The sequence below is a fragment of the Urtica dioica genome, chromosome 6 (assembly GCF_054948205.1).
Source record: "Urtica dioica subsp. dioica isolate 48M chromosome 6, U.dioica_male_clone48M_v1_H2, whole genome shotgun sequence".
Classification (NCBI taxonomy): Eukaryota; Viridiplantae; Streptophyta; class Magnoliopsida; order Rosales; family Urticaceae; genus Urtica; species Urtica dioica.
In genome coordinates this window covers 30759109-30830802 of record NC_142761.1, presented here as the reverse complement: position 1 = coordinate 30830802, position 71694 = coordinate 30759109, and the positions used below count along the sequence as shown (strand labels likewise).

Here is a 71694-nt window from a genome sequence, read left to right as displayed (position 1 = left end):
CCTACCTCAAAACAAAAGTAAAAGGTATTGTACTTATTACTGAAGCTTGTTTAGTAGCTGATAATGTATCATCGTGGATTATTGACTCCGCTGCTACTAACCACATTTTGTGCTCCTTAACTGGTTTTAGGAAAAGTAAAAGCTTAGAGGATGGCGACTTCTGCTTCAAGTGGGGTGATGGGAGCGTGGTTTCTGCGAAGGCTGTGGGATCCTTGACGCTATCTTTTGAAGATCGCACTTTAAATTTGAATAATGTTTATTATGTTCATTCCTTTGGGAAAAACCTAATATCTGTTGCTCAACTTTTAGAGCAAGATTATTATTTAAAGTTTATGAAGAATGGAATTCGTATTTCTTTTTCAAATTCTTTTGTCACTGATGCATGTATGAAGAATGCTCTTTTCTACATCTATCCCACTCAACCTTCTCTTTTAGACACCGAAATAGATAATGATCTAATGAGGGAGCCAAAGAGGATCAAACTTTCTGAATCCTCCGATCTAACAAAATCAACATACCTATGGCACTTAAGACTTGGTCATATCAGTCTAGATAGGATTAAGAGACTTGTGAGGGACGGTCCACTCCAAGCCTCTGCAATAGGTTCACTACCTACTTGTGAATCCTACATAGAAGGAAAAATGACTAAGCGACGTTTCTTTGATAAGGGTCGAAGAGCCACTGAGTTGCAGGAACTAGTACATTCTGATGTATGTGGTCCGCTCAGCCAACAGGCACGTGGAGGATACGAATACTTCGTTACCTTCATCGATGATTACTCGCGATATGGTTTTGTCTATTTGCTCAAACACAAATCCGAGACCTTTAACGTATTTAAGGTCTTTAGGGCTATAGTGGAAAAGCAAACTGGCAAAGTGATCAAAACCCTTCGATCCGATCGAGGTGGTTAGTATATGTCCGGAGAGTTTGATGACTTTCTTAAAGAAGAAGGTATCGCTTTTCATCTTACCGCACCTGGCACACCTCAACAAAACGGAGTGTCAGAGAGAAGGAACCAAACTCTTATGGAGATGGTTAGATCAATGATGAGTTACTCATCACTCCCCTTTTCCTTTTGAGGATATGCCCTGGAAATAGCCACCTATATTCTCAACCAAGTTCCGTCCAAAACGGTTCCTGGTACTCCTTATGAACGATGGACTGGCCCTAAAGTAAATCTTGGCCGCATCAAAATTTGGGGTTGCCCTGCACACGTGCTAAGGCAAAAGACTAGCAAGTTGGCTAGTATGTCAGAATTGTGTCTGTTCGTTGGATATCCAAAGGAAACCAAAGGTTTTACTTTCTATAGACCCAAGGACGATAAGACTTTCGTTAGCACGAATGCTCGTTTCCTTTAGGAGGACTTTATGAAGGATGCAAAACCTAGAAGCAAAATTGTGCTTGAAGAAAAGTTGGGTGAGGAAGCTTCTACCTCATCTGTAAGAACTGTTCTTACCCCAACTGAAACACAACCTAACTCATCAGAATCTCGTCAAGTAGTACTTCGACGTAGTGGGAGGGCTACTCAAAAGCCTGACAGGTACATGTCCTATGGAGACTCTCTCGTAGCCGTCTTTGACATGGATGATCCTGTTTCCTATAGCCAAGCAATGGCTTGTTCTGAATCAAACCTTTGGCTTGACGCCATGAAAGTTGAAATGCACTCGATGTATGTCAACAAAGTCTGGAAACTTGTAGACCTTCCTGATGGGATTAAACCCGTAGGGTGTAGGTGGATATACAAGAAGAAAAAGGTCCGGATGGGAACGTCGAGACGTTCAAAGCACGACTAGTGGCTAAGGGTTATACCCAACAAGAAGGGATTGACTATGAAGAAACCTTCTCGCCAGTCGCGATGCTTAAATCCAACCGCATACTCCTATCCATAGCTGCAGCTCTCGATTATGAGATCTGGCAAATGGATGTCAAGACAGCCTTCCTGAATGGCAATCTTGACGAGCGTATTTACATGGCTCAACTAGACGGTTTCGTGGAAAAAAGTCAAGAGACCGAGGTTTGTGAGTTACTTATGTCCATTTATGGACTAAAGCAAGCATCTAGGTCATGGAATATCAGATTCGATGAAACTGTAGAGAGCTTCGGCTTTGAACAGTCAATAGATGAGCCTTGTGTTTACAAGTTAATACACGAAGGCAAAGTTGTGTTTTTGGTACTATATGTCGATGATATATTATGTTGTCGCACGAAAATGAACAACGATTAAATACCTCGAGCGGTTCGATCCAAGGCCGGACCAAGTGATCGCGCCCGGCCCAAAAACGGGAGCTCATAGACCGAGCTGCACCCTCCAAACCCTGAGGTTTGTTTTTGGGGGTGTGACCGTGCCAAAGGTTGGCTGCCTACGTACCCTTTAGTCGGGATCAGGTCAGAACGTAGTTCAATTTGTGTATCGAGGGCTATCTTGGGCTCAGAGGCTATGGGAATCCAAGGCTTTAGAGTAGGACCCAGCTCGTCGCTTCTAGTGAAGACTTTAGAGGGGTCGCGTGCTCGTAGCTCGGAGTTCTAGCTCAAGGGCCGAGAAGCTGGAGGGCAGTGTGTACTGCAGAAGCTCGGGTCGCAGAAGGGGAGCGCGCTCCCTCTCATGAAGGGGGGTCCTTGTTTCTGAGCCGAGGGAAGAGGAGTGCGCGCCCTTGGAATGTCACAAGAGCACGAGAGAATTCTCTAGAGGAGAGAAGTATTATTTTCGAGAAAGTATGTATTCTTCGAAAATGTATCAATTCGTTCTTTTTTCCTCCCGTGGGGGCGGGGGGGGGGGGTATTTATAGTTTTTGAGGGGAGGTTTTGGGCCGGCCCCTTGAGGCCCACCGGGTGGCCGGGAGCGAGGCGTGCGACGCTTCACGCCCAAGAGGGCGAAGGGCGCGCGGGACATGTCGCCTGGATGGGCGCGGGGCGTGCCAGGCGCGGGACTTGGCCGGGTGCGGCGTGCCCGGTAGCGGGCGTGCCCGGCCGATCTGGCGAAGACGCTCGGCCGAGGTGGCCGAGCTGACGAAGACGCTCGGCCGAGGTGGCCGAACTGGCGGAGACGCTCGGCCGAGGTGGCCGAGCTGGCGAAGAGGTTCGGCCGAGATGGCCGATCTGGCGAAGACGCTCGGCCGAGGTGGCCGAGCTGACGAAGACGCTCGGCCGAGGTGGCCGAACTGGCGTAGACGCTCGGCCGAGGTGGCCGAGCTGGCGAAGATGTTCGGCCGAGATGGCCGATCTGGCGAAGACGCTCGGCCGAGGTGGCCGAGCTGACGAAGACGCTCGGCCGAGGTGGCCGAACTGGCGGAGACGCTCGGCCGAGGTGGAAAGGACGCTCGGCCGAGCTGGACGAGCTGACGAAGACGCTCGGCCGAGGCGGCCGAGCTGGCGAAGGCGCTCGACCGAGGTGGCCGAGGTGGCAGGGACACCCGGCCGAGGCAGCAGGGGCACTCAGCCGGGGCGCCGAGGCGCGCGCAGGCTGGGAGGCCGGGGCGCAGGGTGCGCGCGAGCCAGGCGCGATAGGGCGCGCTGAGGCCCACTGGGCCGGGGGCGCAGGTGCGTGTGCACCGGCCGTGCCGGGCCATGGGTGCGTCGAGGCGCTCGGGCCTGGTGGGCCGGGGCCCGTTGGGCTTCGGGCCGGCAAAGCCCGGCCGGCCTTGAATCGTTTTTGATTTTCCGGTGTCTCGAAAACGACCGGTAACATTAGCTCCCCAAGTTTATGGCTTACGGGACGTAAGTCGTGAACTTTAGAAAAGAAAAGGGCGTTGAGGTAATATCACCTTCGATCACGCGTGACCGCACGCACGCATATCTTTTGTGGCCGGACCCCTGGGGGCCGGACTGGGCCGGTCGGGCAGCAAGACCCGCGCGCGGCCTGGCGCTGGGGGACTGGCGCGCACGCGAGGCCGGCCCGCGGGCCGGGCCTTGCGTCGCTCGCGCAGGGGGAAGGAGCAGGGTTTGTGTTACCGGTTCGTCTCGGTCCGGTAGATCGACGACGGCCACGCTGGCGGCCGTCCTGAGCCCGGCACTCGTCCGGGGCCGGCACTCGCCGTGGCCGGCTCCCCACGGCCGGCTCTCCAAGGCCGGCCCTCCAGGACCGGCGCTCCAAGGCCGGCCCTCCACGGCCGGCGCTCCAAGGCCGGCCCTCCTCGGCCGGCGCTCCAAGGCCGGCCCTCCTCGGCCGGCGCCCCAAGACCGGCCCTCCTCGGCCGGCGCTCCAAGGCCGGCCCTCCTCGGCCGACGCTCCAAGGCCGGCCCTCCTCGGCCGGCGCTCCAAGGCCGGCCCTCCTCGGCCGGCGCTCCAAGGCCGGCCCTCCTCGGCCGGCGCTCCAAGGCCGGCCCTCCTCGGCCGGCGCTCCAAGACCGGCCCTCCTCGGCCGGCGCTCCAAGACCGGCCCTCCTCGGCCGGCGCTCCAAGGCCGGCCCTCCAAGGCCGGCCCTCGGCCAAGGGGTTCCTCAAACGCCTCTTGGCCGCCTATAAATATGAGGGTCTCTCCCTCGACCCAGGTAATCCGAATTTGAGTGCTGAAACGCTGTCGAACTCGTACCTCGCTCGTTTCTCTCAAGTCTCGACCTCTAAACACTAAACCCTCTACAAACCACCTCAATCCTACTAATGTTGAGCGTCGGAGAGGTAAACAGAGGCAACCCCTCTGTTTCCCCTTTGTAGTTCACACCTTTTCGTTCACGTTTCAGGTGCTTGGACGAGATAGAGATCATCTACGGCTAAGGGACGGCTTGGGATACCAAGCCCGACACGCTCGAGTCGAGACGAGACCACTTGGTCCGGCCTTGGGTCTAACCGTCTGCGACTCCTAAATCGTTGTCCGAAAAACTGCGACAACATTTTGGCGCTAGAAGGAGGGGATCTCTCGACCTTGACGACGCATTCCCTCTACCAGTTTTCTCCCTTTGTTCTCACGACTCTCGAGATATGAGTCACATTCCCACTACCTCCGCGGGTACCCGAGCGACGGGCTCGAGGTACGGTCTTCGACGCCTCGCACATCGTCTTGAAGGGCAACCTCGCGATAGCGAGAGCCAGCCCCAAGACCCGATGATTGACCCCGAGGCCGTTCTCCGAGAGGACACGGCCCGGCGGCTTGCGGAGCTCCTTGACCGCCCCGGCGTCGACGGTTCGCTCATAGCCGACCTCCTCGGCTATGACGTTGAAGATAGGTCCGCCAGAGACTACTCCGACTCCGAATATGTGGGGGAGTCGAGGACCAACGAGGCAACGCCTAGCCTCGCCCCTTCGCGGCCCGAGAGGCCCAACGACGCTTTGGCCGGGCCGTCGCACCTAGCGCGGCAGCAGGCGCGGTCACATTCCCGGGGACTCGCCCCCTCGGTTTCAAGAGGTGGCCGGACACGGCCCCTCGCCGAGGAGAGAGCGACTCTGGTAGATGATGGGGCCGACAGCCGAAGCGCCCGCCGGACGGCCCGACCAAGGGCGACCTCACCTCGCCCCGCACCGAGTGCGGACCTTAGAGAGCGCTTGACGGCGCAGAGAAACTCCCGAGGGGAGGATCTCCGCCAAAGGCTAAACTCTCGAAGGGACGCGCTCCCCGCCGCAACTCTCGGCCGGCCGCCGGCCAATGTCGTGGACCAAGCGTCCAACGAACGCCAACCGGTGACTCCCGTGGCCCCGACGGTCGGCCCCGCTAACGGGCTCGACATGGTCACGATGATTCAAAGCCTCCAGAATCAAATCATCGAAATGAGGGAGTCAGGGAGGCAAAGGCCGTACGGAGGGATCGAGGAATCATACTCTCCCTTCGCCGCGCAAATCCTCGCGCAACCATGCGTGGGGAACTTCAAGTTACCGTCCATTCCCCCCTACGATGGACGTACGGACCCCCACTTCCACGTCCAACACTATGAGACGTGGATGACTATGCAGGGGCAGGCGGACGCCACCCTCTGCCAAGCCTTCAGCCTGACCCTCACAGGCTCGGGGTTTGAGTGGTTCCGAAGCTTGAGGCCGGGAAGCATCCCGTCTTTCCGGGCCTTGCGAGAGGCTTTCCTCGCCCGATTCGCCACCCTCGTGGCACAAAAGAAGCCGAAGACCCACCTCCTCTCTATCCGACAAGGAAGAGACGAGACGTTGAGACAATACCTCGCTCGCTTCACCGAGGAGTCTCACAAGGTCGAAGGGTTCGACGACAGGGACGCCATCACGGCGATCACCGAGGGAGTGCGCACGAGCGACTTCCTCAAGTCTATTGTAGGCCAAGTCCCGCGTGACATGGCGGAGCTGATGACAAGAGCCCGCACATACATGGGAGTCGAGGACTATCTCGATGGCCGAGATGGCCGAAAGGCAGGAGCACAGGGGAGTCGCCGCCGCGACGATCGAGATGAAGATCGTCCCGACCCCCGAAAGAGGCGGAATAAGGGAAGCCAGGCCCCTAACGGCCGTTCCCTCCCCGGGCCGAAGCTGTCGCATGTCGACAGCTTCCGGAGGTTCTCGCCATTCACTCCTCTGAACACTCCGCCGGAGCAAATCCTAGCTCTGCACCGTGACAAGTTGGGGAGCCCGACCCCGCTCACGAAGGATCCCGCCAAGAGGGATCAAAGCAAGTACTGTGACTACCATCAAGATCACGGGCACCTGACATCCGAATGCTATCAACTCAAGCGTCAGATTGAGGCCCTGATTCAAGATGGGAAGCTGAAAGAGTACGTCCTGAGAACTATCGGGACGGCCGCGGCGCACGGAGGTCGCCCGCGGCAAGGGAAGAAAGGTCCGGCGACGGTGACTGTCACGGACCGCGCGACGAACGAAGAGCCGGAGAGCTCGCAACTTCACGTCGTGGGTGCAATCTTGGGTGGCCCGGAGTTCGGAGACTCGGCTACGCAAAGGAAGAAGTACGTGCGCGAAGTTTCCCAAGGGAAAATAGCGCACTACATCAACCACACGTACGAGGTCCCTCCTCCGGCCCCCTTCGAGTCCATGTTCTTCACCGGACAAGAAGCAACGCGAGTTCTCCATCCACACAACGACGCGATAGTCGTCTCTGCCCCGGTCGCCAACAACCTCGTCCGGAGAATCCTGATCGACAATGGGAGCTCCGCTGACATAATCTTCAAATCTGCGTTGGACAGGATGAAGCTATCCGGGGTAAGACCGACCCCGATCTCAACCCCGCTCTTCGGATTCTCTGGGGAGAGGGTTATGACGGAGGGAACTATCGACCTCCCGGTTACCTTCGGTACGCCGGGGGGCCTCGAGGTTACCCACATCGTGTCGTTCCTGGTGGTGGATCAGCCCTCGGCTTACAACATCATCGTCGGCCGCCCGACTCTCAATCGGTTGAAGGCCATAACGTCCACGTACCACCTGATGATGAAGTTCCCGACCGATAAAGGGATCGCCGTGATGTTGGGAGACCAATCCATGGCGAGGATGTGCTACATCCAGGGCGTGGACGGAAAAGGAAAAGGGAAGGTGGTGAGCACCGTCTTCCAACTCGGAGACAAATTCCCGTGCAAGTTAGAGGAAGGAGGCACCTTCGGAGAGCTAGACCAAAGGGACGAAGTCGAGCGTCGAAAGGTGGAGACACCGGACGACCTCGTTCCTGTCGTGTTGGACGACGCCAAACCTGACCAAGTGGTCAAGGTAGGCGCCCAACTCCCGTCTGAGACCCGAATCGAGCTCGCCGCTTTCCTCCGAGAGCAAAAAGATGTCTTTGCGTGGACACACGCCGACATGCCGGGGATCGACCCCGAGATCATGGTTCATCGTCTCAACGACGACAAGAGAGTGGCCGAGCGCGTTCAACCGCGACGGGCGTTCAGTGGGGAGAGGTACCAAGCCATTGGTGAAGAAGTTGACAAACTTCTCGCCGCCGACTTCATCAGGGAGGCGGAGCACCCCAAGTGGGTGTCCAACGTGGTGATGGTCAAGAAGCCAAACGGGAAGTGGCGGATCTGTATCGATTACAAAGATCTCAACAAAGCCTGCCCGAAAGACAGCTTCCCTCTCCCGAGGATCGAGCAGCTCGTGGACGCCACGGCGGGCCACGAGTTGCTGAGCTTCATGGACGCCTATTCAGGTTACAACCAGATCCGCATGCACGAGCCGGATCAGATCAAGACCACCTTTGTTACGAACCGCGGACTCTACTGTTACAAGGTCATGCCCTTTGGCCTCAAAAACGCGGGAGCAACGTATCAAAGGTTGGTGAACCGCATGTTCGCCAATCAAATTGGCAAGACTATGGAGGTCTACGTGGATGACATGCTTGTCAAAAGCCTCAAAGCCCGCGACCACGTTCGAGACCTTAGGGAAATGTTCATGATTCTGCGGCGCTACAAGATGAAGCTTAACCCCAACAAGTGCGCTTTCGGGGTCGAGTCTGGAAAGTTTCTGGGCTACATGGTGAGCCGCCGCGGGATCGAGGCCAACCCTGAGAAGATTAAGGCGATCTTAGAGATGAGGTCGCCACAAAAGGTCAAAGAAGTTCAAAGCTTGACGGGAAGGATCGCCGCCCTGACGCGATTCGTTTCCAAAGCCACTGATAGGTGCCAACCGTTCTTCAAGGCACTAAAAAAGACCGACGGGTTCGTATGGACGGAGGAATGCGAGGAAGCATTCCGAGATATGAAAGCCTATTTCACCTCCCCCCCGTTCCTCGCGAAGCCAAAGAATGGCGAAACCTTGTTCCTCTACCTCGCGGTTTCCGATAGGGCCGTGAGCGCGGTCCTCATACGCAAAGAAGACAAGGTGCAATGGCCGGTCTACTACGTCAGCAAGGCGCTCCTCGACGCCGAAACTCGATACCCCGAGATCGAGAGGCTATCCCTCGCCCTCGTCATGAGCGCGAGAAAGCTCCGGCCCTACTTCCAGGCGCACCCCATCGTGGTCCGCTCAGGGCATCCCATTGAGAAGGCCCTTCAAAAAGGGACCTCCTCTCGAATGGCGATATGGTCCCAAGAGCTGGGCGAGTACGGGGTCGAGTTCCAACCGAGAACCGCCATTAAGGGTCAGGCCCTCGCCGACTTCATCGCCGAGTTCACAAGCGCGCCCCCAACCAACGAGGGCGACGAAAGAAGTAAGACCGCGGAAGACAAGGAGGACGACCATAGCGAGTCGTCAAGAAAGAGAACCAACGACCCGATAGGGCCGGTCTGGGACTTGCACGTGGATGGCGCGTCAAACGCCCGAGGGGCTGGCGCCGGCGTTGTGCTCACAAATCCCGATAGGGAAAAGCTGAGGTACGCCCTGCGGTTCGAGTTCAAGGCTTCCAACAACGAGGCAGAGTACGAGGCTCTGATTGTTGGGGCGACTACGCCGCAAAGGAGCCACACATGATCGCCTACTTGTCCAAGGCCCAAAAGAACTCGGAGGCCCTGTCGTGGTTCGAGATCGTCCAGGTCCCTCGAGAGGCGAACGTTGACGCCGACGCCCTAGCTCGCCTCGCGTCTGGGATAGACGAGGAAGGCGAGGGCAGCGTCCCGATCGAAGTGTTGACCCGACCCTACGTCTCGAGAGGCGACGTAGGGGTCATTGACGAGACTCCGCCTCCCTCATGGATGACCCCGCTCGTGGAATTCCTTAAACGATGAGTCGTCCCCGAGGATAAAGAGGAAGCTAGAAAGCTGAGAAGCCTAGCCCCAAAGTACACGATGAGGGAGGATAGTTTGTTCAAGAGAGGCTACTCCATGCCCCTTCTCCGTTGCCTGACCGAGGTGGAGGCGAGGAAAGCACTCCACGAGGTGCACGAGGGGGTGTGCGGTAACCACGCCGCCGGGCAATCTTTGGCATTGAAGCTGCTAAGACTTGGATATTTCTGGCCAACCTTGAAAAAGAACTCCCACGAGTGGGCCAAGAAGTGTGACAAGTGCCAAAGGTTCGCCCACATTCCGCGCCAAGCACCGGCCCCTTTGTGTCCGATTATCGTGCCGCGACCTTTCGCGAAGTGGGGAATCGACCTCATCGGCGAGCTACCCACGGCCCCGAGACAATACAAGCACGCGATCGTGGCTATCGATTACTTCACGAAGTGGGTAGAGGCTGAACCGCTAGCAAAGATCACCGAGGCGAACACGACAAGCTTCATTTGGAAAAACATCATCTGCCGCTTCGGGATCCCTGCGTCAATTGTAACCGACAACGGAAAACAATTCGACAATGCGCGCCTCCGAGAAATGTGCGAACAGCTTGGCATTAGCAAGACTTTCTCCTCTCCCCGCCATCCCCAAGCCAACGGTCAGGTCGAGGCGGTGAATAAGACGATCAAGGAGAACCTGAAGAAGAAGCTGGAGGCAAGAAAGGGGGCTTGGGCTGACGAGCTCCCCATGGTCTTATGGGCATACCGCACCACCGCCCGAAACGCGACCGGCGAAACCCATTTCGCTCTCGCGTTCGGCGTCGAGGCTGTGGTACCCGTCGAGATCAAGCTGCCAACCTTGCGCATCGAGGAGTACGACGAAGCCGCCAACGACGACGCGATCAGGCTCGAGCTAGACCTCATAGACGAAAGGAGGGCGGACGCACTTACCCGGCTTGCTGCGCAGAAGAGGAAGGTCGAGAAGTACTACAACTCGAAGATCAAGCTGCGGAAGTTCGCCGACGGAAGCCTCGTCCTTCGAAGGGTGTTCCAAAACACCAAAGTGCAAGGTGCGGGAGTTCTAGGCCCCACCTGGGAAGGCCCGTACCGTGTGCGCCGAGCCATCCACAATGGCACATACGAGCTCGAAAACATGGAGGGACTCGTGTTCACACACCCGTGGAATGCGGAGCATCTCCGGCAATATTATCAATAAATGTTCATTCGTCCATTTTTACGCTTTGTTGTTCTCATGTAACTTTCGATTCTAGCAAAGTCAATCTTAAATTTCAAGTTTGGCCAAAGGCCTGGGGTGTAATTTTTTGAACCATTTCGATAATTTAATGAATTACATTTCACTTCAAAACATTGTATCTTAGTTTCTAGCCTCCTCTACGAGCACCCAAGAAACTCGGGGGGCTAAGGGGGATAATGCGAGAGTAACGAGCTCGCTTACTCCACTTTCCACGCGCCAAGCGGTAACAAAACACCCGTAAATCGGATCCGCGCACCGGATCTCCGACTTCGTACCCTCCTCGTGCGACGCTCTCGCACGGGTCGAGGCCGTATGCCGAGAGATAGCGAAACGTCGATGAGTTGGATCCGCGCACCGGACCTCCGGCCTCGCACGTCTTTTACTGCGACCCTCTCGTGCACCGATGCACCTTGCGCACCGATAGGCGGCAAGGCATCGATGGATCAGGTCCGCGCACCGGATTGTCGATCTCGGCAGCCAAAACCCAAAACGTGACACGCGTACCAACGAGTACCGCGCTCACTGGGAGCTGCAAACCCATCCCGATACGCACGCCGATAGGTAGCGTACTCGCCGGAGGATAAGCGCGACGGCCACCCAGCTCGCGCACGCCGATAGGCAGCGAGTCACAAATGGATGGCCGGAAATCACACCCGCCGGATAAAACTGGTCTAGCTAGCATCCGCGGGAAACTTCGCCGCCAAACGCGGCAGTAAGCCGTGCCAACCGGTTACGCTAAGCATAGTAAGCCGGGCTCGTAAGACACGCACCATTCAAATTGCGCAGGATCGATTACACTAAGTGTAGCAAGTCGAGAAAATAAGACGCACAATGAAAAGAAAGCTTCAATTAAAGCAAAACGATATTGCATAAACAACCCAATAAGAAAAATACGAAAGTACGACGCAAACATAGCAAGAATCCGAAAGAAAGCAAGCGCTAAACAAGTGCGCGAAAAAACCAGAGAGAACTCGGTCACTCCGAGCCATAATCGACCTGCTCTTCGTCGTCCTCAAGGTGAGGGGCGCCCGACCCGCCAACGACTCCTCCACCGGACCGACAGTTTGATGACTGGGCGGCCTCCGCAGGGACTTCGGGAGGCAGGTCGTCCTCCGGCAGCTCGTCCTCCAAGGGAGGAAACATGGCGTCGAAGAAGGAAAATGTGATCCCTCGAGACGTGTTCTCCTCCGCAGTCGCATCCTTGACCCGCATGGCCACCTCGTAACGAGCCACCTCTAGCGAGAGATCCCAGTCCTCCTCCAACTCTGTCTTCGATCGCACGGCGTCGTCCTTCTCCTCGATGAGGGTCTGCACCTCCGCCCGCAGGGTTTCCCTCTCTCTCTCGGCCCTGACCAGGGAGATCTCGCTTGCCAACAATCGGGCGTGGACGATGTTCAGTTCTTCATCTCGGCTCGAGAGGGCCGCCTGGAGTTTCTTGGTCTCCCCTAAGAAAGTCTCGGCCGCCTGCTCAGCCTTCTCCCGAGACACCTTCTCGGCCGCCGCCTTCTCACGAGCTCGCTTTAGTTCCTCCTCAAGCGCTTGGAACTCTTGGACGGGGCGGGCCCCCGCCAAGGCAGCGGCATGGGCGGCCGCTGTATCCTCCTTGTCTTTTTCCATGATCTGCATGCGACGCAACAAGTCCCGGAGAATGCGGTCGCTCCGTTCTTGGCGCGCGAGCATCTGTGGAAGTAAACAACGTACATGTAATCGAAATAAGCACAACAAATCGCAAATGAGGAAAACAAGCGAGTCATACCTTTCGGGCGTCGCCGATCCCGCTCTGGAAATGCTCAAGGTCGCTCACCGTCAGGAGACTCTTGAAATCCCGTAGTGAGGTTTCAAGGATCCCCTGAGAGCATCGGTCCCTCAGCTCCGCCGCCTCCGCCAGGAGCATCGACTCCATGCCATCTGGCGTCGCCGACGTATGAGCGCGCTTGTGGCCGGAGGACGAGCTGGGAAGGATCGTCGACAACGGTCGCTTATTCGAGGAGTTCGCCTCGGTCCTCGCCCGCGTTGGAAGCCCCCCCATGGCGGGCCTTAGCTTGTGGTTGAGCCGCGATCACGGCCTCGGCGTCGGGCGCCACCCTCGGTGCCTGCGTGTGTGGTCGGTGTCGTCGGGTCATCGTATCTGAAAAAGATGAAGAGGTGACAGGTTAGAGTGCAATACAATGGAATATACATTAACTAGAAGCTTGTGTGCGGTTGGTACCCCCCACGTCAGGGGGAGGAGCAGACGAGCCCCCCGCCTCTGATTCGGGGTCCTCCGTAGCCTCCGCGGCGAGGCCCGAGCTCGGAAGGGCGTCGTCTCCAGGCGGGAACCACCCAGTCCTTGCCATTAGGTATGGGGACTCGAAGTGCGGTCCTTGTCGCCTCGATTCCGGGAGCGCCCTGATCACCGCGTGAAGCTCAGAGCTTTCGATATCGCCCATAGGTGGAAAATCAGCCGCAAGACTAAAGAAGAGAGGCGCGACCCCGAAGGCTGATTCGGATACCCATATCCAAGGATATCGGTGCTTCGAATTAACGTTGCTGACGATGACGAAGCGCTTGTGATGTAGCGCTTGGTAGAAGCCCGGCTTTCCCGGCACCCCTCGTATCGTCATGAGGTCCTGGATGTCGTCGGCGGTGACAGCCCTCTTCTTCGCCCGGTAAAGCATCATGTGGCACGCTGCGACCACCCGATAGAAGGCCGGAGACATCTGTAAGGCGTGCACCCCCAGTCGAACTAGCAACTCCTGGATAACCGGCTGGAAAGGCAACCTTAGCCCACCGCGGAGGCTCGCCTCGTGGACCGCGGCGTACCCCCTTCGAGGGCGGGACGGAAGATCGTCAGGCAACGGTCTGAGGATTGACACAGAGTTCGGGATGCTGTAGCGCTTCCTGAGGCTCTTGAAGCTGACGATGGAGATCAGGCTCGGGACATCGACGCCCGAGCAGTCAAAGTTACCCCGCACGGCTGACTCTCCTACCGGGAAGGACGAGGTCCGCGTTTCCTCCTGCGCAGTAGAGGAAAGTCCCTTCGCCGCGGGTGCTGCACGACGGCTCGACGAGTCGCCGGAGTGCCCGGAGTCCGGGGCGGTCCCCGGGCGCTCGACCGGCTGCCGGCCGGCCGGGTCACTGTCATCGGGCCGGCTCGTCCTGTGGCCGGCGACGTCCTCTCCTGCGTGCGCGTCAAGCCCGAGGACCCAGCCCGCCTCCTGGCTAGGTGGCTCCTCCACGCGCGGCCCCGGCGACCTCCGGCCTTCGGCGCACGCGCCAGGCCCGTCGGCCCGGCCCGGCTCTCGGCCAGTCGAGTCTCCGGCGTTTGAGGCTTGCCCGGGCGTCCCGGCGTTCAGCCCAGGCGCGTCCTGCCCGCCGGCCCGGCCCAGCTCGCGGGTTGCTGGGTCCTCCTCGCGCGCCTGTCGCCCAGCGGCCCTGTCCGGCCTTCGGCCGGTTGGGCCCTCCTCGCGCACGTCGGCCCGGCCCGACTCCCGGCCGGCTGCAGTCTCATCACCTAGGCCCGGCCCATTGGGCCCTAGGGTTTGTAGGGCCACCACGATGGCCGCCTCTTCCTCTCCGGCGTTGGGCGGCCGGCACTCCTCCTGTCCGGCACCGCCGACCCCACCTGCAGCGTCGGCCGCCGCCGGCGGCGCTCCCCCGTCGTAGACGCGCTCCAGCCCGGCTGGGGCCGACCCGCCTGGGCTCCCATGGCCGCCGACCACCTGCAGCGCAGCCCCACCCGAGGGGGTGGGGTCCCCCCTGATGCCAACGCCGCCCCGGGCGGCGCTCCTCTGCTCCAGCGCGTCCTCGCCGGCGTCGGCCTCGCCGGACGCGTCGCCCGCGTCCTCCACGACCGGCTCGGCCCCCCCGGGACTAGGGACGTCTCCCCCAAGTCTGGGTTCGCCCCAGACGGCGCCGACTCGGCCGGGCTCGGCCTCCTCCACGCCGGCGTTGGCCCCCTCTGCCTGGTCGGCGTGCTCCCCGGTCGGGATCGTCGCGCGCGACTCTTCTGGCGCGACCCCGGGGCTGGGTCCAGCGCAGACGGCGCCGACCCAGCCAGGCGCGGCTCCCTCGGCGTTGGTGGCGGCCTGCACAGCGCCGCCGGTCTCCTGCGTGGTCGGCCCCGCGCGCGCGGCCTCCATGGCGCGTCCCTCGGCCAGGCCGACCTCGTGTTGGTCGGCCCGGCTGTCCCCGGCGGCTGGTGCCATCAGGCCGGCGCTCTCCTGCCGGCGCTGGCCGTCTCCGGCACGCGCGCCCTCACCCTCGTCGGCCAGCCACGCTTCAACCAGTGAAAGATCCTCCCCGGTCATCTCAATAGCGTTGAACGAATGCGATGAGTGTCGTGTGTCGGGTGGTGTTGATGGGGGAGAAAATTGAGCCCAAAAAGCATCCAAATCCACGTGGTTTTCCTCAAACAAGTCGTGTAAGCCATCGTCAACGGTCCCACATCCCGGGTCAATGGGGTCCATGGGCGCGAATAACGAAGCGAGCACGATCGACAAAAATATAATAATAAAAACAACATGAAAGGACGTCGGAGCATACCTCTTGACGGCGGGCTTCTCCGATGGGCCAACGTCGGACTCTGAGTTTACCACGCGATTTACAATCGATGATAAACTCGGGGGGCTAATGTTACCGGTCCGTCTCGGTCCGGTAGATCGACGACGGCCACGCTGGCGGCCGTCCTGAGCCCGGCACTCGTCCGGGGCCGGCACTCGTCGTGGCCGGCTCCCCACGGCCGGCTCTCCAAGGCCGGCCCTCCAGGACCGGCGCTCCAAGGCCGGCCCTCCACGGCCGGCGCTCCAAGGCCGGCCCTCCTCGGCCGGCGCTCCAAGGCCGGCCCTCCTCGGCCGGCGCCCCAAGACCGGCCCTCCTCGGCCGGCGCCCCAAGGCCGGCCCTCCTCGGCCGGTGCTCCAAGGCCGGCCCTCCTCGGCCGGCGCTCCAAGGCCGGCCCTCCTCGGCCGGCGCTCCAAGACCGGCCCTCCTCGGCCGGCGCTCCAAGACCGGCCCTCCTCGGCCGGCGCTCCAAGGCCGGCCCTCCTCGGCCGGCGCTCCAAGACCGGCCCTCCTCGGCCGGCGCTCCAAGACCGGCCCTCCTCGGCCGGCGCTCCAAGGCCGGCCCTCCTCGGCCGGCGCTCCAAGGCCGGCCCTCCTCGGCCGACGCTCCAAGGCCGGCCCTCCACGGCCGGCGCTCCAAGGCCGGCCCTCCAAGGCCGGCCCTCGGCCAAGGGGTTCCTCAAACGCCTCTTGGCCGCCTATAAATACGAGGGTCTCTCCCTCGACCCAGGTAATCCGAATTTGAGTGCTGAAATGCTGTCGAACTCGTACCTCGCTCGTTTCTCTCAAGTCTCGACCTCTAAACACTAAACCCTCTACAAACCACCTCAATCCTACTAATGTTGAGCGTCGGAGAGGTAAACAGAGGCAACCCCTCTGTTTCCCCTTTGTAGTTCACACCTTTCTGTTCACGTTTCAGGTGCTTGGACGAGATAGAGATCATCTACGGCTAAGGGACGGCTTGGGATACCAAGCCCGACACGCTCGAGTCGAGACGAGACCACTTGGTCCGGCCTTGGGTCTAACCGTCTGCGACTCCTAAATTGTTGTCCGAAAAACTGCGACAACAGTTTGCTCCTTCCTCTCTATAAATAGAAGAGTCCCCGCTCTCTCTGTTCACACTGGCGGCCTGCGGGTAATCGGAAAATTCCTTTGAATTTGAAATTTCCCCCGGGCAGTTGACTTTTTTCCTTTTTCTTAATGGGGAGTGAGCCTGTTTCCCATGTCGATGATCCCGAGGTTGACCCTACCTGCCCTCTCCCAAATTTTTGGGGGGCGGCCAAGGATCCCTTTGAGGAACTCGACGGGATTCCCATCTTTGTCGAGGAAGACTCTGGCGCGGCCGACCAATGGCTCGCGGAGTTGGAGACCGATGCCGCGGCGATCGCCGAGCTGGCGGGGACCGGGAGCGGCCCACCTACTATGTGCGGCCCCAAAGGGGAGGACGAGGGGTCCAAGGACCTGCGTTCGTCAAGGTTGGTGATCAACCTGGTCTCCCGCGATGCGGCCTTTGACGCCCCCCTGCTCGAGCAGCGGGGTGATGCGGTGGTGAGTGTCGAGCTCCCCCGTACGTCTAACTTGGACGCCTCGGGTGTTGAGCTTGCGATAGTGCCGTCCGAATATTTCTTGGACGAGATTTACTCCGACGATCCCCAAGGGTCGGGCTCGGAGGCTCCTGAAGAGGACTCGGAGGCTCCTCCCGCGAGGGGGAAGGAGAAACATGATGGCGAGGTGTTGGCGACGGCATGGCCGGCCCTCGAGTCCGCGGAGGCTTCGGGCTACACTTATGCCCGATCGCTGGAGAGGACTCGTATGTACGGAGCAGGCGACTCTGTCTCCCCCGTCGGCTTCGACTGCAGGGGAGTCGACGCTGCGAGCACGCTCACTTCCCGAGTCTTCAGCATGCTTCGGGAGACGTATAGTATTCCTCCCTTGGTGGGATTGCTTAGACCTGCCCCCGAGGACAGGCCCTCCCGCCCCAGGGACGGGTATGCGGCCGTGACGATCGAGAGTCTTGTCTGCGGGTTGCATCTCCCGTTCCCCACGATGTCCAGCAGATCCTGACCCGGCTAGGGGTCCATGCATGTCAGATGAGCCCAGCGTTCTATCGCCTGTTGGCTACACATTTCATGGAGTGGCACTGCCAGACGCAGCGTGCCATGACCGTGGACGACTTCCGTAACCTGGTCGCCGTCTTCCCGGCGCCGGGGCAGCCGGGATTTCATATGGCCCGTGCTCGGGGCAATGTGAGGCCAGTCGAAGATTGTGACCCGCCTAGCCGCCGGGCGTGGGTGTGGGTCACCTCGGACGCTTTTGGCGAGGCGCCACTCCGCTTCGGCCGTCTGGCCGATTTTCCAACGGACGAGGGGGCAGCGGAGCTCCCCTTTGTGAGAGAAATATCGGGGATGTCGGAAGCCCTCAAGGCTGGCGAGCGGTTCCGTTCCCCCCAGCTGATGACACTCACCTGGTGGTTCCCGCCCTTTGCTTTGGGCACCGAGGAGGCGCTCCGGGCAAGCAGGCCCCCGAGTCCCGTGGCTCAACCAGTCGCTCCTGCTTCTCGAGGTAGCTTTACGGTTTTGTAAAACTTTTTGTCTTGACAAGAACCTGACCTTCGCCACTTTGTTTTGCGTAGCTGCAAGGAGGCGAGCTAGGAGGCTGGCCCTCGCTTCTCGGGACCCTGAGTCAATGGCGGAGATTCGCTCTAGGGTCGCTGACCGCAAGGCGAAGGGAGAGCACGTCGAGACTGCCGGTCTAGTCAAACCGGAGTCTCGGGCTTCCTTGAAGAGGGCTTCGACATCGGCACCTCCCGACGAACGCTCCGAACCCAAGAGGGTGAACTCGGCGGTGGAGCTGGAGGCGGTAGAGGCTCGAGGGGATTGTTTCCGCCACCTCGAGGGATCCCCACTATCCTGGTGGAAGGGCGTGGTGTCGAAGGGCGACATCGCCTTCTTCCAGGCGGGGGTTACCGACGCTCAGAGGGTCGGTACTTCCGTCTGTTTCGTTATAAGCGTAGGTTTTAGTTTTAACCCTTGCTTCTTTGTCGTCGCATGCGTATGCGAGGGCCGTGCGAAGCAACAGGATTTTGCATTACTTCATCCGGCGCTTAGGGGCATCTCAGGAGGAGCTCGCCCGGACGAAGGCTAGGTTGGCTCAGGTCGAGCGAGGTTCGCACCCGGGGGCGGAGACCGAGACGCTTCGAGACCAGCTTCGTGAGGCCAGGGTGGAACTCCAGATCGCACAAGGCCAGTGCGACAGAGCCCAACTGTCAGTGGCCAAGATGGCGGGCGAGCTCACCGAAGAACGGCGAGCTTGCGAGGTGGCGACCCGGTCAGCGGAGATTTTTCGCACTGAGGTTATCGACCTTCGGAGGCAACTGGACGCTCGATCCGATGCCTTGGAGACGTCGCACCGCCAGCTTACCTCGAGCGAAGCGGTGCGTGTTAGGGCAGAGCGCGAGCGCGACTCTCTGGCGGATGAAAACGCTCGACTCTCGTCCCAGCTTGCTGAAGCGGAGCGAAGAGCGTCCGACTTGCAGGATGACTACGACATAGGGACCGAGGAAGCCCGTCGTGCCGGAGCGGTGGAATGTCGAGACGCGACCGCGACCGAGAACGAGGCCCGGGGGGTCACTTTCGACTTCTTCGACACCTTGTTCCCCCTGCTGGATGAGGGCGCTCCTTGAGCCGAGTGGCTTTCTTTTTCAGCGCGTATGTTTAGCGCTTTGCTTTCTTTTCCTTTTTTCTAGGATTTTATTTATTTTTCACGCACTTTTTGTTCAGCACGTGTTTATTGGAGCCGTGGCTCTTTTTATTTATGAGATATTTTCGTTGCTTTCATGTTGAATGCCTATCTCGTTTTTTCGAGTAATTTTCACTCGTGTACGCCTTCTTTGTGGGCTAATCGCGGCCCGAAGGGCTTGTATCCTTGCCAATAGTTTTGGCAGGTTCTGCGTCCTTAGCTGGGATTCGTCCTCCGCCCATTTCGTCGTTACAACTCGTCGTCGTTTAAACGTTCGGTGGGGGTATTCGCGCCCAACTAGGCGATTGGCCGACCCGCGTTTGAATGGTGGTATTGTCCTGTCGGGTTAGGCCGACGATTCAGCGTGCCTAATGTGGCCGTGGCCCAGTGACTTCACTTCGCGCCTTCCGACGATCGAAGAGGTCGTACCGGGTAGTTCCCGGGGGCTCTGCGTCCGTGCTTTCGGCGACTGGACATGCGTGTCGCACCGGGTTGGGCCGGCGTCTTTTGGAGCCCGTGCTTTTAAGCGACGAGCTCGCCGGGTTAGGCCGGCGTCTTTCAGCTCGCGCTGTATGAGCGACCGAGCTCGCCGGGTTAGGCCGGCGTCTTTGGGTTCGCGCCCTTGAACGTCGGAACGTAGGTGCGCCGGGTTAGGTCGGTGTCTTTTTAGTGTTCGCGCCTTGAGCGTCGGAACGTAGGTGCGCCGGGTTAGGCCGGCGTCTTTTTTAGTGTTCGCGCCCTTGAGCGTCGGAACGTAGGTGCGTCGGGTTAGGCCGGCGTCTTTTTAGTGTTCGCGCCCTTGAGTGTCGGAACGTAGGTGCGCCGGGTTAGGCCGGCGTCATTTTATTGTTCGCGCCCTTGAGCGTCGGAACGTAGGTGCGCCGGGTTAGGCCGGCGTCTTTTTAGTGTTCGCGCCCTTGAGCGTCGGAACGTAGGTGCGCCGGGTTAGGCCGGCGTCTTTTTAGTGTTCGCGCCCTTGAGCGTCGGAACGTAGGTGCGCCGGGTTAGGCCGCCGTCATTTTAGTGTTCGCGTCCTTGAGCGTCGGAACGTAGGTGCGCCGAGTTAGTCCGGCGTCTTTTTTGGGCCCGCTCACCCTGGAGTGAGCGAGAGCGGGTGCGTCGGGTTAGGCCGACGTCTTTTGGGCCCGCTCACCCTGGAGTGAGCGAACGCGGGTGTGTTGGGTTAGGCCGACGTCTTTTGGGCCCGCTCACCATGGAGTGAGCGAACGCGGGTGCGTCGGGTTAGGCCGACGTCTTTTGGGCCCGCTCACCCTGGAGTGAGCGAACGCGGGTGTGTCGGGTTAGGCCGACGTCTTTTGGGCCCGCTCACCCTGGAGTGAGCGAACGCGGGTGCGTCGGGTTAGGCCGACGTCTTTTGGGCCCGCTCACCCTGGGGTGAGCGAACGCGGTTGTGCCGGGTTAGGCCGGCGTCTTTTACTCAAACCACATGCCCCGGGTTAGGCCGGCGTCTTTTGGTGTTCGTGCCCTGAGGCTAGCGAACCTTTGTTTGGCTCAAATTTGGCCTTTTTTCGGGTTTGAGGCAGCACCTTTACGCGACTTACATGCGTCTCGGAAGACGTCTTTCACCTGCGCCTTTACGCGTCTTACGGCACGCCGGGAAGGCCGACGTTTTACTCGAACCTGTATGCACGAAAGGCCGTCGGGGTCCGAGCTTCCTAAGTCTGTATCCCCGTGGGGGACTTAGGCCTTGTGCGTCGGGTTAGGCCGACGTCTTTTGGGCCCGCTGACCCCGGAGTGAGCGAACGCGGGTGCGTCGGGTTAGACCGACGTCTTTTGGGCCCGCTCACCCTGGAGTGAGCGAACGCGTGTGCGTCGGGTTAGGCCGACGTCTTTTCTCGGACCCGTAAGCCTGATGGGCCGTCTGGGGCCCGAGCTTCTTAAGCCTTTGTCTCCCGTGAGTGGGGGGCTTAAGGTTTTTCTTCCCCTTTTTTTTTAAGAGTCGGTACGAGGAGTATCAGTCGACTCGTAGACTCGGAGCTCGACTCAAAGAGCGAGCTCGACTCGAGGAGACGCGTAGGTTTGGCGCGAGGAGTGCCAGTCGGTTTTGCGGACTCGGAGCTCGTCTCGAGGAGCGAGCTCAACTCGAGGAGCGAACTAGACTCAAGGAGCGAGCTCGACTTGAGGAGCGAGCTGGGCTTGAGGAGCGAGCTCGATTTGAGGAGCGAGCTCGACTCGAAGAGCGAACTGGGCTCGAGGAGCGAGCTCGACTCGAGGAGCGAACTGGACTCAAAGAGCGAGCTCGACTTGAGGAGCGAGCTCGACTCGAGGAGCAAACTGGACTCAAGGAGCGAGCTCGACTTGAGGAGCGAGCTCGACTCGAGGAGCGAACTGGACTCGAGGAGCGAGCTCGACTTGAGGAGCGAGCTGGACTCAAGGAGCGTGCTCGTCTTGAGGAGCAAGCTCGACTCGAGGAGCGAATTCTCCACGAGGAGCGAGCTCGACTCGAGGAGCGAACTGGACTCAAGGAGCGAGCTCGACATGAGGGGCGAGCTCGACTCGAGGAGCGAATTGGGCACGAGGAGCGAGCTCGACTCGATGCCGGCCTCGTTGAGCTTGCTCTGGTGAGCGACCGAGCTCGTCAAGTTAGGTCAACCTAAGCCTCATCCCAGAAGTGGGGAGCTTAAGGTTTTTACCTTTTTTTTATTTATTTATTTTGGCCGTGAATTCTTGAGTGTATGTCGCAGGACCCATTAGCCCCCCAAGTTTTTAGTTTACATGCCGTGCCGTGATGACTAAAAACTTTTTTTTTTTTTATAAAGTGGGTAAAAAAGACCGCAAACTTTATTTATTGATTTTTGCTAACGGGGAACATCCTTGAACAGTGGCACATAGCCTTTATTGAATAAGGGAAATCAGAGCAATAATGAGGGGACTTGATCACTGGTGGTACTGCCTCAAGTGTTCGGTGTTCCACGGGTGCCGGATTGGAGTTCCGTCCATGTGTTCGATGTAGTAGGTCCCGTCGTGTATGACTTGTCGGACTCTACACGGTCCTTCCCAATTTGGGCCTAGGACTCCGGCGCCATGCACTTGGGTGTTCTGGAACACGCGTCTGAGTACAAGGCTACCGACGGCGAAGATCTGCCTTTTGACTTTGGCGTTGTAGTATCTCTCGACCTTTCGCTTTTGCGTAGCGAGTCTGGTGAGAGCCTCGGATCTTTTCTCGTCGATTAGATCCAGTTCGAGGCGCATGGCTTCATCATTTTCTTTTTCGTCGAAAGTGTCAACCCGATAGGTGGGGACTTCCATTTCCACGGGGACCACCGCCTCAACCCCAAAGGCTAGGGAGAAGGGGGTCTCTCCGGTGGCATTTCGAACGGTCGTTCGATAGGCCCATAGGATGAAAGGCAATTCTTCAGCCCAAGCGCCTTTTTTGGCTTCGAGCTTTTTCTTGAGGTTGCTTTTAATCGTCTTGTTGACGGCTTCCACTTGGCCATTAGCCTGTGGATGTCGCGGGGATGAGAATGTCTTGCTTATCCCTAGTTGGGCGCAGATCTCTCTAACCCTCGCGTTGTCGAACTGCGCGCCGTTATCGGTCACGATTGACGCGGGGATGCGGTGGCGGCATATTATGGACTTCCAGATGAAGTTCGTAGTGTTGGCCTCGGTGATCCTGGCCAGAGGCTCGGCTTCGACCCACTTGGTGAAGTAGTCGATAGCGACGATGGCGTCTTCGGTGATACCGGATCCGAGGCGAGCTAAGGCATCAGCCTCGGAGTTCTCTTCTCGTGGGATCTGGATGATCTCGAACCAGGAGAAGGCATCTAGCTTGGCATTTGTCTTTGCCAAGTAGGCGATCATGTTAGGTTCTTTGGCAACGTAGTCGCCTTTTACCTGATTTACGATTAACTGCGAGTCACAGTGTATTCGTAAATTCTGTACGTTGAGCTTTTGAGCGAGCTCTAGCCCTACGATGAGGGCTTCGTACTCGGCCTCATTGTTTGAGGCATGGAATCCGTAGTGGAGGGCGTAGCGTAACTTTTCCCGATCGGGATTTGTCAAAATCACGCCGGCGCCAGTTCCTTGGGCATTAGATGCTCCGTCTACGTGTAGTTCCCAGATGGGACCCGTAGGGTCGACCTTTCTCTTTCGAGCCGGCAAGTCGTCGGTCGAGCCGTCTTCTGCTCTTCCCATGTCAGGAGTGTAGGAGAATTCTGCCACTAAATCGGCTAAGGCTTGAGCCTTTATTGCCGGCCTCGGATGAAACTCAATCCCGTACTCGCTCAATTCTTGGGACCAGACCGCCATGCGAGTCGATGTTCCCTTTTGAAGAGCCTTACCGATTGGGTGTCCGGTTCGGACAACGATTGGGTGAGCCTGGAAGTAGGGGCGTAGTTTTTTGGCGGCTACGAGGAGAGCAAGAGAGAGCTTCTCTATCTCTATATAACGCGTTTCGGCGTCAAGTAGGGCTTTGCTTACGTAGAAGATGGGCCATTGCGCCTTATCTTCTTCACGGATCAACACAGCGCTCACAGCTCGTTTGGAGACGGCGAGGTAAACGTCGAGCGTCTCGCCTTCCTTTGGCTTGGAGAGGAACGGAGGTGTCCCGAAGTAGGCCTTCATTTCTTGGAAGGCCTTCTCGCACTCGTCCGTCCATTCAAAGCCGTCCGTCTTCTTTATTGCTTTGAAGAACGGTTGACACTTGTCGGTTGCTTTGGCCACAAAACGCGAAAGGGCGACAATCCGATCGGTCAGACTTTGGACTTCCTTGACACGTCGCGGAGACTTCATGTCAAGGAGTGCCTTGATTTTCTCGGGGTTCACTTCGATACCTCGACGGCTAACTATGTAGCCTAGGAACTTCCCGGACTCGACCCCGAACACACATTTGTTGGGGTTGAGCTTCATTTTGTACCGGCGGAGGATTAAGAACATCTCCCTCAGGTTGTCTACATGGTTGGTAGCCAGTAGGCTTTTAACGAGCATGTCGTCCACGTACACTTCCATGGTCTTGCCGATTAGGTCGGCAAAGATCCGGTTTACCAATCGTTGGTAAGTAGCTCCTGCATTCTTAAGGCCGAAAGGCATGACCTTGTAGCAGTAGAGGCCGCGATCAGTGACAAAGGTTGTCTTGATCTGATCGGGCTCGTGCATTCGTATCTGGTTATAGCCCGAGTAGGCGTCCATGAAACGTAGGAGTTCATGTCCTGCCGTGGCGTCGACCAGTTGTTCGATGCGTGGGAGTGGAAAGCAATCTTTCAGGCAGGCTTTGTTAAGATCTTTGTAATCTATGCAAATGCGCCACTTCCCGTTGGGCTTTTTGACCATGACCACATTGGCCACCCACTTTGGGTACTTGGCTTCTCGGATGAAACCAGTGGAGAGAAGTTTTTCGACTTCCTCGTTTATCGCTAGGTATCGTTCAGGGTTGAACGCATGTCTAGCTTGTACCTTTTCAGCGATAGTTTTATCGTCATTCAATCGGTGCACAATCACATCGGGGTCTATGCCGGGCATGTCTGCATGTGTCCATGAAAAGACATCCTTAAACTCCCGAAGGAAGGACGCGAGTTGAGTTTTGATGGCGAGAGGGAGTTGTGCACCGATCTTTACTACCTGGTCAGGTTTAGCTTCGTCGAGAACGATCGAAGTGAGATCATCGGGGGTGTCAACTTTCAACCTCTCGATATCGTCGCGGGGGTCTAATTCCCCGAGTTGCCGTGCGTCTTTTTGATCACACGGGTAGTTGTCTTCCAGTTGGTAGATCGTGCTAACCCTTTTTTCAGCGGGCTTGCCGTCCACGCCTTGGACGTAGCATATCCTCGCCTGGGTTTGATCACCGGCCATGACGCCAATTCCCTCTTTGGTGGGGAATTTCACTAGTAGGTGATAACTGGACGTGATAGCCCTTAGTCTATTAAACGTGGGTCGCCCAATGATAACATTGTAGGGCGACTCCTGGTCGACCACAAGAAAGGGGACCATGTGAACGACTTCGATGCCTCCGGCAGTTCCGAAGGTGACTGGTAAATCAATGATTCCTTCAGTCATGACCTTTTCTCCCGTGAACCCAAACAGGGGTGTCTGAGTTGGGACAGGGCGGAGCCCCCCGAGCTTCATGCGCTCGAGGGTGGTCTTAAAGATTATATCGGTTGCGCTGCCGTTATCAATAAGAACTCTTTTTACCAAATTGTTGGCCACCTGGGCCTTGAGGACTATAGCGTCATTGTGCGGGTGCACAACTCGCTTGGCCTCTTCATTGGTGAATTGTATCATCTCGTAAGGTACGGACGGAGCTTCCTCGTAGGTGAGGTTAACCTGCCCGGCAAGGCCTTCTTGAGAGGCAGCTCTGAGGAGATTTTTCCTTTGCCGGGCTGAGTCCCCGTCTTGCAAGCCACCTAGTATGGTGGTGACGACGTGGAGTTGCGCATCAGTCGTAGCTGTGACCGCTGTGCGGTCGGCGTTTGCATTGGTCCCTCCACCTTTCTCAGGTTGTGGCCTATTATCGACGGTGGTTGCCGCTCCTACGAAGGACGAACTCTTTGAGCTCTCCCTTCTGGATTAATGTCTCAATTTGTTTCCTAAGATGGAAGAATTGAGCGGTCGTGTGACCGTAATCCCGGTGGAACTCGCAATAGCGGGACCTGTCGTGAGATGCGGGGTTGCCCCTTATTGGAGCCGGAGCGACGAACTTGTCACGCGCCACAGCGTAGATTTGTTCTACCGGGGCGTTCAAGGGTGTGTAACCCGAGTAGTCTCTAAAATTGCTCGCAAGGCGCGGCTTTCGAGACGTAGGGGGCCGGCTATCGGTAGCCTGACCGCCCTTGTTCACCCTTTTGCGGGGGTTACTCGGCTCGCTGTCGGACTCATCTCGACGGCGGGAGCTTTGGTGGACATTCCTGCGGCCGTCGAGGTAATCTTCTACCCCCATAAAGGTTTTGGCTCGGTTCATTAACTCGGCCATCGTAGAAGGGACTCTGCCGACGACGGACTTTAGGAAGTCTCCGATGCGCAAGCCCTCGATGATGGCTGTAATTGCATCACTGTCGTCAAAGCGGTTGACCTTGTTCGATTCCGCGGTGAATCGAGTGAGATACTGTCTCAAGGACTCGTTATTCTATTGCCTGATCGACCATAGGTACATCTTGGTCTTCTTTTGGACCATGGATGTAGCAAATCGTGCTAGGAACATGTCCTTCAGGTCTTTGAGTGATTGGACGCTTCCTGGTCTTAAATTCTTAAACCACTCGAAACCGGGTCCGGTGAGGGTAAAACTAAAAGCTTGGCATAGAGCCCCAGGTGAAACGCCCTGCATCATCATCCAAGTCTCGTAATGTTGGATGTGATACGTGGGATCAGATTTCCCATTGTATGGAGGGAGATTCAGGAGTTTGAAGTTTCCCGTGCACACCTCAGCAAGGATTTGGGTGGTGAAGGGAGAGGAATGTTCTTCTACGACCCCGTATGTATCACTGGCCAAGCCGCCTTCACGCAGGTCATGCACCTCATTACGAAGGTTGTGAATCATGGTGACGACGTCAAGGCCAGTGTTGGGGGTCACTCCTTGTTCAGGAGGAGTCACCTGTCGCCTTTCAATCGACCCTTGAGCCGTGCGAGGGTCCCCATTGATTGGTGCCATATGCTTCTGACCCTTACGAGCGCTCAGCCTCTCTCGGAGGTCTTCGCCACGGTCGTTCCATTGGGCGGTAAGTCGATCTCTAAGATCCGGCCCGGCGGTATAGGGGCGTGAGCTTCGAGCTACACGCCTTACTCGCCGAGTCGTTGTACCTTCCCTGACATTGCCTCTTTGACCGAGTCGGTCATGGGCTTAACGTCGGGAGGTCTCTTCTTGAGAGGAGACCGATATTGCTTTTGTTTTCGTCGGACCGGCTTCGATCTCAACAGGGAGTTCCCCGTCTTTGGTGAGAGAAGTCTCGACGTCCGCCGAAATTTCCAAGCCTTCATAGTCGGGGTCATAATCATGTCCCTCGTCCATGAGGTCCTCAGATTCCCCGTGGGGGGCGCCGTGTGCAGGTGCCTTGCCCGCCAGTTGGCGGTGGTACCTTGCATTGGCTATCTTCAGTTGGCGGATTTTCTCCTCCATTTCAAGGATGCGGTCGTCCCGACTGTCCTGAAGAGGAGGGGGCGAGGGAGTGTCGCTCTCGTCGTTGAGAGACTCCTCGTCGCCTTGCGCTCGGGAGCGCATGAAGTATTTCTTCACCGCGGTTGCGTTTTCGGGGTTATTCACGCCCTCAGAACGAACGGGTGGTTGACCACTCATGTCTTTCTCGAGTCGAGAAGAAAGGGGTCGAGCTGTAAAAGGGATTTCGGGCTGTGTAAGTCGGGAAGTCCCCTCCTTCTAGCGCCAAAATATTATCGCACGAAAATGAACAACGATTAAATACCTCGGGTGGTTCGATCCAAGGCCGGACCAAGTGATCGCGCCTGGGCCAAAAACGGGAGCTCGTAGACCGAGCTGCACCCTCCAAACCCTGAGGTGTATTTTGGGGGGTGTGACCGTGCCAAAGGTTGGCTGCCTACGTACCCTTTAGTCGGGATCAGGTCAGAACGTAGTTCAATTTGTGTATCGAGGGCTATCTTGGGCTCAGAGGCTGTGGGAATCCAAGGCTTTAGAGTAGGACCCGGCTCGTAGCTTCTAGTGAAGACTTTAGAGGGGTCGCGTGCTCGTAGCTCGGAGTTCTAGCTCAATGGCCGAGAAGTTGGAGGGCAGTGTGTACTGCAGAAGCTCGGGTCGCAGAAGGGGAGCGCGCTCCCTCTCATGCAGGGGGGTCCTTGTTTCTGAGCCGAGGGAAGAGGAGTGCGCACCCTTGGAATGTCACAAGAGCACGAGAGAATTCTCTAGAGGAGAGAAGTATTGTTTTCGAGAAAGTATGTATTCTTCGAAAATGTATCAATTCGTTCTTTTTTCCTCCCCTGGGGGGGGTATTTATAGTTTTTGAGGGGAGGCCTTGGGCCGGCCCCTTGAGGCCCACCGGGTGGCCGGGAGCGAGGCACGCGAGGCTTCACGCCCAAGAGGGCGCAGGGCGCGTGGGACATGTCGCCTGGATGGGCGCGGGGCGTGCCAGGCGCGGGACTTGGACGGGTGCGGCGTGCTCGGCAGCGGGCGTGCCCGGCCGATCTGGCGAAGACGCTCAGCCGAGGCGGCCGAGATGGCGAAGACGTTCGGCCGAGATGGCCGATCTGGCGAAGACGCTCGGCCGAGGTGGCCGAGCTGACGAAGACGCTCGGCCGAGGTGGCCGAACTGGCGTAGACGCTCGGCCGAGGTGGCCGAGCTGACGAAGACGCTCGGCCGAGGTGGCCGAGCTGGCGAAGACGCTCAGCCGAGGCGGCCGAGCTGGCGAAGGCGCTCGACCGAGGTGGCCGAGGTGGCAGGGACACCCGGCCGAGGCAGCAGGGGCACTCGGCCGGGGCGCCGAGGCGCGCTCAGGCCGGGAGGCCGGGGTGCGCGGGCCGGGAGGCCGGGGTGCGCGGGCCGGGAGGCCGGGGTGCGCGGGCCGGGAGGCCGGGGCGCAGGAGTGCGCGCGCGGGCCGGGAGGCCGGGGCGCAGGGTGCGCGCGAGCCAGGCGCGATAGGGCGCGCTGAGGCCCACTGGGCCGGGGGCCTCAGGGCCGGGGGCGCAGGTGTGCGCGCGCCGGCCGCGCCGGGCCGTGGGTGCGTCGGGGCGCTCGGGCCTGGTGGGCCGGGGCCCGTTGGGCTTCCGGCCGGCAAAGCCCGGCCGGCCTTGAATCGTTTTTTATTTTCCTGTGTCCCGAAAACGACCGGTAACATATTACTCATTGGTAATGACGTGGGTAAGTTATTTGAAGTTAAGATCTGGCTGGCAAAGCAATTCGATATGAAGGATCTAGGAGAAGCCGCGTACATTCTGGGGATCCAAATCTTTCGAGATAGGAAAAACCGGACCCTGTCGCTCTCTCAAACATCTTATATTAATAAGGTGATGGATCGCTTCTCAATGCAAGACTCCAAGAAGGGCCAAACACCCTTTAGGCATAGAGTCTCACTCTCTAAGGACCAGTCTCCCAAGACTGCACAAGAGATTGAAGACATGAGGAAAATTCCTTACGCCTCTGCCGTAGGAAGCCTCATGTATGTTATGCTTTTCACTAGACCTGATATATGTTTCGCCGTTGGCGTAGTTATCCGTTTCCAATCCAACCCTGGACCCGAGCACTGGATTGCTGTTAAGCATGTTCTCAAGTATCTTCGAAGAACTAGGAACTTGATGCTTACATATTGAGGTACTAACCTGACTATGACGGGATATACCGACTCCGATTTTCAAGCGGATAAGGATTCCAGGAAATCCACTTCAGGATCTGTGTTCATCCTTAATGGTGGAGCTGTTGTGTGGAGAAGTATTAAGCAATCTTGCATTGCGGACTCCACAATGGAAGCAGAATATGTGGCTGCTTGTGAAGCATCCAAAGAGGCTGTATGGCTTAGTGGGGCTGTCGCCGAGCCCATGACCCTTTATTGTGATAATAGTGGGGCTGTCGCTAACTCAAAGGAACCTCGAAGCCATAAGCACTCTAAACATATTCAGAGGAAATACCATTTGATTCGAGAGATCGTGCAGCGCTGAGATGTGAGTGTGAAGAAGATCTCAATGATGGACAACCTAGCAGATCCATTCACCAAGGCCCTAGCGAACAAGGTCTTCGACCAACATCGAGAGGGATTAGGCATGAAGGACTACACACATCTTCTTTGAGTCAAGTGGGAGTTTGTTGTTAATGGTGCCCATAAGAAGAGTTGTAGTCTTTATTTTGTACTTTTGATGTAATAAAGTCTCATGAAGACTCTTGCTTGTAAGTGCTTATTCATTAATAAAAAAGTTGAAACGTTCAGTCATTCCTCCTTGTCTGTTTGAAGCTTTATGATAAAACATTAGTCTTTAGTCCATAAACAAACTAAACAACTTACGAAGAGACAAATGTAGATTTGCATGAACGAACTCTTCGTAGTTTGCTTAAAAAGATATATTCGCAATCTAAGGGTCAAAAGACTATTGACCTTAGTATGATTGTTAGGAGAATCTATGATGTATGGTTATGGCGCATTGAGATTTGGAGACTCTATAGTTCTTCTAGGTATCTTCCGAAGGTACTGAATTGACCAGTGCACTTCTAGAGACAAATTAAGAACAAACCATTTAACCTCTGATGTCTCTAAGTCACTACGTATGAATTGCATCGTGCTTACCTTAATCCTGAAATGAAACATGCCATTTCACAGCTTACGTATTCTCATTTGAGAAAGTCAGAGTTCGGACTCACTATGTGATTCCGAACAGGGCCTATTGGTGAAGTACTAAGTTGTGAGAATCTCATGAGTAACTTTGTGAAGTTCTCATAGATATGGAATTCATGTACAAAATTGCTGAAATGCAATGTATATCACCTCATGATTTGTTCCTTGGAGTGTTAATAAATGAACTGGCCAGTATCCAAATTGAGTCCTGACTCTTTTGGATGAAACAATGTGACTTGTTAGCTCCTCGTCAATACATTGTTTCTAACTTATTCACAAGAGAAAAATGAGTTGAGGAAATAACAGCTAGAAGGGTTAAATGGTAATAACTGATAATATTCATGAAGGGTAAAAACTGATATTATTCTGTGGATCCACTCATTACAATTAGGTTGAATTCTTGAGTAGAAAATAAATTCATTTGAACCGAGAGATTTTCAGTGTCAACTCTTTAGTGGAGTCAGTTGACATTAAGCTAAAGTTGGAAAAGGTTTATGAACTTTTGAGTCCAAGTGTTTAGCTCAAGCTTTGTTCATTTGGATCCATGAGGTCACTGTCATGAATCACATCGAGTAGGAATAGTTAAACTAGAAGCTAAGCCAAAACAAAAACGAGACAAGTTTTTCGAAAATTGTCAAAAGGGTATTTTTGTCTTTTGAGACATAGGATGAAATGAATGTCAATAAATTTTTTTACATGGTCATTTGATGACAAGTAACACTCGGCCAAAATTAGATTTATTGGGCCTTGTGGATTAATTTCATTTAATAAGAATTTTATTGAAAATTCTTAATGGGCCTTTTTCATGTTGTCATGAACAAATGAAAAAGCTTCTAGAAGCCTTTTCTAGATGGTTTAGGCGCCCAACATACCCAAAGAAAGAGAGAATATTTTGTGCATGAATGTATGAAGATACTTGCCAAAAGAAAAAGAGGAAACAAATCTCCCCTAAGAGGAATCAAGGTGGGCGCCCAAAAGAAGTCAAGGGAGAAGCAAATAAAAGAGGAAACAAATCCAAGGACTTACTTAGTAAGCTTTGGCCGTGTACCACATGAAGGAAAATGGGAAATTGGCTCATGAATATGTGATATTTTATAGAAGAGGATACTACCTTATTGAAGGTGAGACCTCTCATATAAATAGGAGCCTCATTCCACACATTTCATTCATCCAAAGTTTAAGAGATTGATAGCTTCTCCCTCTAGACTTGGCCGCCCCTCTCCTCTCTCTCTCTCTCTATTCAATTTCGTTTTTATTGTTTTGGCACCTAGGTCCTCATTTGACCTAGAGTTTAGCTCTTCGACTTCAAGACTCGTTCTTAAGTCGTAGTGTTTAAAAGTGCCCACACACTAATTCCTTTTTATCTTGAGTGATTTAGTGATAGAAACTTTCGTGGTTGCTTGAGTTAGCGAGGAAAGAAAGAGAGACGTGCTGTGAGGGAGACGAACGTTTCAACCTTCCGAAGGCTCATCAACGTTCAAGCTTCTAAAGAGGTTAGTAATCTTTAATGCTCATATTAAGTTTTTATTTACATGTGCTTGCACTTTGTCTAGGTTAGTAAAAACGTTTTACTTGAAAAAGAAAATTTTTAAAATTCCGCCGCTTAACGAAGCGTTAAACTTTTTCTTAAACCCTAGATCAATTCCAACAGACTCATGTATGCAATGCTTTGTACTAGACCAGATATCTGCTTCGCAGTTGGCGTAGTAAGTCGTTTTCAATCCAACCTTGGACCCGAGCACTAGATTGTTGTTAAGCATATTCTTAAATATCTTCGGAGAACTAGGAACTTGATGCTTCCATATTCAAGTACTGACCTAACTATGACGAGATATACCAACTCCAATTTTCAAGCGGATAAGGATTCCAGGAAATCCACTTCAGGATCTGTGTTCATCCTGAATGGTAGATCGTTTGGAGGTGTGTCAAGCGATCTTGCAATGGTGACTCTACAATGGAAATAAAATATGTGGCTGCTTATGAAGCATCCAAAGAGGCTGTATGGCTTAGAAAATTTCTTAAGTATTTGGAAGTTGTTCCAAACGTCGATGAGCCCATGACCCTTTATTGTGACGACAGTGGGGCTGTCGCTAACTCAAAGGAACCTCGAAGCATTAAGCGCTCTAAACATATTGAGATGAAATACCATTTGATTCGAGAGATCGTGCAGCGTGGAGACGTGGTGGTGAAGAAGATCTCAACGACGGACAACCTGGCAGATTCATTCACCAAAGCTTTAGCCAACAAGGTCTTCGACCAGCATCGGGAGTGATTAGGAATGAAGGACTACTCACATCTTCTTTGAGTCAAGTGGGATTTTGTTGGCATTGGTGCCTACAAGAAGAGTAATAGTCATTACTTATATACATTTGATGTAATAAAGTCTCACGAAGATTCTTGCTTGTAACTGCTGAATAATTAATAAACGTTGAAACTTTCATTCATTCTTCCTTGTTTGTTTGAAGATTTATGATAAACCTTAGTCTTTAGGCCTTAAACAAACCTAACAACAAATGAAGATTCAAATATATATTTGCAGGAACAAACTCTTCATGGTTTGCTTAAAACAGCATTCGACTGCTTCGAACTCCTAAACAGGCCGGGCTCCTGCCAGCGCGGCGACGTGCTCGGTCGCAGCACACTCCATATCAGTCTTCATGTTCTGCATGCGCCTCAGCAAGTCTCGGAGAATGTGATCCCCTCGCTCCTGGAGCACCAGAACATGAACAATAGATAACACAAGTGAGTGCAGTTACAATAGTGACGAACAACATAGAAAAAGAAAAACAAGTCTTACGTTGCCGGCGTCCCCAGTCCAGTGTTAAAAATACTCTTAAGTCACCGACCGTCAGGAGACCCTTGAACTCTTTCAGGGAAGACTCCAAAATTCTTCGAGAACTCTGGTTCCTTAGCTCGGCTAATTCTGCCAGAAGCATCGACTCCGAGTCGTCCCCTTCCGTTGACTCATGGGCACGCTTCTAGTGGGATGATGAATAATGCGTTGTGGATGATGAGTGTCGTTTGCTGGAGAAGCACGCCTCATTCCGCGTTGGGGGAGGGGCCGTCACGAGCAACTTCCGTTGGCGAGCCGCGATTCGGCAACGGGCAGCGGCAACGACATCGGAGGAGGGAAACATAAAGCGGTTACAACACGAAAAGCACGAAATATGACGATAATAAAATGTGGTATAGCATAAAACATCGTATACCACCCGCGTCTCGAGATGAGGTGGTGGAACCCCCGGCCTCAGACTCTGACTCCGAAGCAGTCTCGTCGCGAGAAGAAAGACACTGAGAGGCCTGGCCGGTGGCCAGAAACCACTCGATGGTCGACATGAGGTCTAGGGACATGAAGAGCCACCCTTGTTGCCTCGAATCCGGGATGACCCCAATCACGAGTGCGAGCTTAGAGTTTTCAAAGTCACCGTCGCCTGAGAAGTCGGCTACGGCTCCGAAGACAAGGGGCGCCGCCCTGAAGGCGGACTCGGATACCCACACCCAAGGGTACTGATGCTTCGAAGATACTCTGGTAAGGCTGGCGAGGCGATTGCGATGTTGAACCTTGTAGAAACCTGGTTTTCTGGGGAAATCCTAAACAAATACAATGTTCCGAATATTGTCGGCGATTACAGCCATCTTCTACGTGCGTTGGAGCATCATGCGACAAGCAGCAACCACGCGATTGAAGGATGGATACATCTTAGATGCGTGCACGTTCCATCGAACCAATAGATCCTAGATCACCGGCTGAAAGAGCAGTAGTTGGCCCTCATGGAGGCTCGCTTCATGAACGGCGACGTACCCTTTTCGCGGATGGGTAGGAAGATCATCTGGCAATGGGCGCAACAACGATATGGACTCCGGGATGCCGTATCGTTTCCGTAGACTCCTGAAGCTGGCAAGGGAAAGGGAACCCGGGATGTCAACGCCAGAGCAGTCAGCGCCACCATGGATCACCGATTCCCCGACCGGAAAGCCCAAAGCACGGTCTTCCTCGCAGGCTCTCGAGGTGCGCAACTCGACGGCGCCAGCCCTGAAACCCTTAGAAAGATTAGACGGTCAGTCGCCGATATCCGGATCTCCCGATCCGAGTAGAGGATGTTGTCAATGGTGCCCACAAGAAGAGTTGTAATCTTTATATTATGCATTTGATGTAATAAAGTCTCATGAAGACTCTTGCTTGTAATTGCTTATTCATTAATAAAAAGTTGAAACGTTCATTCAATCTTCCTTGTTTGAAGCTTTATGATAAAACCTTAGTCTTTAGTCCATAAACAAACTAAACAACTTACGAAGAGACAAATGTAGATTTGCATGAACAAACTCTTCGTAGTTTGCTTAAAACGATATATTCGCAATCTAAGGGTCAAAGGACTATTGAACTCAGTATGATTGTTAGAAGAATCTATGATGTCTGGTTATGAGGCATTGAGAGTTGGAGACTCTATAGTTCTTCTAGGTATCTTCCGAAGGTACTGAATTGACCAGTGCACTTCTAGAGACAAGATAAGAACAAACCATTTAACCTCTTATGTCTCGAAGTCACTACGTATGAATTGCATCGTGCTTACCTTAATCCTGAAATGAGACATGTCATTTCACACCTTAGTATTCTCATTTGAGAAAGTCAGAGTTCGGACTATCTATGTGATTCCGAACAGGGCCTGTTGGTGAAGTACTAAGTTGTGAGAATGTCATGAGTAACTTTGTGAAGTTCTCATAGATATGGAATTCATGTACAAGATTGCTGAAATGCAATGTATGTCACCTCATGCTTTGTTCCTTGGAGTGTGAATAAATGAACTGGTCAGTGTCCAAATTGAGTCCTAACTCTTTTGGATGAAACAATGTGACTTGTTAGCTCCTCGTCAATACATTGTTTCTAACTTATTCACAAGCGACAAAGGAGTTAAGGAAATAACAGCTAGAAGGGTAAAATGGTAATTTAGTAAATCCCGACTAGCTGATGACATTCATGAAGGGTAAACATAGATAATATTCAGTGGATCCGCTCATCATAATTAGGTTGAATTCTTGAGTAGAAAATAAATTCATTTGAACCGAGAGATTTTCAGTGTCAACTCTTTAGTGGAGTCAGTTGGCATTAAGCTAAACTTGGAAAAGGTTTGTGAACTTTTGAGTCCAAGTGTTTAGCTCAAGCTTTGTTCATTTGGGTCTATGAGGTCATTGTCACGAATCACATCGATTAGGAATAGTTAAACTGGAAGCTAAGTCAAAACAAGAACGAAAATTGTCAAAAGGGTAATTTTGTCTTTTGAGACATAGGATGAAATGAATGTCAATAAATTTTTTGACATTGTCATTTGATTACAAGTAACACTCGGCCATAATAAGATTAATTGGGCCTTGTGGATTAATTTCATTTCATAAGAATTTTATTGAAAATTCTTAATGGGCCCTTTTCATGTTGTTATGAATAAATGGAAAAGCTTCTAGAAGCCTTTTTCTAGATGGTATAGGCGCCCAATATACCCAAATAAAGAGAGAATATTTTGTGCATGAATGTATGAAGATATTTGCCAAAAGAAAAAGAGGAAATAAATTTCCCATAAGGGGAAACCAAGGTGGGCGCCCAAATGAGTCAAGAGAGAAGCAAATAAAAGAGGAAACAAATCCAAGGACTTGCTTGGCAAGTCTTGGCCGTGTGACTCTTTGAAGGAAAAGGGAAATTGGCTCATGAATATGTGATATTCTATAGAAGAGGAAACTACCTTATTGAAGGTAAGACCTCTCCTATAAATAGGAGCCTCATTCCACACTTTTCATTCATCCAAGTTTAAGAGATTTGAGAGACTCTCTCTCTAGAACTTTGGCCGCCCCTTCCTCTCTCTCTCTAGTTTATTTTCGATTTTTTGTTTTGGCACCTAGGTCCTCATTCGACCTAGTGTTTAGCTCTGCGATTTCAAGACTCGTTCTTAAGTCGTAGTGTTTAATAGTGCCCACTCACTAATTCCTTTATTTCGAGTGATTTAGTGATAGAAATTTTCGTGGTTGCTCGAGGTGCCGAGGAAAGAAAGAGAGACGTGCTGCGAGGGGAGACGAGCGTTGCAAACTTTCCAAAAGCTTCTTCAAAGTTCAAGCTTCAAGAAAGGTTAGTAAACTTCTATACTCATAATAGTTTTTAATTACATGTACTTGCTCTTTGTCTAGGTTAGTAAAAAACTGTTTTTTACTTGAAAAGAAAATTTTTAAAATTCCGCCGCTTTGCTAAGCGTTAAACTTTTTCTTAAACCCTAGATCAATTCCAACAAATGGTATCAGAGCTATGGTCAAAGATTAGCATGTACATGTATTTAAAAATATAAGCTTGAAAATCGTTTTCCAAAGTTTACTAATTTTGTGACAAGTTAGAATTGTTATCTTAGATTTTTTTTAATTTATTGCTCATGCCTTTAAATTAAAAATCATGTTGATTTTCTATGAGTTTGGGATGTTTTTAAAACACATTAGAATCATTTCTAAAAGTTTTTAATTTTTCATATTGAAAAACGTGTTTTAAAGGTTTGAGAAATTTCGAGTAAATTTTTGTGACTAGTTATATTGTCTTGCTAGTTTCTTTTATTTACTTGAATCGTTTTATGCATGTTGTTATTTCTTTTATGCCTTGTTATTACCTTTCTAATAAACCACAAATAAAAGCTTTAACAACCTTCCTAAAACGTTCCGTTACACTCGATTCTTTTTCGCACCTAAAAAGGACCAAGCTTTAATTATTTCTTTTTCTTTGAGCTGGAGTAAACCTGCATTAAATGTGGGATAACTCTCTTCTCAGAAATCGAAATTTGATGATTCTTGGGTCAAATTAAAGCTCTGTCTGTCCTATGTCCAATTCCACCGGTTTCAGGTCAAAAGGACAACGGAGCCGCCAGTTATGGCGATTTTACTCCGAGGTGCGCGGCTGTTCCGAAACTCCAGTTTTTTAGAATTCCGGATTTTCAGCCCCACTACCATGAGTTATAGAACTCTAATGAAAAAAATTTCTTGAGGAAAAATGTTTTTCATAAGATTATAAACATGATGTGTAAGATTAAAATGTTTTCATTTTTGAAAATTTAATTGAAATTGAGTTTTTACAAAACTAGTTTGAATTTTAAAAAACCGTTTTCACTTTCAAACTTGAAAATATTTTGTCATCCAAATCAAATAAATTTTCAAAATGCTTTCAAAACTATATCTATATCACATATGTTCAAAATCTATATGCTCTTGAAAATTTGAGTGGGAGGTCTCCTTGTAGACAAGCCGAAAAATAAAAAGATGTGTAATCTCAAACTTTCAAGTGTTCGAGTGAGTTGAAGTTCACACTTCCCTCACGCACTTTCCCGAAATAGAAAATAGGAAAAGATCGAGTATGTACCTTGTGCCTTTATGCACTAATACTGCCCTGAACATGTCGATCTAGGATTCTCTTCTAGTTGTCCGCTCTCTCGCTCTCTAACTAGGAAATCTGTTTCCGAACTTATAAGAGTCGATGAACCAACTCCAAAAACTAAGTGGGAGGGTTATACTTGTTGTTTGTAACCCACGATCTCCAACAGTAATGAAAAGTGCAAGTGTTGCCAGACTAAGAGTCACCCTCGTGGCCCTCTCTTAAATGAGAGTACTCAAGGGCGCTTTGCACTGATGATTGCTCAATGAGCTAAATCCGAAAGTGAGACAATGAGACAAGACCTCCCCTCGGCGGATTGTTTTTCAAAGTCAATCTTTTGGACTAAGTGGTTGGTTACACACTTAGACTCAATCCCTAGTAATCCTCCCTCGAGGCCCTGCGAAAGGATGTGAGTGATCAAACCAATTTAAAAGGTGGCTGGTCAAAATTGGTGTATTGACATCTTTGCTAAGCATTAATGATGTGTCATTTACTTATAAATGGAGATTTTTTGCGGCCTTCCCTAGAAGGAGTAAATTATCGTTTGGTTTATAACACCTTTGGATTTTATCAAAGTCTTAAACAAACTTAAATCCTAAACCAAAGACTAATCATAAACTTGTTTGAACTTTTATAGGCAATATGTCTCCCAACTCTCTCTCTTTCATCCTTTCCTCGAACAAACTCGAAAAACGAAAACTACGTTAATTGGAAACATAACCTCGACATAATACCTACCTTTAACAAGCACAAATGGGTACTCACCACCCCGTGTCCTCCTCTGACGAATGATAGATTCGACTCAAGAGGACAAAGACGCCTTGGTGGCCTGGCTCTGTTCTGATGAGATTGTGAGATGCTATATCTTAGCATCAATGAACAATATGTTGCGACAACAACATGGTGACATCGAGACTGCCGCCGACATGCTCAACAATCTCCATGAGATGTTTGAAGGGCAAAGGCATCAAGCAAGGCAAAAATCAGTTCGACAGTTTATGAACTGTCACATGAAGGCTAGGACTCCTATTGGAGACTTTATGATACTGATCATTAGTTATCTGAATAAAATGGAAATCCTAGGATCTGAGATTGATGGGAAGAATGTCATAGATATGATCTTAGAAACTCTCCCCGCATCTCTTGATACCTCCAAGATGAACTACTCCATAAACAAGCTAGAGTACACTGTTACCAAGCTTATAAAGGAAATTCACACTGTTGTAGGTCTCACTAAGAGAAAGAGGAATCAAGGAGAGGCACAAGCTGCTGAGCAAAAAGCCTCCGCCTCTTGAACTAAGAAGAGACCTCACAAGGCCGATAAAAGGAACTGTCCCGCCTATCTCAAAGCAAAGGAACATAGTATTGTACTAGTTACCGAAGCATGCTTAGTAGCTGATAATGTATCAACGTGGATTCTTGACTCCGCTGCTACTAACCATATTTGTTGGTCCTTGAATGGTTTCAAGAAAACCAAAAGCTTATAGGAAGGCGAGTTTTGTTCAAATGGGGTGATGAGAGCCTGGTGTCTACGAAGGCTGTGGGATCCGTGACGCTGTCTTTTGAAGACCGTACTTTAAACTTGAATAATGTTTATTTCGTTCCTTCCTTTGGAAAGAACTTAATATCTGTTGCTCGTCTTCGTGAGCGAGATTATTGTTTAAAGTTCATTAAGAATGGAATTCGTATTTCGTTTCCTGATAATTCTTTGTCACTGATGCACGTATGAAGAATGCTCTTTTCTACATCTATCCCACTCAACCTTCTCTTTTAGACACCAAAATAGATAATGATCTAATTAGGGAGCCAAAGAGGATCAAACTTTCTGAATCCTCCGATCTAACAAAATCAACACACCTATGGCACTTAAGACTTGGTCATATCAGTCTAGATAGGATTAAGAGACTTGTGAGGGATGGTCCACTCCAAGCCTCTGCAATAGGTTCACTACCTACTTGTGAATCCTGCATAGAAGGAAAAATGACTAAGCGACCTTTCTCCGATAAGGGTCGAAGAGCCACTGAGTTGCTGGAACTAATACATTCTGATGTATGTGGTCCGCTCAGCCAACAGGCACGTGGAGGACACGAATACTTCGTTACCTTCACCGATGATTACTCGCGATATGGTTTTGTCTATTTGCTCAAACACAAATCCGAGACCTTTAACGTATTTAAGGTCTTTAGGGCTTTAGTGGAAAAGCAAACTGGCAAAGTGATCAAAACCCTTCGATCTGATCGAGGTGGTGAGTATATGTCTGGAGAGTTAGATGACTTTCTTAAAGAAGAAGGTATCGCTTCTCAGCTTACCGCACCTGGCACACCTCAACAAAACGGAGTGTAAGAGAGAAGAAACCGAACTCTTATGGAGATGGTTAGATCAATGATGAGTTACTCATCACTCCCTCTTTCCTTTTGGGGATATGCCCTCGAAACAGCCGCTTATATTCTGAACCAAGTTCCATCCAAGACGGTTCCTGGTACTCCTTATGAACGATGGACTGGCCGTAAAGTGAATCTTGGCCGCATCAGAATTTGGGGTTGCCCTGCACACGTGCTAAGCCAAAAGACTAGCAAATTGGCTAGTAGGTCAGAATTGTGCTTGTTTGTGGGATATCCAAAGGAAACCAAGGGTTTCTTCTTCTATAGTCCCGAGGACGATAAGACTTTCATTAGCACGAATGCTCGTTTCCTTGAGGAGGACTTTATTAAGGATGCAAAACCTAGAAGCAAAATTGTGCTTGAAGAAAAGTTGGGTGAGGAAGCTTCTACCTCATCTGTAAGAACTGTTCTTACCCCAACTGAAACACAACCTAACTCATCAGAATCTCGTCAAGTAGTACTTAGACGTAGTGGGAGGGCTACTCAAAAGCCTGACAGGTACATGTCTTATGGAGACTCTCTTGTGTTGTCAATGGTGCCCACAAGAAGAGTTGTAGTCTTTATTTTGTACATTTGATGTAATAAAGTCTCATGAAGACTCTTGCTTGTAATTGCCTATCTATTCATTAATAAAGTTGAAACGTTCATTCATTCTTTCTTTGTTTGAAGCTTTATGATAAAACCTTAGTCTTTTAGTCCATAAACAAACTTAACAACTTATGAAGAGACAAATGTAGATTTGCATGAACAAACTCTTCGTAGTTTGCTTAAAACGATATATTCGCAATCTTAGGGTCAAAGGACTATTGACCTCAGTATGATTGTTAGAAGAATCTATGATGTCTGGTTATGAGGCATTGAGAGTTGGGGACTCTATAGTTCTTCTAGGTATCTTCCGAAGGTACTGAATTGACCAGTGCACTTCTAGAGACAATATAAGAACAAACCATCTAACCTCATATGTCTCGAAGTCACTATGTATGAATTGCATCATGCTTACCTTAATCCTGAAATGAGACATGCCATTTCACACCTTAGTATTCTCATTTGAGAAAGTCAAAGTTCGGACTCACTATGTGATTCCGAACAAGGCCTATTGGTGAAGTACTAAGTTGTGAGTCTGTCATGAGTAACTTTGTGAAGTTCTCATAGATATGGAATTCATGTACAAGATTGCTGAAATGCAATGTATGTCACCTCATGCTTTGTTCCTTGGAGTGTGAATAAATGAACTGGCCAGTGTCCAAATTGAGTCCTGACTCTTTTGGATGAAACAATGTGACTTGTTAGCTCCTCGTCAATACATTGTTTCTAACTTATTCACAAGCGACATAGGAGTTGAGGAAATAACAGCTAGAAGGGTAAAATGGTAATTTAGTAAATCCCGACTAGTTGATGACATTCATGAAGGGTAAACATAGATAATATTCAGTGGATCCGCTCATTATAATTAGGTGAATTCTTGAGTAGAAAATAAATTCATTTGAACCGAGAGATTTTCAGTGTCAACTCTTTAGTGGAGTCAGTTGGCATTAAGCTAAACTTGGAAAAGGTTTGTGAACTTTTGAGTCCAATGTTGTCAATGGTGCCCACAAGAAGAGTTGTAGTCTTTATTTTGAACATTTGATGTAATAAAGTCTCATGAAGACTCTTGCTTGTAATTGCCTATTCATTCATTAATAAAGTTGAAACGTTCATTCAATCTTCCTTGTCTGAAGCTTTATGATAAAACCATAGTCTTTTAGTCCATAAACAAACTTAACAACTTACGAAGAGACAAATGTAGATTTGCATGAACAAACTCTTCGTAGTTTGCTTAAAACGATATATTCGCAATCTTAGGGTCAAAGGACTATTGACCTCAGTATGATTGTTAGAAGAATCTATGATGTCTGGTTATGAGGCATTGAGAGTTGGAGACTCTATGGTTCTTCTAGGTATCTTCCGAAGGTACTGAATTGACCAGTGCACTTCTAGAGACAATATAAGAACAAACCATTTAACCTCTTATGTCTCGAAGTCACTATGTATGAATTGCATCATGCTTACCTTAATCCTGAAATGAGACATGCCATTTCACACCTTAGTATTCTCATTTGATAAAGTCAAAGTTCGGACTCACTATGTGATTCCGAACAAGGCCTATTGGTGAAGTACTAAGTTGTGAGTCTGTCATGAGTAACTTTGTGAAGTTCTCATTGATATGGAATTCATGTACAAGATTGCTGAAATGCAATGTATGTCACCTCATGCTTTGCTCCTTGGAGTGTGAATAAATGAACTGGCCAGTATCCAAATTGAGTCCTGACTCTTTTGGATGAAACAATGTGACTTGTTAGCTCCTCGTCAATACATTGTTTCTAACTTATTCACAAGCGACAAAGGAGTTGAGGAAATAACAGCTAGAAGGGTAAAATGGTAATTTAGTAAATCCCGACTAGCTGATGACATTCATGAAGGGTAAACATAGATAATATTCAGTGGATCCGCTCATCATAATTAGGTCGAATTCTTGAGTAGAAAATAAATTCATTTGAACCGAGAGATTTTCAGTGTCAACTCTTTAGTGGAGTCAGTTGACATTAAGCTAAACTTGGAAAAGGTTTGTGAACTTTTGAGTCCAAGTGTTTAGCTCAAGCTTTGTTCATTTGGGTCCATGAGGTCACTGTCACGAATCACATCGATAGGAATAGTTAAACTGGAAGCTAAGTCAAAACAAGAACGAAAATTGTCGAAAGGGTATTTTTGTCTTTTGAGACATAAGGATTAAATGGATGTCAATAAATTTTGACAAGTTTATTTGATGACTTAATGTCACTCGGCCATAATATGATTAACTGGGCCTTGTGAATTAATTTCATTTCATGAGAATTTTATTGAAAATTCTTAATGGGCCTTTCTCATGTTGTCATGAACAAATGAAGAAGCTTCTAGAAGCTCCTTCTAGAGAGACTTGGGCGCCTACCCTAATAGAGAAATAGGAGAGTTTATTTTGTGCATAAATGTATTTAGATACTTGCCAAAAGAAAAAGAGGAAACAAATTTCCTCCAAGAGGAAAATGGGAATCGGCCAAGTGAGAGACAAGGCAAGGCCTTGAACAAAATTGGAAACAAATCAAGGCTTCTAGAAGCCTTGAGTTGGCCGAGTGTCTCAAAGGGAAAAAAGAGGAAATTGCTCATGAATATGTGATATTCTATAGAAGAGGAAACTACCTTATTGAAGGTGAGACCTCTCCTATAAATAGGAGCCTCATTTCCTCACATTTCATTCATCCAAGTTTAAGAGATTTGAGAGACTCTCTCTCTAGAACTTTGGCCGAAAATCCTCTCTCTCTCTCTCTAGTTTATTTTCGATTATTTCTTGTCTTGGCACCTAGGTCCTCACTCGACCTAGTGTTTAGCTCTGCGACTTCGAGACTCGTTCTTAAGTCGTAGTGTTTAAAAGTGGCCACTCACTGATTCCTTCTTTTCGAGTGATTTAGTGATAGAAACTTTCGTGGTTGCTCGAGGTGCCGAGGAAAGAAAGAGAGACGTGCTGCGAGGGGAGACGAGCGTTGCAACTTTCCAAAAGCTTCTACAAGGTTCAAGCTTCAAGAAAGGTTGGTGAACTTCATAACTCATTTTGGTTTTTAATTACATGTACTTGCACTTGTCTAGGTTAGTAAAAATTGTTTTACTTGTAAAAGAAATTTTTTAAAATTCCGCCGCTTAACGAAGCGTTAATTATTTTCTCAAACCCTAGATCGATTCCAACAAATGGTATCAGAGCTATGGTCAAAGATTAGCATGTACATGTTTTTTAAAATTATGAGCTTGAAAATCGTTTTCGAAGGTTTACTAATTTTGTGACAAGTTAGAATTGTTATCTTAGATTTTTTTTAATTTATTGCTCATGTCTTTAAATTAAAAAGCATGTTGATTTTCTATGAGTTTGGGATGTTTTTAAAACACATTAGAATCAGTTCTAAAAGTTTTTAATTTTTTATATTTAAAAACGTGTTTTAAAGGTTTGAGAAATTTCTGTAAATTTTGTGACTAGTTACTTTGTCTTTCTAGTTTCTCTTATTTACCGTATTCGTTTTATGCTTGTTGTTATTTCTTTTATTCTATGTTATTACCCTGCTAATAAAACACAAATAAAAGCTTTAAACAACATCTTAAAACGTTCCGTTACACTTGATTCTTTTTCGCACCTAAAAAGGACCAAAGTTTTAATTTATTTCTTTTTCTTTGAGCTGGAGTAAACCCGCATTAAAAGTTGCATAACTCTCTGCTCAGAAATCGAAATTTAATGATTCTTGAATCAAATTAAAGCTCTGTCTGTCCTCTGTCCAATGCCGCCGGTTTCGGCTGAAAAGGACATCGTAGCCGCCAGATATGGCGATTTTACTCCGAGGTGCGCGGCTGTCTGAAACTCCAGTTTTTTAGAAATCCGGATTTTCAAACCCCACTACCATGAGTTATAGAACTCTAATGAGAAAACTTTCTTGAGCAAAAATGTTTTTCATATGATTATAAACATGATGTGTAAGATTAAAATGTTTTGATTTTTGAAAGTTTAATTGAAATTGAATTTTTACAAAACTAGTTTGAATTTTGAAAAACCGTTTTCACTTTCAAACTTGAAAATATTTTGTCATCCAAATCAAATAAGTTTTCAAAATGTTTTCAAAACTATATCTATATCACATATGTTCAAAATCTATATGCTCTTGAAATTTTAAGTGGGAGGTCTCCTTGTAGACAAGCCGAAAAATAAAAAGATGTGTAATCTCAAACTTTCAAGTGTTCGAGTGAGTTGAAGTTCACACTTCCCTCACGCACTTTCCCGAAATAGAAAATAGGAAAAGATCGAGTATGTACCTTGTGCCTTTATGCACTAATACTGCTCTGAACATGTCGATCTAGGATTCTCTTCTAGTTGTCCGCTCTGTCGCTCTCTAACTAGGAAATTTGTTTCCGAACTTATAAGAGTCGATGAACCAACTCCAAAAACTAAGTGGGAGGGTTATATTCGTTGTTTGTAACCCGCGATCCCCAACACTAGTGAAAGATGCAATAACGTGGGACTAAGAGCCGCTCTTGCGACCCTCACTTAAATGTGAGTACTCCAAGGCGTTATTGCTTCGATCATTGCTCAATGAGCTACGTCCGAGAGTGATGCAATGATGGCAAGGCCTCCCCTTGGGGGATTGTTTTTCAAAGCTGATCTTTTGGATTAAGTGGTTGGTTGCACGCTTAGGCTCAATCCCTAGTATCCTCCCTTGAGGCTCTGCGAAAGGATGTGAGTGATCAAACCAATTTACAAGGTGGCTAGTCAAAATAGATGTATTGACATCTTGGCTTAGCATTAATGATGTGTCATTTACTTATAAATGGAGATTTTTTTGCGGCCTTCTCTTGAGGGAGTAAATTATCGTTTGGTTTATAACACCTTTGGGTTTTACAAAAGTCTTAATGAAACTTAAATCCTAAACCAAAGACTAATCATAAACTTGTTTCAACTTTTATAGGCAATATGTCTCTCAACCCTCTCTCTACAATTCTTTCTTCGAATAAACTCGAAGGCGACAATTACGTCGACTGGAAACGTAACCTCGACATAGTCCTTACTGTCGACAAGCACAAATGGGTTCTCACCACCCCCTGTCCTCAAACGAATGATGATTCGACGCAAGAGGAGAAAGACGTCCTGGCGGCCTGGCTTCGATCCGATGAGATTGCGAGATGCTACATTTTGGCATCGATGAACAATGTGTTGCAACAACAACATCGTGATTATGAAACTGCCACCGATATGCTCTACAATCTCCATGAGATGTTTGGAGGGCAAGGACGTCAAGCTAGGCAACAAGCGGTCCGACAATTCATGAACTGTCGTATGAAGGCTGGAACTCCCGTTAGAGATCATATGATGCTGATCATTAGCTATCTCAACGAGATGGAGATTCTTGGATCTGAGATTGATGGGGAGACTAAAATAGATATGATCTTGGAAACTCTCCCCGAAACCTTTGATACCTTCAAATTGAATTATTCCATGAACAAGCTAGAGTACACTGTTACCGAGCTCATGAAGGAACTTCAAACCGCTGAGGCACTCACTAAGAAAAAGAGGGCTCAAGGAGAAGTACATGCTACTGCCTCCACCTCTGGATCTAAGAAGAGACCTCGCAACGCCGAGAAGAAGAACCAACCTAAGGTTCAAACGAAGAAGAAGGCGCCAAAGGCTCCGAAGGTGGACAAGTCTAAAGACAAGTGCCACCACTGCAACGAGCCTGGTCACTGGCGTAGGAACTGTCCTGCCTACCTCAAAACCAAAGCAAAAGGTATTGTACTTGTTACTGAAGCCTGTTTAGTAGCTGATAATGTATCATCGTGGATTATTGACTCCGCTGCTACTAACCACATTTGCTGCTCCTTGACTGGTTTTAGGAAAAGCAAAAGCTTAGAGGATGGCGACTTCTGCTTCAAGTGGGGTGATGAGAGCGTGGTGTCTGCGAAGGCTGTGGGATCCGTGACGCTATCTTTTGAAGATCGAACTTTAAATTTGAATAATGTGTATTATGTTCCTTCCTTTGGGAAAAACCTAGTATCTGTTGCTCAACTTTTCGAGCAAGATTGTTATTTAAAGTTTATAAAGAATGGAATTCGTATTTCTTTTTCTGATTCTTTCGTCACTAATGCATGTATGAAAAATGGTTTTTTTTTACATCTATCCCACTCAACCTTCTCTTTTAGACACCGAAATAGATAACGATTTAATTAGGGAGCCAAAGAGGATCAAACTTTCTGAATCCTCCGATCTAACAAAATCAACATACCTCTGGCACTTAAGACTTGGTCATATCAGTCTAGATAGGATTAAGAGACTTGTGAGGGATGGTCCACTCCAAGCCTCTACAATAGGCTCACTGCCTACTTGTGAATCCTGTATAGAAGGAAAAATGACTAAGCGACCTTTCTCCGATAAGGGTCGAAGAGCCACTGAGTTGCTGGAACTAATACATTCTGATGTATGTGGTCCGCTCAACCAACAGGCACGTGGAGGATACGAATACTTCGTTACCTTCACTGATGATTACTCAAGATATGGGTTTGTCTATTTGCTTAAACACAAATCCGAGACCTTTAACGTATTTAAGGTCTTTAGGGCTTTAGTGGAAAAGAAAACTGGCAAAGTGATCAAAACCCTTCGATCTGATCGAGGTGGTGAGTATATGTCTGGAGAGTTCGATGACTTTCTTAAAGAAGAAGGTATCGCTTCTCAGCTTACCGCACCTGGCACACCTCAACAAAACGGAGTGTCAGAGAGAAGAAACCGAACTCTTATGGAGATGGTTAGATCAATGATGAGTTACTCATCACTCCCGCTTTCCTTTTGGGGATATGCCCTCGAAACAGCCGCCTACATTCTGAACCAAGTTCCGTCCAAAACGGTTCCTGGTACTCCTTATGAACGATGGACTGGCCTTAAAGTGAATCTTGGCCGCATCCGAATTTGGGGTTGCCCTGCACACGTGCTGAGGCAAAAGACTAGCAAGTTGGCTAGTAGGTCAGAATTGTGCCTGTTTGTAGGATATCCGAAGGAAACCAAAGGTTTTACTTTCTATAGTCCCGAGGATGAAATGCACTCGATGTATGTCACGACCCGCAGGACACCCGTCGTCCTCGGAACGCGACCTTTCCCATAACATTATCATAAACCATTTATGTTTTCAAATGAAATGAACATAAAACATTTTCAAACGTCATTTACAAAACGTTTATTAAACAAACAGCGGAAATAAAATTAATTTACATATAAGGAATAACAAGGGTTCCTAGAGCTAGTCCGCTAAAAACTGGTAAAATTTTTCGCTTTTAGAAGAGTTACAAAAATGCAGACTACCCTAGCTTGCTATCCATAAGCACAGGCCCATAATCGTGCTAACCGAGTTTCAAAACGTAAAAAGAGGTTCGGGCCGATTATCTAAACGTTATGATATAATAAAAGTTCTTTCAAAGCTATATAAAACTTTCACGAGCATATAAGCTCGGTTTTCAAAAACCTGATACCCATTTCCCAAAAAGACATTTCCTATGCCACAGGTCGTCATGAGATCTACCTTGACTAGCACTCCTGCTTCGCCTGAGCTTTTCCTTTATCTACAAGGAGAGGGATTTAAGGGGTGAGTCACACCGACTCAGTAAGCAGGATATCTAACCTAGCACTACATGAGATGCATGGGTGCAGATGATAGAATGCAGATGACAGCAGGTGATAGGTTCAGAAGAATAAAGAAGTTCCATTATTCAATCAGAATAACCAAAAAAATATCATTCAAACAACATAGACATATTCAGTTTTAGAACCCCGTTCTAAAACAATCAAACACATAATCATATAGGAATCCGGCTAACAACCGTCTTCCTAGAAACTCATCCATCTCGCTCATACCGGCGCCTTACATCAGTGGACTGGCCAATCAACACTTCAGTCCGCAGCCGTTCATGAGAGATGAGTAAACCATTCTGAGGACTTGAGCCTAGCCCTCAGAAGGCCGAAGTTTTAATGTCTGGGATCCACTAGCACATGTAGGAGGGCCTTGACGCGCGTATGGTAGAGGGGAGCAAACCCTCACCAATCCCTGGTTGGTCCAGGGTTCATATTTCCTTCAGGACAGGTAAGCCACCCATCGACTTACCTGAAGCCACCCATCGACTTCCCATTAAAGGGCCTTCGGGAATGCCACTCGCTACATTGCCGACAAGAGTTCGTTATGTTTTACAGGAGCTGTCTACAGCCTACCTGCCTATCTTAATACAGGAGGAGATCTTATCGGGATAAAGCCAGTCATTAACGTTATTAATTTCACTGTATGGCTCTTTAAGTATTTTACAAGGAGTTGACGACAGCTGTGAGGCTGGACCTTCTCCTAGAACAGTTCCTCTCGGGATTGAATCCGGAGGACACCGTCTTTCCTCCTCCTGTTGTCCTCTCATCAGGACGAAGGGGTAAAACCTATAACAGAAGCTCAACATAGTTTTAAAGGCTTCAAGGTTCTTAACCCGCTAACCGTTTAATCCTATCATTTTATTATCTTATTAGTTAGTGGCCGAAGCCTTATTCGGTCATCTTGTCTAACTGAGGGTTTCTCTTTGTTTTAGGATTAAACGAAGAAACATAAACAATTATTCTACTAGGCACCATTCCCCTTTTGGCGCCTCAAACTTAAATCCCACTTACCCGGAATAGTTCGTCGGAGAACTCGATGAATTCCGGAGGACACTTTGCTTTACACGCTTCCCGAGACCTTTAGCACGTCCTGGAGCGTCGAGAGAACTAGAATCCGAAGTTGAAACTTCGTTAGTTATCGAACTACTTGAAAAGATAATGGTCGTCGTCGGGATTAGATTCGAGTCGGTTCGGAATTCGAGAATTTAATTCATTATTCTCCGGTTTTTCGGGAGTCAAACTTATTCAAGACTCGCGTATTTTCGTATCGAGAACAATACGAAATAAAGTCCAATAACATGCTTATGAGTCTCAAATAAATTGATCCGAATAAAAAGTAACCGAGAATTCCAAAGCGAATCAAATCAAACTCTTAAACGTTATTAAATAAATAAACATAAATTATTTATTTAAATACGCGAAATACATCACATTAATCAAATCCAAGAGTATTTAAACGCGAGACGCGATTAAAAGACTCACGAGTTAATCGAGCTTTAATTTCGATAACTCTTTTTCTTAGAATCTTCAAAACCGGCTTCGTCGCCTTCGCCTCGTCCGGTTTCCGTTCGTCCGTCTAGATCTGTAATCAAGTCATCGAATCCGATAACGAGTCAATTTCACACTTTCAAACTCATAATCAACTCCAAACCAAGCAAACACTTAACCAGCCCCGGCTGAACACACATAATCAAACGCTCGGCAAAACACAAACAAATCACAAGAATTTCCCGACAGCCCGACCCACTAGCGCTTAAGCCATCATAACTCGAGCTACAAAACTTGAAATCGATTGATTCTAGCGGCAAATGAAAGTAGACTCATGTAGCTTTCTAACGAGATATTACAAGCATACATACGACAAGAATAGCTATCTCAAAAACAGCCCGTAATTCCCGGTTACAGATCTGGAAATCTTGTAAATACTGCTGCGAAACACAATCTTTGAAAATTCATAACTCATTCAATACTCAATGGATTTACATGTTCTTGGTCATTTTAGAAAGCTCGTACGGTCTACTATCCATGAAAAATATCCAAAAATAAGGACTCAGAGCATAACGGTCTGTCCACGTCGATTTACAGAGGCTGTTCAAACAGTTTTTTCTTTTTCACACATTCGGCCAAAATGAATCCAAAACAAGAAATTCGAAATCAATCCTCAATCTCAAGCTATAATCATCAATAACCGAGCTCAATAAACATGTAGAACCAATCAATTTCACATATTTCAATCCGGAATCAAAAACCCCCAATTTCGAATCTTAGAACCCTAGATTTCGAATTCAAGTTGAGGAAGAGATTATCACCTTATTCCCGTGAAATTCAGCCTCCTCAGCGTGCTCTCAAACCTTCCCCGGCGTTCCTTCCTGGTCCGGCGTCACGGCGGCTCTCGGCGAGTCTCGTTCTCCTCGGCCTGAAGCGCGCGGCGACGGGGCTCACGGCGGAGATGGCGCGCGAAGATGAGGAGAGAAGAAAAAGAGAAGGGAAGGGTGATTAAGGTGATGATAAAGCTCGGTGAGGCTTGAAGAAGATGGCCGAAATTCTTTTCTCTCTTTTTTTTTCTTTGTCTGCAGGTGTTGCTGTGCGCGCGCGGGAGAGAAGAACGAGAAGAGAGAAAGAAGAAGAAGGAAAAGAAAAGAAAGAGAGTGAGAGGGTGAGGTGGCCGAAAATGAGAGGAGAAGAAGAAAGAAATGCCACATGGCAGCTCCTCCTCACGCCACACGTGCACAAATGGCCCAACAAAATTTTGACACGTCTCTCTTAAAATAACCCCTCTTTACTCTTTTCTTTCAATTTCGTCCTTCAAAACGTTGCACATAAGTCCTTCCAAAATAAAATCTCACAATCTTGTCCTTAATTAATTGAAAATAATCTCGAAAAATAACCGAGAAAATTCTCATTAATTCTCGTTACCTTGAATATATTTAAGGGATTTCATAATTTATTTTCACCCTTGAGATTTTTAAAGCTCCGGGTACATTCCGAGAAATTTTTATTCGGAAAATAATATCGAGTTTACTCGAATATCCTTATTCCGAAATTTCGTCACCCTTAAATATTATTTCTTTCGTTCTCAAGCACTTAAATTTATTCCAACATTCAAGTGCTTTCAAAAATCCTTTTTCTTATTGATTTATCCAAATTTACTATGAATTTCTTCCGAAATTCAAAAATTTCACTTAGAACGTGGAACGAGAAAATATAGAGAGAACATCTCTAATAAACTGAAACGAGAGAGATTGTGAAATTAATAACTCATTCAACACGGAGAGAGAAGAAAATTTCCTTTATTTATTGATAAGAGGAAATTTTTACAGAAGCTGACGTGTACAAAAGTCGGGTCTCACAACCCCTAACCCCTTAAAGAAGTTTCGTCCTCGAAACTTAGAAAAGCGATGGGTACTTTTTCTTCATTTCTTCCTCGAGTTCCCATGTCGCTTCTTCGACATTGTGCCTTTTCCATTGCACTTTCACCAAGGGGATTACCTTGTTCCTCAAAACCTTCTCTTTCCTGTCGAGAATTGCAACTGCTGGCTCTTCATATTGTACACTTTCTGAAACCTCGACTTCATGGACCGGAAGAACGTGAGAAGTGTCCTCTACATATTTCCTTAGCATGGAAACATGGAAGACATTATGCAGATGAGACATTGACGGTGGCAAAGCTAAACGATAAGCTACCACTCCAACGCGCTCCAGGATCTCAAAAGGTCCTGTATACCTGGGGCTCAGCTTACCCTTCTTGCCGAATCTCATCACCCCGCGCATTGGTGAAACTTTCAGAAACACTTTGTCTCCGACCTGAAACTCAAGAGGTCGTCTCCGTTTATCTGCATAGCTCTTCTGACGATTCTGAGAAGCCTTCATTCTCGCTCGGATCTTCTTGATTGCTTCTGTGGTTTGCTCTAGCATCTCTGGCCCTACGAGCTTGTTCTCTCCGACTTCGTCCCAGTGGACAGGGGATCGACATTTCCTTCCATAGAGTGCTTCATATGGCGCCATTCCAATAGTCGCTTGATAACTATTGTTATACGCAAACTCTATCAAAGGAAGGTAACGGCTCCACGAGCCCTGAAAATCTAACACGCTGGCTCGGAGCATATCTTCTAGAATCTGAATGGTGCGCTCACTCTGCCCATCAGTCTGAGGGTGGAAGGCTGTACTGAACTTCAATCTTGATCCCATGCCATCATGGAGACGTTGCCAAAACCTCGAAGTGAATCGAGTATCTCGATCTGAAACGATCGACAAAGGAACTCCATGCAGGCGCACTATCTCCTTGATAAATAGCTCAGCTAATCTATCAATTGAATAAGTGGTCCTTATGGGAAGAAAGTGGGCCGACTTCGTCAACCTGTCTACAATCACCCAGACTGCGTCATACCCTGTCGTAGTCCTGGGTAAACCCGACACGAAATCCATCGTGATCTGGTCCCACTTCCACTGTGGAACTTCCAAGGGTTGCAACATCCCTGCGGGTTTCTGATGCTCAGCCTTAATCTGCTGGCATGTAAGACACTTTTGGACGAACGTCACCACATCTCTCTTCATACCCGGCCACCAATAGATCTTCTTGAGATCTTGATACATTTTCGTCGCACCTGGATGGATCGAATATGGAGTCCCATGAGCTTCTTGCAGCAATTGGCGTCGGAGATCATCATTGGCAGGCACACAGACCTTACCGTTACATCTCAACATTTCCCGATCGTCGAGTTTAAATTCACCTTCTTGGTTCCCTTGGGCGTCAAACATCTTCCCAAGCAAGAACTCATCCGCGTATTGTCCCTCCTTTATCTGCTCAAGAAGGGTTGGTCGCACGTTAAGAGCTGCTAATCTTCCAGTGATCAGCTGCATCTCCAACCTTTCTATCTCTGACTTGAGCTGAGGAGACTGTCCAACTAGATTCGCAGCTACTGCGGCGGTCTTTCGACTAAGGGCATCAGCCACCTTATTCGCCTTTCCAGGGTGATAATGAAGCTCAAAGTCGTAATCATTCAACAATTCCATCCAACGTCCCTGCCTCATATTCAACTCTTTCTGAGTAAAGAGGTATTTGAGGGTCTTATGGTCCGTGTAAATGTCGCAGTGTACTCCATACAGATAATGCCTCCAAAGTTTGAGTGCAAAAACCACAGCTGCGAGCTCCATATCATGCGTTGGATACCTTGTCTCGTAGTCCTTGAGCTGTCGAGATGCGTAGGCGATCACCTTGCCCCGTTGCATCAGCACTGCTCCTAGGCCTTGTTTCGATGCGTCACAATAAATTGCAAAACCTTCAGTTCCTTGTGGAATTGCAAGGATTGGAGCTATCGTTAGGCGCTTCTTTAGCTCTCGAAAACTGCTTTCACACTTGTCCGTCCATTCAAACTTGGTTCCTTTTCGTGTTAATTGGGTCAGAGGCATGGCTAACTTAGAAAATCCTTCCACGAATTTCCTATAGTAGCCAGCTAAACCTAGGAAACTTCTTATCTCCGTTACTGTTTTCGGCCTATTCCAGTCCTTAACTGCTTGGATCTTCGCTGGGTCGACCATAACTCCTTCCTTCGAAATGACATGACCCAAGAAGATTACCTTGTCAAGCCAAAATTCACACTTCGAGAACTTGGCATAGAGCTGTTTTTCTCGGAGTTTCGCTAGAACCATTCTTAAATGATGCTCATGATCCTCCCGAGTCTTCGAGTATATGAGGATATCGTCTATGAAAACAATCACGAACTTATCCAAGAACGCCTCAAACACTCGGTTCATCAAATCCATAAATGCTGCAGGAGCATTCGTCAATCCAAAGGACATGACTAAGAACTCATAATGCCCATATCGCGTTCGGAACGCTGTCTTCGGAATGTCTTCACCTCGGACCTTAAGCTGATGATAGCCCGAACGTAGATCGATCTTTGAGAAGATTTGCGCTCCTGCTAATTGATCAAACAAATCGTCGATACGAGGAAGTGGATATCTATTCTTGATAGTCACCTGGTTCAATCCTCGGTAGTCGATGCATAACCTTAGAGAACCATCCGCTTTCTTCACGAATAACACCGGGGCTCCCCACGGTGAATGACTTGGACGGATGAAACCTTTATCCAACAACTCCTGTAACTGCGTCTTAAGCTCTTTCAACTCTGCTGGAGCCATCCAGTATGGGGTCTTCGATATCGGTGCAGTTCCAGGAATCAATTCTATGCAGAATTCGATCTCCCGATCAGGTGGTAATCCTGGTAGATCTTCAGGAAATGCGTCTAAAAACTCCTTTACGACTGGAATATCCTTCGGCTCTACCTTCTGTTCCTTCGATACATCTCTTACGCTTGCTAGAAATCCAGCACATCCACTCTGTAGCATCCTCAAAGCTCTCATTGCTGACACCATTGGAAGGGCTGGTTTCCGAGATGATCCATGAAAGTAAAACGATTCACTCCCCGGAGCTTGAAACTTAACCTCCTTCTTATTGCAGTTAATCACTGCGTGATGCTTGCTTAACCAATCCATCCCGAGTATAACATCATAGTCAACCATTTCAAGTTCAATCAGATGAGCCATCAGCTCTCTACCTTGAACGTGAATTGGTACGTTCTTGAACCATAACTTAGATTCGAACAGATCTCCTGCCGGACTGACAGTTATGAACGGGTAGGAAAAATTCAACTTTTCACTTCCTAACTTTTCAGCTACTCTAGATGCAATAAATGAATGCGTAGCACCTGAATCCATGAGTACATAAGCTGAAAGATTTCCCACAGAAAGCTGACCTGTAACCGCAGTGGACGTTCCTGCACGCACATCATCTTCACGAATAGTGAACACTCGAGCATTGGCTTTCGGTGGGGCCTTGGCTGGTACATCTCCTTGTCTCGGGTTTGGACAGGTCCTGGAATAATGTCCCACTTGGCCACAATTGTAACAAGTAACATTATTGGCTCGGCACTCGCCTGAATGTCGGTTCCCACACTTCGCACATTGAGGGATGTTCTGATTGTCAGGTCTGGCGCGCTTGTTATCGACGTTCTGGTCACCTTTCTGGAAGCGCTTACCTTTTCCATACGAGTTTCCGCCTCCCGACTGATTCCTCTGTTGAGGCTGATTTCCATAGTTCGTCGGATTACGGCGTCCTGACTGCTGCTGGAAACGATTCCTCTTGAACTGATTCCCTGTATTCGAACCAGCTTGTGGTGGCGGCACTATAGTAAGAGGAGTTGGAGCAGAAACTGCCACGTCTCCATGCCAAGCGTCGATCCTCAACGCCCTTTGAACCGCACTAGCGTAGGTTCTTGGCCCAGTGTCTCCGCTCTCTACCAGCTTCACGATTCCAACGTTCAAACCATGCATAAACTTCGTCTTCCGTGCTTGATCGGTCGGAACCACGGACGGAGAAAACTTTGCCAGCTCGTCGAACTTCGCAACGTATTCCGCTACTGGCATCTTCCCTTGACGCAGATTCATGAACTCTCGAATCTTGCCGGATGTGCTTGCCTCGCTCAGGTATTTCTCATGAAAGAGGTTGATGAAGTGTACCCATGTCATAGTCGTTACATCCTCTGACATGACAGTTACCTCCCACCAGCTTCGAGCCTCAGAGGTCATCTGGTAGATCGCGCAAGCTACGCGCTCCGCGTCGGACAACTGCATGTAGCTAACAATCTGTTGGATCTTCTTGATCCAATTCTCAGCCGCTACAGGGTCTGGACCTCCTTCGAACACTGGTGGCTTCTGCTTCCGGAATCGTTCGTACACTGGCTCTCCTATAACAGGGGCTACATCAGGAATACGGTAGTTCAGCTCTTCCGCTCTCGCTACCGGTAAGGCTGGAAGAGGTTCTTGAGGTTGGTTCTCGGCAGCTAGAGGAGGATCCGGTTGAACCTGCTGATCCATTCGCTCAAGCAGCAATGCCATCAAACGGTTCTGTCTCTCCGTTTGCTCATTCCTTTGCTGCGCTTCTCTAGCCTGTCGTTCCAACGATTGCTCTATCCTTGCAATACGAGCGTCAAGACTTTCCACTTCTTCCGCCATTACTTCCAGATTCTAAAGGAATCACATAACAATAACCAGGTCAGAAACTGAACGACGCCAGAAAGCTCAAGATATCATACATATTCTCCAACGAATCCAAACAGGAAACACAGCACACCGACACATCGATACCCTCATACTCTTAGTGACCATAAACAAAAAGGTCACACATGTAGACACTCAGACCGTAAACAAGATGCTTAGTCAACTAATAGATCTCACAGTCTACAGAAACGACTAAACCTGTGGCTCTGATACCAAAAACTCTGTCACGACCCGCAGGACACCCGTCGTCCTCGGAACGCGACCTTTCCCATAACATTATCATAAACCATTTATGTTTTCAAATGAAATGAACATAAAACATTTTCAAACGTCATTTACAAAACGTTTATTAAACAAACAGCGGAAATAAAATTAATTTACATATAAGGAATAACAAGGGTTCCTAGAGCTAGTCCGCTAAAAACTGGTAAAATTTTTCGCTTTTAGAAGAGTTACAAAAATGCGGACTACCCTAGCTTGCTATCCATAAGCACAGGCCCATAATCGTGCTAACCGAGTTTCAAAACGTAAAAAGAGGTTCGGGCCGATTATCTAAACGTTATGATATAATAAAAGTTCTTTCAAAGCTATATAAAACTTTCACGAGCATATAAGCTCGGTTTTCAAAAACCTGATACCCATTTCCCAAAAAGACATTTCCTATGCCACAGGTCGTCATGAGATCTACCTTGACTAGCACTCCTGCTTCGCCTGAGCTTTTCCTTTATCTACAAGGAGAGGGATTTAAGGGGTGAGTCACACCGACTCAGTAAGCAGGATATCTAACCTAGCACTACATGAGATGCATGGGTGCAGATGATAGAATGCAGATGACAGCAGGTGATAGGTTCAGAAGAATAAAGAAGTTCCATTATTCAATCAGAATAACCAAAAAAATATCATTCAAACAACATAGACATATTCAGTTTTAGAACCCCGTTCTAAAACAATCAAACACATAATCATATAGGAATCCGGCTAACAACCGTCTTCCTAGAAACTCATCCATCTCGCTCATACCGGCGCCTTACATCAGTGGACTGGCCAATCAACACTTCAGTCCGCAGCCGTTCATGAGAGATGAGTAAACCATTCTGAGGACTTGAGCCTAGCCCTCAGAAGGCCGAAGTTTTAATGTCTGGGATCCACTAGCACATGTAGGAGGGCCTTGACGCGCGTATGGTAGAGGGGAGCAAACCCTCACCAATCCCTGGTTGGTCCAGGGTTCATATTTCCTTCAGGACAGGTAAGCCACCCATCGACTTACCTGAAGCCACCCATCGACTTCCCATTAAAGGGCCTTCGGGAATGCCACTCGCTACATTGCCGACAAGAGTTCGTTATGTTTTACAGGAGCTGTCTACAGCCTACCTGCCTATCTTAATACAGGAGGAGATCTTATCGGGATAAAGCCCGTCATTAACGTTATTAATTTCACTGTATGGCTCTTTAAGTATTTTACAAGGAGTTGACGACAGCTGTGAGGCTGGACCTTCTCCTAGAACAGTTCCTCTCGGGATTGAATCCGGAGGACACCGTCTTTCCTCCTCCTGTTGTCCTCTCATCAGGACGAAGGGGTAAAACCTATAACAGAAGCTCAACATAGTTTTAAAGGCTTCAAGGTTCTTAACCCGCTAACCTTTAATCCTATCATTTTATTATCTTATTAGTTAGTGGCCGAAGCCTTATTCGGTCATCTTGTCTAACTGAGGGTTTCTCTTTGTTTTAGGATTAAACGAAGAAACATAAACAATTATTCTACTAGGCACCATTCCCCTTTTGGCGCCTCAAACTTAAATCCCACTTACCCGGAATAGTTCGTCGGAGAACTCGATGAATTCCGGAGGACACTTTGCTTTACACGCTTCCCGAGACCTTTAGCACGTCCTGGAGCGTCGAGAGAACTAGAATCCGAAGTTGAAACTTCGTTAGTTATCGAACTACTTGAAAAGATAATGGTCGTCGTCGGGATTAGATTCGAGTCGGTTCGGAATTCGAGAATTTAATTCATTATTCTCCGGTTTTTCGGGAGTCAAACTTATTCAAGACTCGCGTATTTTCGTATCGAGAACAATACGAAATAAAATCCAATAACATGCTTATGAGTCTCAAATAAATTGATCCGAATAAAAAGTAACCGAGAATTCCAAAGCGAATCAAATCAAACTCTTAAACGTTATTAAATAAATAAACATAAATTATTTATTTAAATACGCGAAATACATCACATTAATCAAATCCAAGAGTATTTAAACGCGAGACGCGATTAAAAGACTCACGAGTTAATCGAGCTTTAATTTCGATAACTCTTTTTCTTAGAATCTTCAAAACCGGCTTCGTCGCCTTCGCCTCGTCCGGTTTCCGTTCGTCCGTCTAGATCTGTAATCAAGTCATCGAATTCGATAACGAGTCAATTTCACACTTTCAAACTCATAATCAACTCCAAACCAAGCAAACACTTAACCAGCCCCGGCTGAACACACATAATCAAACGCTCGGCAAAACACAAACAAATCACAAGAATTTCCCGACAGCCCGACCCACTAGCGCTTAAGCCATCATAACTCGAGCTACAAAACTTGAAATCGATTGATTCTAGCGGCAAATGAAAGTAGACTCATGTAGCTTTCTAACGAGATATTACAAGCATACATACGACAAGAATAGCTATCTCAAAAACAGCCCGTAATTCCCGGTTACAGATCTGGAAATCTTGTAAATACTGCTGCGAAACACAATCTTTGAAAATTCATAACTCATTCAATACTCAATGGATTTACATGTTCTTGGTCATTTTAGAAAGCTCGTACGGTCTACTATCCATGAAAAATATCCAAAAATAAGGACTCAGAGCATAACGGTCTGTCCACGTCGATTTACAGAGGCTGTTCAAACAGTTTTTTCTTTTTCACACATTCGGCCAAAATGAATCCAAAACAAGAAATTCGAAATCAATCCTCAATCTCAAGCTATAATCATCAATAACCGAGCTCAATAAACATGTAGAACCAATCAATTTCACATATTTCAATCCGGAATCAAAAACCCCCAATTTCGAATCTTAGAACCCTAGATTTCGAATTCAAGTTGAGGAAGAGATTATCACCTTATTCCCGTGAAATTCAGCCTCCTCAGCGTGCTCTCAAACCTTCCCCGGCGTTCCTTCCTGGTCCGGCGTCACGGCGGCTCTCGGCGAGTCTCGTTCTCCTCGGCCTGAAGCGCGCGGCGACGGGGCTCACGGCGGAGATGGCGCGCGAAGATGAGGAGAGAAGAAAAAGAGAAGGGAAGGGTGATTAAGGTGATGATAAAGCTCGGTGAGGCTTGAAGAAGATGGCCGAAATTCTTTTCTCTCTTTTTTTTTCTTTGTCTGCAGGTGTTGCTGTGCGCGCGCGGGAGAGAAGAACGAGAAGAGAGAAAGAAGAAGAAGGAAAAGAAAAGAAAGAGAGTGAGAGGGTGAGGTGGCCGAAAATGAGAGGAGAAGAAGAAAGAAATGCCACATGGCAGCTCCTCCTCACGCCACACGTGCACAAATGGCCCAACAAAATTTTGACACGTCTCTCTTAAAATAACCCCTCTTTACTCTTTTCTTTCAATTTCGTCCTTCAAAACGTTGCACATAAGTCCTTCCAAAATAAAATCTCACAATCTTGTCCTTAATTAATTGAAAATAATCTCGAAAAATAACCGAGAAAATTCTCATTAATTCTCGTTACCTTGAATATATTTAAGGGATTTCATAATTTATTTTCACCCTTGAGATTTTTAAAGCTCCGGGTACATTCCGAGAAATTTTTATTCGGAAAATAATATCGAGTTTACTCGAATATCCTTATTCCGAAATTTCGTCACCCTTAAATATTATTTCATTCGTTCTCAAGCACTTAAATTTATTCCAACATTCAAGTGCTTTCAAAAATCCTTTTTCTTATTGATTTATCCAAATTTACTATGAATTTCTTCCGAAATTCAAAAATTTCACTTAGAACGTGGAACGAGAAAATATAGAGAGAACATCTCTAATAAACTGAAACGAGAGAGATTGTGAAATTAATAACTCATTCAACACGGAGAGAGAAGAAAATTTCCTTTATTTATTGATAAGAGGAAATTTTTACAGAAGCTGACGTGTACAAAAGTCGGGTCTCACAATGTATGTCAACAAAGTCTGGAAACTTGTAGACCTTCCTGAAGGGATTAAACCCGTAGGGTGTAAGTGGATATACAAGAAGAAAATGGGTCCTGATGGGAACGTCGAGACGTTCAAAGCACGACTTGTGGCGAAGGGTTATATCCAACAAGAAGGGATTGACTATGAAGAAACCTTCTCGCCAGTCGCGATGCTTAAATCCATCCGCATACTCCTATCCATAGCTGCAGCTCTCGACTATGAGATCTGGCAAATGGATGTCAAGACAGCCTTTCTGAATGGCAATCTTGACGAGCGCATTTACATGGCTCAACCAGACGGTTTCGTGGATAAAGGTCAAGAGACCAAGGTTTGTGAGTTGCTTAAATCCATTTATGGACTAAAGCAAGCATCTAGGTCATGGAATATTAGATTCGATGAAACTGTAAAGAGCTTCGGCTTTGAACAGTCAATAGATGAGCCTTGTGTTTACAAGTTAATACACGAAGGCAAAGTTGTGTTTCTGGTACTATATGTCGATGATATACTACTCATTGGTAATGACGTGGGTAAGTTATCTGAGGTTAAGGTCTGGCTAGCAAAGCAATTCGATATGAAGGATCTAGGAGAAGCCGCGTACATTCTGGGAATCAAAATCTTTCGAGATAGGAAAAACCGGACCCTGTCGCTCTCTCAAGCATCTTATATTGATAAGGTGATGGATCGCTTCTCGATGCAAGACTGCAAGAGGGGTCAAACACCCTTTAGGCATGGAGTTTCACTCTCTAAGGACCAGTCTCCCAAGACTGCACAAGAGATTGAAGACATGAGGAAGATTCCTTAGGCCTCTGCCGTAGGAAGCCTCATGTATGCTATGCTTTGCACTAGACCTGATATATGTTTCGCCGTTGGCGTAGTTAGTCGTTTCCAATCCAACCCTGGACCCGAGCACTGGATTGTTGTTAAGCATGTTCTTAAGTATCTTCGAAGAACTAGGAACTTGATGCTCACATACTCAGGTACTGACCTGACTATGACGGGATATACCGACTCCGATTTTCAAGCGGATAAGGATTCCAGGAAATCCACTTCGGGATATGTGTTCATCCTTAATGGTGGAGCTGTTGTGTGGAGAAGTATTAAGCAATCTTGCATTGCTGACTCCACAATGGAAGCAGAATATGTGGCTGCTTGTGAAGCATCCAAAGAGGCTGTATGGCTTAGAAAGTTCCTTAAGTATTTGGAAGTTGTTCCAAACGTCGACGAGCCCATGACCCTTTATAGTGATAATAGTGGGGCTGTCGCTAACTCAAAGGAACCTAGAAGCCATAAGCGCTCTAAGCATATTGAGAGGAAATACCATTTGATTCGAGAGATCGTGCAGCGCGGAGACGTGGAAGTGAAGAAGATCTCAACGGTGGACAACCTCGCAGATCCATTCACCAAGGCCCTAGCGAACAAGGTCTTCGACCAACATCGTGAGGGATTAGGCATGAAGGACTACACACACCTTCTTTGAGTCAAGTGGGAGTTTGTTGTCAATGGTGCCCACAAGAAGAGTTGTAGTCTTTATTTTGAACATTTGATGTAATAAAGTCTCATGAAGACTCTTGCTTGTAATTGCCTATTCATTCATTAATAAAGTTGAAACGTTCATTCAATCTTCCTTGTCTGAAGCTTTATGATAAAACCATAGTCTTTTAGTCCATAAACAAACTTAACAACTTACGAAGAGACAAATGTAGATTTGCATGAACAAACTCTTCGTAGTTTGCTTAAAACGATATATTCGCAATCTTAGGGTCAAAGGACTATTGACCTCAGTATGATTGTTAGAAGAATCTATGATGTCCGGTTATGAGGCATTGAGAGTTGGAGACTCTATGGTTCTTCTAGGTATCTTCCGAAGGTACTGAATTGACCAGTGCACTTCTAGAGACAATATAAGAACAAACCATTTAACCTCTTATGTCTCGAAGTCACTATGTATGAATTGCATCATGCTTACCTTAATCCTGAAATGAGACATGCCATTTCACACCTTAGTATTCTCATTTGAGAAAGTCAAAGTTCGGACTCACTATGTGATTCCGAACAAGGCCTATTGGTGAAGTACTAAGTTGTGAGTCTGTCATGAGTAACTTTGTGAAGTTCTCATAGATATGGAATTCATGTACAAGATTGCTGAAATGCAATGTATGTCACCTCATGCTTTGTTCCTTGGAGTGTGAATAAATGAACTGGCCAGTGTCCAAATTGAGTCCTGACTCTTTTGGATGAAACAATGTGACTTGTTAGCTCCTCGTCAATACATTGTTTCTAACTTATTCACAAGCGACAAAGGAGTTGAGGAAATAACAGCTAGAAGGGTAAAATGGTAATTTAGTAAATCCCGACTAGCTGATGACATTCATGAAGGGTAAACATAGATAATATTCAGTGGATCCGCTCATCATAATTAGGTCGAATTCTTGAGTAGAAAATAAATTCATTTGAACCGAGAGATTTTCAGTGTCAACTCTTTAGTGGAGTCAGTTGACATTAAGCTAAACTTGGAAAAGGTTTGTGAACTTTTGAGTCCAAGTGTTTAGGTCAAGATTTGTTCATTTGGGTCCATGAGGTCACTGTCACGAATCACATTGATAGGAATAGTTAAACTGGAAGCTAAGTCAAAACAAGAACGAAAATTGTCGAAAGGGTATTTTTGTCTTTTGAGACATAAGGATGAAATGGATGTCAATAAATTTTGACAAGTTCATTTGATGACTTAATGTCACTCGGCCATAATATGATTAACTGGGCCTTGTGAATTAATTTCATTTCATGAGAATTTTATTGAAAATTCTTAATGGGCCTTTCTCATGTTGTCATGAAAAAATGAAGAAGCTTCTAGAAGCTCCTTCTAGAGAGACTTGGGCGCCTACCCTAATAGAGAAATAGGAGAGTTTATTTTGTGCATAAATGTATTTAGATACTTGCCAAAAGAAAAAGAGGAAACAAATTTCCTCCAAGAGGAAATTGGGAATCGGCCAAGTGAGAGACAAGGCAAGGCCTTGAACAAAATTGGAAACAAATCAAGGCTTCTAGAAGCCTTGAGTTGGCCGAGTGTCTCAAAGGGAAAAAAGAGGAAATTGCTCATGAATATGTGATATTCTATAGAAGAGGAAACTACCTTATTGAAGGTGAGACCTCTCCTATAAATAGGAGCCCTCATTTCCTCACATTTCATTCATCCAAGTTTAAGAGATTTGAGAGACTCTCTCTCTAGAACTTTGGCCGAAAATCCTCTCTCTCTCTCTCTAGTTTATTTTCGATTATTTCTTGTCTTGGCACCTAGGTCCTCACTCGACCTAGTGTTTAGCTCTGCGACTTCGAGACTCGTTCTTAAGTCGTAGTGTTTAAAAGTGCCCACTCACTGATTCCTTCTTTTCGAGTGATTTAGTGATAGAAACTTTCGTGGTTGCTCGAGGTGCCGAGGAAAGAAAGAGAGACGTGCTGCGAGGGGAGACGAGCGTTGCAACTTTCCAAAAGCTTCTGCAAGGTTCAAGCTTCAAGAAAGGTTGGTGAACTTCATAACTCATTTTGGTTTTTAATTACATGTACTTGCACTTGTCTAGGTTAGTAAAAATTGTTTTACTTGTAAAAGAAAATTTTTAAAATTACGCCGCTTAACGAAGCGTTAATTATTTTCTCAAACCCTAGATCGATTCCAACATCCAAGTGTTTAGCTCAAGCTTTGTTCATTTGGGTCCATGAGGTCACTGTCACGAATCACATCGAGTAGGAATAGTTAAACTGAAAGCTAAGTCAAAACAAGAACGAGACAGTTTTACGAAAATTGTCAAAAGGGTATTTTTGTCTTTTTGGACATAGGACGAAAAAAATGTCAATAAATTTTTTTGACATTGTCATATGATGACAAATGAAATAAATATTACTCAGCCATATTAGTGTAATTGGGCCTTGAGGATTAATTTCATTTCATAGAATTTTACTTGAAAATTCTTAATGGGCTTTTCTTATGTTGTCATGAACAAATGAAGAAACATCTAGAAGCTCCTTCTAGAAGCTCAAATTTCGTCCAACCCAAGGAAAATAAGGCTGAATTTCGTTCATGCCATAGTGGGAAAGAGAGTTTATTTTGTGCATTGATGTATGAAGATACTTGCCAAAAGAAAAAGGGGAAACAAATTTTCTTAAGAAGGAAAGTGCATTTTCGGCCAACTAAGAGGAAATCAAATGAGGAAACAAATCCTAAGCCTTCATGAGGCATGTTGGACGTGCAAGGCAATAGGAAAAGAGGAAACTACCTTTTGAAGGTAATCCTCCTCCTATAAATAGGAGCCTCATTCCTCACATTTCATTCATCCAAGTTTAAGAGATTTGAGAGACTCTCTCTCTAGAACTTTGGCCGAACTCCTCTCTCTCTCTCTAGTTTATTTTCGATTTTGTTTTGGCACCTAGGTCCTCATTTGACCTAGAGTTTAGCTCTGCGACTTCAAGACTCGTTCTTAAGTCGTAGTGTTTAAAAGTGCCCACTCACTGATTCCTTTTATTTCGAGTGATTTAGTGATAGAAACTATCGTGGTTGCTCGAGGTGCCGAGGAAAGAAAGAGAGACGTGCTGCGAGGAGACGAGCGTTGCAAACTTTCCAAAAGCTTCTACAAAGTTCAAGCTTCAAGAAAGGTTAGTAAACTTCTATAGTCATAATAGGTTTTAATTACATGTACTTGCTCTTTGTCTAGGTTAGTAAAAACTGTTTTTACTTGAAAAGAAATTTTTTAAAATTCCGCCGCTTCCCGAAGCGTTTAATCTTTTTCTTAAACCCTAGATCAATTCCAACAAATGGTATCAGAGCTATGGTCAAAGAGATGCATGTACATGTTTTTAAAATTATGAGCTTGAAAATCGTTTTCGAAAGTTTACTAATTTTGTGACAAGTTAGAATTGTAATCTTAGATTTTTTTTAATTTATTGCTCTTGCCTTTAAATTAAAAAGCATGTTGATTTTCTATTAGTTTGGGATGTTTTTAAAACACATTAGAATCAGTTCTAAAAGTTTTTAATTTTTTATATTGAAAAACGTGTTTTAAAGGTTTGAGAAATTTCGAGTAAAATTTTGTGACTACTTTTGATATCTTGCTAGTTTCTTATTTTTACTTGAATCGTTTTATGCATGTTGTTATTTCTTTTATTCTATGTTATTACCCTGAGTTTCTTATTTTTACTTGAATCGTTTTATGCATGTTGTTATTTCTTTTATTCTATGTTATTACCCTGCTAATAAAACACAAATAAAATCTTTAAACAACATCTTAAAACGTTCCGTTACACTCGATTCTTTTTCGCACCTAAAAAGGACCAAGCTTTAATTTATTTCTTTTTCTTCGAGCTGGAGTAAACCCGCATTAAAAGTGGCATAACTCTCTGCTCAGAAATCGAAATTTAATGATTCTTAAATCAAATTAAAGCTCTGTCTGTCCTCTGTCCAATGCCGCCGGTTTCGGCTGAAAAGGACATCGGAGCCGCCAGATATGGCGATTTTACTCCGAGGTGCGCGGCTGTCTGAAACTCCAGTTTTTTAGAAATCCGGATTTTCAAACCCCACTACCATGAGTTATAGAACTCTAATGAGAAAATTTTCTTGAGCAAAAATGTTTTTCATATGATTATAAACATGATGTGTAAAGATTAAAAGTTTTGATTTTTGAAAGATTAATTGAAATTGAGTTTTTACAAAACTAGTTTGAATTTTGAAAACCCGTTTTCACTTTCAAACTTGAAAAATATTTTGTCACCCATATCAAATAAGTTTTCAAAATGTTTTCAAAACTATATCTATATCACATATGTTCAAAATCTATATGCTCTTGAAAATTTGAGTGGGAGGTCTCCTTGTAGACAAGCCGAAAAATAAAAAGATGTGTAATCTCAAACTTTCAAGTGTTCGAGTGAGTTGAAGTTCACACTTCCCTCACGCACTTTCCCGAAATAGAAAATAGGAAAAGATCGAGTATATACCTTATGCCTTTATGCACTAATACTGCTCTGAACATGTCGATCTAGGATTCTCTTCTAGTTGTCCGCTCTGTCGCACTCTAACTAGGAAATTTGTTTCCGAAGTTAAAAGAGTCGATGAACCAACTCCAAAAACTAAGTGGGAGGGTTATACTTGTTGTTTGTAACCCACGATCCCCAAGACTAATGAAAAGTGCAAGTGTCGCCGGACTAAGAGTCACCCTCGTGGCCCTCTCTTAAATGAGAGTACTCAAGGGCGCTTTGCTCTGATCATTGCTCAATGAGCTACGTCCGAGAGTGAGACGATGATGACAAGACCTCCGCTCGGCGGATTGTTTTTCAAAGTCAATCTTTTTGACTAAGTGGTTGGTTACACACTTAGACTCAATCCCTAGTAATCCTCCCTCGAGGCCCTGCGAAAGGATGTGAGTGATCAAACCAATTTACAAGGTGGCTAGTCAAAATTGATGTATTGACATCTTGGCTATGCATTAATGATGAGTCATTTACTTATGAAAGGAGACTCGTTGCGGCCTTCCCTCGAAGGAGTAAAGTGTCATTTCGTTCATAACACCTTTGGATTTTATAAAGTCTTAAACAAACTTAAATCCTAAACCAAAGACTAATCATAAACTTGTTTCAACTTTTATAGGCAATATGTCTCCCACCTCTCTCTCTTTCATTCTTTCCTCGAACAAACTCGAAAACGAAAACTACATAGACTCGAAACGTAACCTCGACATAATACCTACCGTTAACAAGCACAAATGGGTACTCACCACCCCGTGTCCTCCTCTGACGAATGATGATTCAACTCAAGAGGACAATGACGCCTTAGCGGCCTGGCTTCGATCCGATAAGATTGTGAGGTGCTATATCTTGGCATCTATGAACAATATGCTGAAAGAGCAACATCGTGACTTCGAGACTGCCGCTGAAATGCTCTACAATCTCCTTGAGATGTTTGGAGGGCAAAGGCGTCAAACAAGGCTACAAGCAGTTCGACAGTTTATGAACTGTCATATGCAGGCTAGGACTCCTGTTGGAGACTTAATGATACTGATCATTAGTTTTCTGAATAAAATGGAAATCCTAGGATCTGAGATTGATGGGAAGGATATCATAGATATGATCTTAGAAATTCTCCCCGCATCTCTTGATACCGCCAAGATGAACTACTCCATAAACAAGCTAGAGTACACTGTTACCAAGCTTATGAAGGAGTTTCACACTGCTGAAGGTCTCACTAAGAGAAAGAGGAATCAAGGAGAGGCACACGCTACTGAGCAAAGAGCCTCCGCCTCTGGAACTAAGAAGAGACCTCACAAGGCCGATAAAAAGAACTGTCCTGCCAATCTCAAAGCAAAGGAACATAGTATTGCACTAGTTACCGAAGCATGCTTAGTAGCTGATAATGTATCAACGTGGATTCTTGACTCCGCTGCTACTAACCATATTTGTTGTTCCTTGAATGGTTTCAAGAAAACCAAACGCTTAGAGGAAGGCGAGTTCTGTTTCAAATGGGGTGATGGGAGCCTGGTGTCTGCAAAGGCTGTGGGATCCGTGACGCTGTCTTTTGAAGACCGCACTTTAAACTTGAATAATGTATATTTTGTTCCTACCTTTGGGAAAAACTTAATATCCGTTGCTCGTCTTCGTGAGCAAGATTATTGTTTAAAGTTCATTAAGAATGGAATTCGTATTTCGTTTCCTGATAATTCTTTTGTCACTGATGCATGTATGAAGAATGCTCTTTTCTACATCTATCCCACCCAACCTTCTCTTTTAGACACCGAAATAGATAATGATCTAATTAGGGAGCCAAAGAGGATCAAACTTTCTGAATCCTCCGATCTAACAAAATCAACACACCTATGGCACTTAAGACTTGGTCATATCAGTCTAGAAAGGATTAAGAGACTTGTGAGGGATGGTCCACTCCAAGCCTCTGCAATAGGTTCACTACCTACTTGTGAATCCTGCATAGAAGGAAAAATGACTAAGCGACCTTTCTCTGATAAAGGTCGAAGAGCCACTGAGTTGCTGGAACTAATACATTCTGATGTATGTGGTCCGCTCATCCAACAGGCACGTGGAGGATACGAATACTTCGTTACCTTCACTGATGATTACTCACGATATGGGTTTGTCTATTTGCTCAAACACAAATCCGAGACCTTTAACGTATTTAAGGTCTTTAGGGCTTTAGTGGAAAAGCAAACTGGCAAAGTGATCAAAACCCTTCGATCTGATCGAGGTGGTGAGTATATGTCGGGAGAGTTCGATGACTTTCTTAAAGAAGAAGGTATCGCTTCTCAGCTTACCGCACCTGGCACACCTCAACAAAACGGAGTGTCAGAGAGAAGAAACCGAACTTTTATGGAGATGGTTAGATCGATGATGAGTTACTCATCACTCCCGCTTTCCTTTTGGGGATATGCCCTCGAAACAGCCGCTTACATTCTGAACCAAGTTCCGTCTAAAACGGTTCCTGGTACTCCTTATGAAAGATGGACTGGCCGTAAAGTAAGTTTGGGCCACATCCGAATTTGGGGTTGCCCTGCACATGTGCTAAGGCAAAAGACTAGCAAGTTGGCTAGTAGGTCAGAATTGTGCCTGTTTGTGGGATATCCAAAGGAAACCAAAGGTTTCATTTTCTATAGTCCCGAGGACGATAAGACTTTCGTTAGCACGAATGCTCGTTTCCTTGAGGAATACTTCATGAAGGATGCGAAACCTAGAAGCAAAATTGTGCTTGAAGAAAAGTTGGGTGAGGAAGCTTCTACCTCATCTGTAAGAACTGTTCTTACCCCAACTGAAACACAACCTAACTCATCAGAATCTCGTCAAGTAGTACTTCGACGTAGTGGGAGGGCTACTCAAAAGCCTGACAGGTACATGTCTTATGGAGACTCTCTTGTAGCCGTCTCCGACATGGATGACCCTGTTTCCTATAGCCAAGCGATGGCTTGTTCTGAATCAAACCTTTGGCTTGACGCCATGAAAGTTGAAATGCACTCAATGTATGTCAACAAAGTCTGGAAACTTGTAGACCTTCCTGAAGGGATTAAACCCGTAGGGTGTAAGTGGATATACAAGAAGAAAAGGGGTCCTGATGGGAACGTCGAGACGTTCAAAGCACGACTTGTGGCGAAGGGTTATACCCAACAAGAAGGGATTGACTATGAAGAAACCTTCTCGCCAGTCGCGATGCTTAAATCCATCCGCATACTCTTATCCATAGCTGCAGCTCTCGACTATGAGATCTGGCAAATGGATGTCAAGACAGCCTTTCTGAATGGCAATCTTGACGAGCGCATTTACATGGCTCACCCAGACGGTTTCGTGGATAAAGGTCAAGAGACCAAGGTTTGTGAGTTGCTTAAATCCATTTATGGACTAAAGCAAGCATCTACGTCATGGAATATTAGATTCGATGAAACTGTAAAGAGCTTCAGCTTTGAACAGTCAATAGATGAGCCTTGTGTTTACAAGTTAATACACGAAGGGAAAGTTGTGTTTCTGGTACTATATGTCGATGATATACTACTCATTGGTAATGACGTGGGTAAGTTATCTGAGGTTAAGGTCTGGCTGGCAAAGCAATTCGATATGAAGGATCTAGGAGAAGCCGCATACATTCTGGGAATCCAAATCTTTCGAGATAGGAAAAACCGGACCCTGTCGCTCTCTCAAGCATCTTATATTGATAAGGTGATGGATCGCTTCTCGATCCAAGACTGCAAGAGGGGTCAAACACCCTTTAGGCATGGAGTTTCACTCTCTAAGGACCAGTCTCCCAAGACTGCACAAGAGATTGAAGACATGAGGAAGATTCCTTACGCCTCTGCCGTAGGAAGCCTCATGTATGCTATGCTTTGCACTAGACCTGATATATGTTTCGCCGTTGGCGTAGTTAACCGTTTCCAATCCAACCCTGGACCCGAGCACTGGATTGCTGTTAAGCATGTTCTTAAGTATCTTCGAAGAACTAGGAACTTGATGCTTACATACTCAGGTATTGACCTGACTATGACGGGATATACCGACTCCGATTTTCAAGCGGATTAGGATTCCAGGAAATCCACTTCGGGATCTGTGTTCATCCTTAATGGTGGAGCTGTTGTGTGGAGAAGTATTAAGCAATCTTGCATTGCTGACTCCACAATGGAAGCAGAATATGTGGCTGCTTGTGAAGCATCCAAAGAGGCTGTATGGCTTAAAAAGTTCCTTAAGTATTTGGAAGTTGTTCCAAACGTCGACGAGCCCATGACCCTTTATTGTGATAATAGTGGAGCTGTCGCTAACTCAAAGGAACCTAGAAGCCATAAGCGCTCTAAGCATATTGAGAGGAAATCCCATTTGATTCGAGAGATCGTGCAGCGCGGAGACGTGGAAGTGAAGAAGATCTCAACGGTGGACAACCTCGCAGATCCATTCACCAAGGCCCTAGCGAACAAGGTCTTCGACCAACATCGTGAGGGATTAGGCATGAAGGACTACACACACCTTCTTTGAGTCAAGTGGGAGTTTGTTGTCAATGGTGCCCAAAAGAAGAGTTGTAGTCTTTATTTTGTACATTTGATGTAATAAAGTCTCATGAAGACTCTTGCTTGTAATTGCCTATCTATTCATTAATAAAGTTGAAACGTTCATTCATTCTTTCTTTGTTTGAAGCTTTATGATAAAACCTTAGTCTTTTAGTCCATAAACAAACTTAACAACTTACGAAGAGACAAATGTAGATTTGCATGAACAAACTCTTCGTAGTTTGCTTAAAACGATATATTCGCAATCTTAGGGTCAAAGGACTATTGACCTCAGTATGATTGTTAGAAGAATCTATGATGTCTGGTTATGAGGCATTGAGAGTTGGGGACTCTATAGTTCTTCTAGGTATCTTCCGAAGGTACTGAATTGACCAGTGCACTTCTAGAGACAATATAAGAACAAACCATTTAACCTCTTATGTCTCGAAGTCACTATGTATGAATTGCATCATGCTTACCTTAATCCTGAAATGAGACATGCCATTTCACACCTTAGTATTCTCATTTGAGAAAGTCAAAGTTCGGACTCACTATGTGATTCCGAACAAGGCCTATTGGTGAAGTACTAAGTTGTGAGTCTGTCATGAGTAACTTTGTGAAGTTCTCATAGATATGGAATTCATGTACAAGATTGCTGAAATGCAATGTATG

At 47.8% G+C, this 71694-nt stretch overlaps 1 protein-coding gene and 2 long non-coding RNA genes across 3 annotated transcripts; all 3 read right to left on the bottom strand.

The window, feature by feature from the left end:
* Positions 1-47969: 47969 nt before the first annotated feature.
* Positions 47970-50961, bottom strand: LOC149393632 (uncharacterized). Its single transcript, XR_016299790.1, has 4 exons — positions 50601-50961; positions 49774-49873; positions 49303-49398; positions 47970-48221 (listed from the first exon to the last, which is right to left on the bottom strand). It is a non-coding gene; the product is annotated as an uncharacterized LOC149393632 (long non-coding RNA).
* Positions 50962-51430: 469 nt separating this feature from the next.
* On the bottom strand, positions 51431-52296 carry LOC149393631 (uncharacterized). The gene has a single exon (XM_089616582.1). The coding sequence runs from the start codon at positions 52294-52296 to the stop codon at positions 51679-51681; it is 618 nt and encodes a 205-aa protein (XP_089472708.1). The 3' UTR covers positions 51431-51678.
* A 4324-nt stretch (positions 52297-56620) lies between these two features.
* Positions 56621-59816, bottom strand: LOC149393630 (uncharacterized). Its single transcript, XR_016299800.1, has 4 exons — positions 59456-59816; positions 58629-58728; positions 58158-58253; positions 56621-57077 (listed from the first exon to the last, which is right to left on the bottom strand). It is a non-coding gene; the product is annotated as an uncharacterized LOC149393630 (long non-coding RNA).
* Between the last annotated feature and the right edge of the window lie 11878 nt (positions 59817-71694).

Coding starts and splice junctions, on each gene's coding strand:
- LOC149393631 (XM_089616582.1), bottom strand. CDS start 52,296: ATGGCGCCATATGAAGCACTCTATGGAAGGAAATGTCGATCCCCTGTC.